The 71763-nt window shown below is 34.7% G+C and overlaps 6 protein-coding genes across 7 annotated transcripts; 5 read left to right on the top strand and 1 right to left on the bottom strand.

Moving 5' to 3' along the window:
* The first annotated feature begins 20322 nt into the window (after positions 1-20322).
* Positions 20323-24856, top strand: LOC110700670 (zinc finger RNA-binding protein-like). Its single transcript, XM_021878248.1, has 3 exons — positions 20323-20933; positions 21948-22451; positions 24156-24856. The coding sequence occupies exons 1-3, from the start codon at positions 20700-20702 to the stop codon at positions 24687-24689; spliced, it is 1272 nt and encodes a 423-aa protein (XP_021733940.1). The 5' UTR covers positions 20323-20699; the 3' UTR covers positions 24690-24856.
* A 1583-nt stretch (positions 24857-26439) lies between these two features.
* LOC110700668 (myosin-1-like) lies at positions 26440-33107 on the top strand. Its single transcript, XM_021878246.1, has 5 exons — positions 26440-26760; positions 29432-29518; positions 30541-30600; positions 31205-31307; positions 31847-33107. Exons 2-5 carry the CDS (start codon positions 29432-29434, stop codon positions 32794-32796), a joined length of 1200 nt encoding a protein of 399 aa, XP_021733938.1. The 5' UTR covers positions 26440-26760; the 3' UTR covers positions 32797-33107.
* A 282-nt stretch (positions 33108-33389) lies between these two features.
* LOC110700667 lies at positions 33390-39472 on the top strand. 2 transcript variants are annotated; one of them, XM_021878245.1, is made up of 9 exons: positions 33390-34044; positions 34526-34729; positions 35382-35439; positions 35608-35670; positions 36569-36644; positions 37993-38108; positions 38288-38377; positions 38461-38592; positions 38696-38855. In XM_021878245.1, exons 1-9 carry the CDS (start codon positions 33662-33664, stop codon positions 38705-38707), a joined length of 1134 nt encoding a protein of 377 aa, XP_021733937.1. In that variant the 5' UTR covers positions 33390-33661; the 3' UTR covers positions 38708-38855. The 2 variants fall into 2 exon arrangements, with proteins under 2 accessions (XP_021733937.1, XP_021733936.1); XM_021878244.1 differs by lacking the exon at positions 38696-38855 and adding an exon at positions 38862-39472 and having other exon boundaries at positions 33398-34044.
* Positions 39473-40276: 804 nt separating this feature from the next.
* LOC110700669 (SNAP25 homologous protein SNAP33-like) lies at positions 40277-44428 on the top strand. Its single transcript, XM_021878247.1, has 6 exons — positions 40277-40571; positions 41466-42055; positions 43124-43217; positions 43294-43424; positions 43780-43877; positions 44035-44428. Exons 2-6 carry the CDS (start codon positions 41540-41542, stop codon positions 44132-44134), a joined length of 939 nt encoding a protein of 312 aa, XP_021733939.1. The 5' UTR covers positions 40277-40571; positions 41466-41539; the 3' UTR covers positions 44135-44428.
* Positions 44429-46694: 2266 nt separating this feature from the next.
* On the top strand, positions 46695-55740 carry LOC110700756 (glycine-rich cell wall structural protein 1.0). Its single transcript, XM_021878356.1, has 3 exons — positions 46695-47358; positions 50343-50406; positions 55051-55740. Exons 1-3 carry the CDS (start codon positions 47063-47065, stop codon positions 55300-55302), a joined length of 612 nt encoding a protein of 203 aa, XP_021734048.1. The 5' UTR covers positions 46695-47062; the 3' UTR covers positions 55303-55740.
* LOC110700666 lies at positions 48071-51490 on the bottom strand. Its single transcript, XM_021878242.1, has 2 exons — positions 50016-51490; positions 48071-48359 (listed from the first exon to the last, which is right to left on the bottom strand). Exons 1-2 carry the CDS (start codon positions 51260-51262, stop codon positions 48332-48334), a joined length of 1275 nt encoding a protein of 424 aa, XP_021733934.1. The 5' UTR covers positions 51263-51490; the 3' UTR covers positions 48071-48331.
* Positions 55741-71763: the final 16023 nt, after the last annotated feature.

The raw sequence follows: 71763 nt of genomic DNA, 5'->3' as shown, positions 1-71763 counted from the left end.
TCTACATTTCCACCCACTTTATCTCATAATTTCTTCTAACCCTTAGAGAGAGAAAACTTCAATACCCAAATTTCCACCTACATATGGCTTCCAAACATTCTAGACAACAAAGGGGCGAAAGTTCGAGGAAACAACAACCAATGGTCGACCCGGAGCTTCAAATACCGGGATGGGATGAGGTTGTTATCACCTCGGCGAAACAACGGGCAAGGATGCTCAATCTCATCGAGAGGCAGGTAATCTCAACCCGTTTTGTTCATCATCCTACGTTATCTAGATTAGGTCTTGATAGAGAAATTATTTAAGGGTATAGGCATGAGTGGTTTCTTCCAAGTACATCATGATACTTATGATTATTTAACATTAGAATTTATCTCTAGTTTTAATGTTATTAAAATGAATGCTATAATCACTCATGTACAATTCCGATTATTAAACAACGATGTGCGGTTAACTCTAAAAGAATTTGGGAAGTTGTTTGAATTAAAATCGGATAAACCTATCGAACCCTCCCAAGACCACATTGTTGTGGTCTACAAGAGACTCACTGGGAAGGGTTTGGCTAACCTCCAACACGCCTAAGGGACGTGGATTCAACATCCCGTCCCAAAGTTTTGGCAAAGGTTTGTCGGCCTCACTATTTTTGGGAGGCATGAACCGGCAAACGTGAGTAGGGATGAATTAGAATTGTTGGAATCCTATATAATCCCTAATGCTGAAAAATTAAACATACTTCATAGGATTGCCAATCACTTTCAAAGGGCGGCCAATGCGGCCGAAACGGGTAGGTCTAGGGCACCTATCTATTTTGGGGGGTTAGTGACCCATATTGCCATCAAACACCTAGGTTGGAACCCGGATGGGCATAGGAAAGTAGTGGGCTCAACCCTCATGGACCTAGCTTATTTAGGGAGCCTAAACTGGGTGCAACCCATGGGAGGTGAGACTTGGTGGATAGTCCACCAGCAATCGGGTAGGAGAGACCAAGCCTTTACCCTACCCAACCCCGCCTTGACCAAATTTGATAAGGGGAAGCCTTCTTACACATTTGAGATAAACAGTCAAGGCGAGGTTCAAGAACCTCACCTTTCACCACAACCCCACCAATCACCCCAGGACCATTCCCCCCAACACCATTCACCACACTACCCACCACCCCCACCCTTTACCTATGGCATACCCACCTCCTTGGTCGATTATAACATCGACCCCAATGCCCCTTATGACTTTTTGGCTTTTAGGAGCCAACTGAGAGTAGAGGGCATTGTGCAAAACCTAGATTCTAGGTTAAGCACTTTGGATAGTCGGGTGGGTCATATAGAGAGGAACCTTGGGAGGGGTCTATACCCCATGTACGATGACTTTGCACGCCGAGGGGCTATTCCCCCCTAGGCATTAGTTCCCGACTGGTTCCAATACCCCCAAGGAGGGTATTCCACCCCCGGAGCATTTGGTACTTATGTGGACTACTCTTCAGTCCATGGATATGGGGGTGATGCTCCTTTTGGGGGTATGGGGGGAAATGTGAACCGTAACTACTTTGCAGGTGGTTCGGGTTATGGTGGTGCTGGAACGAGCCAGGGTGGTGCCGGCTCTAGCTATGAAGGAGGGTACGAGAGGATGGATGATGATGAGGAGTAGCTTCTCCTAGCTACCTTCCCAAGTCAATGAGGGCATTGCTTGATTTGGCTTGGGGGAGATTTCTTGTATATATGGTAACTCTCTTTCTCTTTTCTCTACTTATTGCTTTCCTAGTGAGTTTTTATTGCTTTCCTTTATGAAAAAAAATACAAAAAAATTTGAAAAAACAAAAAAAAAAATCAAAAATACGTTCCAATGAATATAAATCATGCTTCCCTATGTCCTATACTTAGAAAATATTGTTTTGATTCTTGGTATATGATAATGAGCTTTGTGATGAATCTGTTGATCATGATTTGAAGTTTAATTGTTTGGATTCCTAAACATGCGTCAATTTTGCCAACTATTTGTGAATATAGTGCTTGACTATTTGATTTGGTTAGGAATGTGTGTTAGTTCCTGGCATGTAAATGAATTTGAGTATTGGTTTGCAACTATTAGTAATGTTTATATAGCTCAATATTATGCACATTGAGGAGGACAAAGGCATTTGTTCTTTTAGGAAGCCTTCAAACGATATTAGATACATTTGTTCCCTTCTTGTTACCCATGTTGTTGCTTGTGCCATTTTATTGTTTATTTAGCCACATTACAAGCCTATATGAGCCCCATTGGTTACTAGTCCCAAGCTTGGCTTGGGGGAGCTATTAGTTGGTGAGGTGAGGGAGTTGTGGTGTGCATATCATTTGCACAATGTGGAAATAAAAGAAGAGTGATTGTTCTTTGATATTATGATTGGAAAATATTGATGTATTGTGTTACAAAGTTGAAAATTTCCAATATGAGGTAAGAAGAAAAAAAAAGAGCAAAGAAAAAAAAAAGTTGTTTCATATGTTCAAATGTTCTATTTGAAGGTTGCTCAAGAAAGAAAGGAAAAAAAAGAATAAGTGGTTCAAAGTTTGTTTTAATTCACTCTATTTCATATAATCATATTTTGTGAGTGAATATGTAAGTGTTGGGATTGTGTTAGTTGTATATATGATTGTTTGGTGAACTTTTGTGGAGTTGAGTTGTGGTTGGAGATGTTTAGGTCATCACTTGTTGTGACCTTGGGTTTTATTAGGATATGACTCCCTTGAGCATGGCTTTACTCTCACATTTTCCTAAATTTATCCTACCCTTTACCCTAGCCTACATTACAAGCTTTAAAGACCTTCCGACCTTTGTGCATAAGAGTTGTATGAATGTGAAAGTGTTGTTTATCAATGCAAGTTATGATTTGACATATTTCGAGTCGACTAGTAGGTTGAGCGTTCATTGTTTTAAACACACGAGAGTGTGAGTTGGGAGGGCATTGTTCACAAATAAAGGGGTTGGTTGGAGAGCGATTGAGTACATCTTTTACTCGCCACATAAATGAGAGTTGAGTGTGTGAGCACTAGTCTTGAATTCTATATGCTCATGTGGTTTGCTTTACTTGACAATTGTTGGGGATGAAGGATGATTCGATGAATGAGATTGATTGACATTAAATCATGTTCATTAGATTTATTTTGAATCATTTGTGCTTGATTTTGTTTATTGGGGATGAGGCATGTTTTATATGTTCATTGATGAGCTCTTTGCTTAGGGACAAGCAAAGGTTTGGCTTGGGGGAGTTTGATATGTCCAATTTATATAGTATTTTACCCCCGTCCCGTGGTTATAATTAGTAGTGTTTATGGCTCTTTAGGGCCACTTTTATTACTAATTTGTGTTTTCTAGTGTTTTCGTAGTTTTGGTTGAGTTTTACAGAAAATTGCACTTTTGGAGCATTTTCCCGGGTTTTCATGGATCAACTATGGAAGCTAGAAGGACACGACCATTCTTGAAGCCCAGGATCGGTGAAAACCGGTGATTAAGAGCTCGGTATGTGATACCGGGGCTTTTGGATCAAGTAATCAAGACCCGATGAGGAAATCCGAATTGGGCCGAGGAATCGAGCCCAATCGAAATCCAAGCCTCGAAGAAGAAGTCGGGCCCGATCGGGCAAGCATACTCTCGATCAGGCGGGCGCGCGCAAAGCAACATCAAGGAAGAAGCGCGCCCGATCGGGTGAGCGTAGGCTCGATCGGGCGCAGCATACCAGCAAGGGGCATAGTAAAAAGGCGGGCCCGATCGGGCGGCCCTTCTCCCGATCGGGCGCGTGTTTTTCTAAGTAGCTGATTAGTTTTGTTTTAGTTTTTGTTTTAGGAGTGTTTAAGTACAAATTATGTACGTAATTTTTGTTTACCTTCTCTTTTAGATTTTCTCTCTCTACTTAGGATATTTTTTTTCTCTTAAATTCTCTCTCAACTTTGTTCTTAATTACATTCATTAATCCAGATTTCTTTTGGTAACAATTTCTTCTCTTTTATTTCCAGTTATTTTATTTAATTCTTTGATTATGTCTTGCTTTATTTATTTGATTAGTTTAGATATGATGATGCTTGAGTAGTTTTATTTCTAGGGTTTATGGGGATCTAATAAATAATATGAAGGGGTAAACTTGTGATTGTTGATTATCAATGCTTGATTAATTTCCTATTAATTGATTTAATGCTATGCAATTAGGTTTGGCCAGATTTAATTGTATGAGTTTAGCAATATTAATTCGAGATTCGACAGATGAGAATTGATGTTTAGGCTTAGTTTCAATAGGCGGATTAATTTAAAAATGGTTAAGTCGAGATTCGACAGATGAGATTTAATACCGGTAAATTAACTCTGTGATTATAATACGTAGCGAAAGCCCTTTATAATCTGATTGATCAATGCTTGATGATTGTTTATTATCATTTGCCCTGGATTATTGTTTATTAGTGAACCTATGCCCTAGGTCTTTTAATATTTAATTTCTCCCTACTTTATTTCCTCCGGTCTTATTCTTCGTAGTATAGTCTTTAATTACAACAATATTGGTTACCTTGATAATTTAGATTATAATAATTAATTAGGAGTAGAAAAACTTGTTTCCCTGTGTAGGCGTCGCTCGAAGTGCGCCTACGTTAAAGCATGTGTGAATATGCTTGACACTCATAGGAAGTGGGAATTGACATAATAAGATTAGGGATAAATAAAGTAGGGAGTCGCCAACAAGTTTTTAAGGAACTTGTAAACCGTTCACGGATCATAAAAAGGCAACCACGAATAAGGGACAACGATAGGCAACAACGATTGACCCGTGAAAGTTATACCCCATTCATAATCCATGAGATTACTAACTCCATATGGTTCGGAACCACGAAAGGAGGATCGGGGATGATGGTACGAAGTGAGTCATGGAGTCACATTCGCCCGTATTGGCCTCTACTCGATTCTTATAGTGAAAAATGATTCCTGCGATCTCAAAGGCATACAAACAAAGATTCAATTTGTTCCAAACTATTATTAAGCTAAATTGGTTGAATATTAATGCAACATATAATTCTAAAATATTGGTGATCACTTGATTAAATAACAAGATTAAAAAGGAACCTAAACCGGTTGTCCAAATTATCTTATTAGGCGTGATTTTTAATTACATATCCCTTTAACATGCAATATGGTGATAGAATAAACATTAATATTGGAAGCAATTCAACAATAATAGTGTTAGTCAAATCAAATAAAAAATAACCTAATCATGATCCTAGCAATATTAAAATAAAATAAGAGTAATTAAATTAATTAATTACTCACATTCTGCTCGTTCCTTTAAATTGCTACATCATGAATAAATTGTTAGTAACTTCAATTAAAAATATAAATCAAATGGAAATTAACTTAAATAAATATAGATTTGATTTGGTCCAAACCCTCAGTTAATTATACCTTTCACGCATTGGTTTAAGTATAAAACTTTGGGTGTTAAATGAACTCCTTGGAAAGCTTAATTAGGAATGATATAATTAGGGATATAGGTTTAAGGCTTGGAGTATGAGAGAGAGAGAAAAGAATGATTTTTGGTGTAAAAGAGAAAAAGAGAGAAGGATTTGATGATCAAGCTTGTTGATTATTGGAAAAGGGGTGATATGACCTCTATTTATAGAGAAAAAAAGAAGGGTCGAAGAATTAAGATAAGATCCGAATTAAACCGAAATAAAACTCGATAGACTGCAGTTTTTACAGTTTTGTTTTTATCATATCTTTTGATCCATGAATCGAAATAAGATAAATAAGATATGGTTGGAAAGCTATTGAAGTCTACTTTCTAACCCAATTAGAATAAGATTAAAATATTTTGTAGAATAAAAAATATGGCCGAAATAGTGAGACGGTATCAGTTTTGGATAGAGTTTGACATTTAATTCATATCTTTTCTGTTATAGCTCGGAATTGATATTATAATATATCATTGGAAAGATAATTTCAAGGGCTATCTTTAGGCGTCGTTCGAAGTGCGCCTATGTTAAAAGCATGTTGTGAATATGCTTGGAACTCATAGGAAGTTGGAATTGACATTACAATTAGGGACAAATAAAGTAGGGAGCCGCCAACAAGTTTTTAAGGAACATGTAAACCGTTCACAGATCATAAAAAGACAACCATGAATAAGGGACAACAAAGGCAACAACGATTAACCCGTGAAGGTTACACCCCATTCATAATCCATGAGATTACTAACTCCATATGGTTCAGAACCACGAAAGGAAGATCGGGGATGATGGTACGAAGTGAGTCATGGAGTCACATTTGCCCGTATTGGCCTCTACTCGATTCTTGTAGTGAAAAGGGATTCCTGCGATCTCAAAGGCATGCAAACAAAGATTCAATTTGCTCCAAACTATTATTATGCTAAATTGGTTTAATATTAATGCAACACATAATTCTAAAATATTGTGATCACTTGATTAAACAACAAGATTAAAAGGAACCTAAACCGGTTGTCCAATTATCTTATTAGGCATGATTTTCTATTACATATTCCCTTTAACATGCAATATGGTGATCAAAATAAAATAAAATCAACATTAATATTCAAAACAAATTTAATCACAATGCCAACAACATAAAAATCGTTAGAAAAATAATAATAATAAAAAGAGCATGATCCTTACTTTGAATCTGTTTGCTTGCAACTACAAAATAATAAACGAGTTAGTAACTTCAAGGAAATAATAAGACGATAATTAAATTAAATTAAATAAAACTAAAGTTGATTTTGGGGCCAAACCCTCAAACGATTCTACCTTTCACGCCTTGGCTTAAGGACAGAACCTCGAGTAAAATATGGACTCCTTTAAGTGCTTGAAGAAGGAATTTTGAAGTGAAAAGGGTAGGCTAGTGTTTAGGTTAATAGCATAGAAGAGAGAAAATAAGAATCATAAAATTCTGGTTGCCCCATACATCGGAAATGAGGGGGTATTTATAGGGAAAATGTGCTGAGGGAGCACACGGAACCCTAAAATGATAAAAACCCTAAAAAAGTATCCTGTGACACGTTCAGACTATACCGTGACACGGTCAGACTGTACCGTCAGACGGTACACTTTCCCGTGACACGGTACAGTTTTGGAGTGACGCGGGAAATTTTCAGAAAACGGAATGAAAAACGCGTTAAGGGTTTACGCGGAAAGGACACGGAACTTCCCGTGTCACGGCAGACCTCCCGTGTCACGGGAAGTCCCACCGTCAGACGGGAATGGTTCTCGTGACACGGTCAGACTGTACCGTGACACGGTCAGTTCCAGTCCATTTTTCCGTCTAAATTCATTTTTAACCCTAATTTCTTTCGGCTTTTTAAGTGCCGATTGATAATTTTGGGCTTTTTTCTGACTTTTATTATTCGGGCTAAAATAAGAAAATAATAAAATAAAAATAAATAAAATGTTTGGGCCAAAAATAAATAATAAAATAAAAAGGTTCGGGCTTAAAATTAATTAATAAGCTTGGGCTAAAATTAAAACTATGCTTTTACCAAACAGCAAGACTAATCCATGGACCTTTCAAAGGTATGAATTTAATAAAATACGATTTTTTAAGCACTCTCGGGATTAAATACTAAACCCGACCAATAGAGGCGGTGAAAGGTTATTTATCATCGGGTTTGGTTTTGGGGAGACATTTTTAGGTGTCTACAGAAGCCCCCACTTTGACTGAGTTTGTAGGAACGTTAGTTTCGAAAACGATAGTCAAAGTAGTCGATAGGGACGGAGAATGATTTAAGACGTTCTGCGATCCTAAATCATTCTGTATACGCCGATACCTGCAGAAAAATGTTAATTCCACAGATAACAGAGTAACGGGATAGAATACGTATTTGGCACCAGTGTGTCGGTGACAAACGAATTTGGCAGCTTCCTAAGCTTGAAGGAATCTACCGAGTGACATTGGTTGAAACGCTTTCCATGCTTGAGGAAAGCCGCTGAAGAGTTTGGTACCTTTCTAAGCCTGAAGAAAGCTACCGGATAATACTTTCCATGCCTGAGGAAAGTCGACGAACGAATTTGGTGTCATTCTATGCTTGAAGAAATCCACCGCTAATGCCTTCCATACTTGAGGAAAGCCGACAAAGGAATTTTGTGGTTTTCTATACTTGAAGAAAAATCCACTGATGATGCTTTCCATGCCTGAGGAAAGCCGACTTGGCGGTTTTCTATACTTGAAGAAAAATCCACCGATAACGCTTTCCAAGCCTGAGGAAAGCCGACTTGGCGGTTTTCTATACTTGAAGAAAAATCCACTGGATAATACTTTCCATGCTTGAGGAAAGTCGAAAGATGATGAGATTGCAAGTCTCTGTGTATCGAGAACCTTGCGTCATGAAATGATGGTGGTCCGCTTGTCCCCGGACGTGGGTTGTAGATGGTCCGCTTGTCCCCGGACGTGGGCTGTAGATGGTCCACTTGTCCCCGGACGTGGGCTGTAGATAAGACCTACAAAAATAAATTTGCCAATGGACTCGTATATACTGTGATTGGCTTGACCACTAACTTGACCAAGTTTGACTTGATGTGACATGACATGTGTATGACTTGTGAGTGTGTGTGTGTGTGTGTATATATGTGTGTGTGCAGACACAAGCAAACGAAGATGCAAAAGCAAAAATTTTCGTCAATTTTTTTCATGAGTGGAGGGTACCGACTTTCTCTCGAAAAAGATGTGAAAACTGAACTTTTATTTTCGAACTTCCTTCGATGAAAACTTGGAAAAAGTTTTTTGAACTTCCCCAAAATAAAATAATGAAAAGGGAGAGAAGTTTTGAACTTCCTCCTTGAGCAAGACAAAATGATTCGTATGGATTGAATTGTTTGTCCTGAAAATAATGTATGCATGATGCATGTTCTTAGGCCAGGAGGCTAAGGACAATTACATCATGTGACACGATAGATGAATGAACTTAAGTCATGGAGCTAAGCATCATATATGGTGTAAAGAAGCGATTTTGAACGCCACTTAGGTCTGGAAGCTAAGCACGTATAGTGATTATTGCATAATGAACGTTGCTTAGGTCAAGGATCTAAGCACGATATGCTTTGTATGATTAAAAATCATTGATATATAAATGTTTCTTAGCACATTATGCGAAATAAAGAACATTGCTCAGGTCAGGAAGCTAAGCAAGTATGCAATGTTTCTTCTACTGAATGTTGTCTTTAAATATGATGAAGCATGCACAGTGTTGAAACAAGATTTCATGATAAAGGATTCCTAAATAGAAGGATGATATGGATATGGATATGGATGTGTGAGTGAAATGTGTGAATGTGATACTAAGGCTGGCTGCAAGGGTTATAGCGATGATGACTCTTCAGGCTGGGTAAGCTAATGTGATTTGGGTTCAAGCCCCCAAGTCTAGCTCTAAATGGGTAGGGATAGGCATTGGATATTCTTCGACTCGATCATGCATGGATATGAATATGAATGTGGCCGCACCTCGATGTGAGGTTGCCTACGTATCTGTTAGGAATCAGGCCGAACGTAGCTCTAACCGAACTTTGCACAAGTGTATGTACACCTCAAAGAGGTCTTTCAAGGGTTGTAATGTGGTTAAGTTGATGGTTTAAGGAAGAAAGGGATACAAGGCTCAAGACCCGAGAGAATCCCCAAGATGTGTAATTTTGAATTTGAAAATTTTGAATTTTGCAAATTTATTTTCAATATATATGTTTTTCTTCTTTTCTTTTTATTTTCATTCTTGTGAATCAATGTAGGCAATCTCAGATCATGCGGTCCATCACTCACTTGGCATTCATGTTTTTCAGGCACGGTACCAAGCACTCGATGAGAGACGCAATTTGAGACGTGTTCATATCAAAGACATTGGAACACTTGCCTTTAGACATTGTTTTATTGTTGCTTTGCTGCTTTTTTTTTTACTTGTTTTATGAATGTTATACAATTACACATCTTCCAATCCCAGGGTTAAGTGAATGTGGGTTGAAGAAATGAAGGCCAAACGTTAGACGAGGCTCAAAGTGGTTGATAAAAAAAATGGATATGTAATTGAATGGTTAATGGGGAATGAATGGGTTGCAAAGGTGCCTCAAGTCATTGGTGTACCTTGGGTTTAGTTCGGTAATTGATTTTTTTTTTTTTTTATTTTGCAAATGAATTCGATGATCGATTGCAAAGGAAAGGAATGCTCATTGATGGAAAAGGTAAGAAATATGACACATAGACAGTACACATGGATAACGGGAACCTATGCTAGACTTATTGGGGGAGAGGGTTGAAACAAAAGAATAAAAAAAACAAACATGAAATCTTGCACGAAGGATTTGTGTGCCTTGTATTCATTACTTCTTGCCGCTTGGAGGGACAGGAAGTTTATTTGCATCCATCAAGTCTTGAATGACGTCCTTCAAATTCCAACATTGCTCCGTAGTGTGGCCCTTTCCTTGATGGTACTTGCAATGGGCATTGGGATTGCATTTGGCGCTCCTTTCTTCAGGTTTTGGCTCTGGAAATGGCCCAATAGGTGTGATCAGGCCTTAACTGTAAAGGCGATCAAAGGCCTTCATTCTCTTTCTGTTTGAGAATGGAGAGTTCACGTTAAGAAGTTTTAGTTTGAATGTTACACTTGTAACGATTCATGAAACTTTCGGTGACATCTTTCCAAGTCGCAGTACGCTTGGCATCTAGGGAATAGAACCATTGTTGGCAAGCATGTTCCAAGGAGAGAGGGAACACCGTAGGGAAGAGTGTTACGTCCAATCCCTTAAGAGCCATGGTTGCAGAGAACGCCTTCAAATGGAATATTGGATTGTCAGTAGGCTTGATCTTTGGAATATCAGCAGTGGAGAACTTTTCAGGGAGTCTGTCCTTCACATTCAAAGGAGTGGGAGGCCGTTCCACATAAGTGAAATCCGTAGAAATCTTACTCATTTGTTCCTTCAGTTTGTCAAGGGTGGAAACAGTGACCTTGTTTTGTTCCATGGTAGTGACCCTAGTGGTAAAGGTTTACATCATGGAAAACAGTGCCTCAATGGATTTGTTGATGTTCTCAATGTCTTCTTTAGTGGCCACTGAAAGGTGATGAGTAACGGAGACGACAAAGTTCTCTTTGAACGCCTATTAGATATGAGAGATTGTTGCGATAATGGCTCGAACCGTATTGATCTATCTCTGTTCCTTGAACAAGTACTGTGAAATAAAATAATTCACTTAATTGTTTGACGCATTGCTCAAGATAGGAAAGGAAGGAAAAAAAATAGACATTTGAAAACAGGTGAGAAAACTCCACTCATTTTTTATTATGACGAAAAAAGGGTGCATGAACCTAATATACGATCATAAACGACCTGGTGCACGACTCGAGTCGGAACATAAAGAAAGTGTATGGACTATACTTGACTCGTGAGTGACTAAGTGATGTTATAAGACTCGTGGTATGATCGTATGGCTAGACATGTGAACAATAACCGAAATGACTAACGCGAGGACCAAATTAACACGGAAGACTTGGCTGACGCTTTTTTTTTTTTGTTGAAAATTCCACCGTGTCACGGTGGAAATTTGCCGTGACACGGTAGGGTTTCCCGTGGAGCGGCAGCCATTCCCGTGCCACGGTAGATGCTGACGTGGCACGGGTTTTTTTTTTTTTTTTTACTTTCTTTTTTTTTTTGCCGTGACACGGGAACTTCTCCCGTCAGACGGGATAAAATCCCGTGTCACGGAATTTTATTTTTTTTTTTTTTTTTTGCCGTGACACGGGAATTTCTCCCGTCAGACGGGATAAAAAAAATCTATAATTTAGAAATTCTACTTGTTTATTTTTAAAGGGAGGATACCATCCGACTTACTCCGAAAAAAAAAGACACAAAAACAAGACTTCCCTAAAATACGGTCAAAAAAGTGGTGCACGACTTAAAGCAAAAAGTGTGTGAACACGACATGTGAGTGATTAAGTGAAGTTAGACGCGTGTTTTGACTGTATAGCTAGACACGACTCAAAACTGGACACCGCACGAAAATCGAGAAAAAGACTGACAGGACACTTCCCTGGGCACCGTGTCACGGTGTAGACTGTCGTGACACGGTGCAGACTGCCGTGACACGGTGCACAGTTTTGGGTCAGTTTTGTGATTTTTTCAGATTTTAATCGATTTTAAGTCCGTACTAATTACTATGTGAGAATAAAAACCCTCGGTCATGGGTTAAACAAAAAGAGCAAACGCATGAGGGTTAGCACCAAATAACCACATAGCATTTAGGCACGATGATGTAAAAAAGTTCGCAACCTAAAGTCAAGATCTATGTTCAACTATTGGTCAAGCTTTTGGGTGTCAAAAGGGTACCATGGTTAAGAGTTTGGACGCGTTAGCAAGGCAGCCTCCCTTGAGGGTGTATGCCAACGGGCGGCTCCGCGAGTTCGTGATGAAATCGAACTCGACTCCACGGTTTGGGTGGATTTAATGACTCGGATGAACCCTTATTGCCATGAGCGTTTTTGGGTCGATAGAGCTTAAATCCCCCGGGGCTAAGACGCATGTAGAACACATACGTTTGTTCAGAAAAATTGAAGGAAGTCGACTGTGAGAAAAGAAAATAGGTCACCGGACTGATTTTAGGACTGCCGTGACACGACAGTAATTCCCGTGTCACGGTACAGTGTACCGTCAGTCGGTACACTGTACCGTAACACGGCAGACTCTGCCGTGACACGGCAGTCAGAAAATCTGACTGGTGCCCTGTTTGCTTTTGCGCGCAACCAAGTTATCCAATTTTTCCTACGGGACAGACCTGAATGCGACGTTAAAACGTTTATGCAGATGCAAAAATGCCAAATTATCACAGGAATATTTTTTCAAGAATCTTTCAAGTCTCATCCACTCATCTTAATTAAATACCGATCACTCAAATCGATAAATAATTAAGAATCCTCCCCAGTGGAGTCGCCAAATTGTAGGCGTCGTTTAAAGTGCGCCTACGTTAAAAGCATGTTGTGAATATGCTTGGCACTCATAGGAAGTGGGAATTGACATTACAATTAGGGACAAATAAAGTAGGGAGCCGCCAACAAGTTTTTAAGGAACTTGTAAAGCGTTCACGGATCATAAAAAGACAACCACAAATAAGGGACAACAAAGGCAACAACGATTGACCCGTGAAGGTTACACCCCATTCATAATCCATGATATTACTAACTCCATATGGTTCGGAACCACGAAAGGAGGATCGGGGAAGATGGTACGAAGTGAGTCATGGAGTCACATTCGCCCGTATTGGCCTCTACTCGATTCTTATAGTGAAAAGGGATTCCTGCGATCTCAAAGGCATGCAAACAAAGATTCAATTTGCTCCAAACTATTATTATGCTAAATTGGTTTAATATTAATGCAACACATAATTCTAAAATATTGTGATCACTTGATTAAACAACAAGATTAAAAGGAACCTAAACCGGTTGTCCAAATTATCTTATTAGGCGTGATTTTCTATTACATATTCCCTTTAACATGCAATATGGTGATCAAAATAAAATAAAATCAACATTAATATTCAAAACCAATTTAATCACAATGCCAACAACATAAAAATCGTTAGAAAAATAATAATAATAAAAAGAGCATGATCCTTACTTTGAATCTGTTTGCTTGCAACTACAAAATAATAAACGAGTTAGTAACTTCAAGGAAATAATAAGACGATAATTAAATTAAATTAAATAAAAATAAAGTTGATTTTGGGGCCAAACCCTCAAACGATTCTACCTTTCACGCCTTGGCTTAAGGACAGAACCTCGAGTAAAATATGGACTCCTTTAAGTGCTTGAAGAAGGAATTTTGAAGTGAAAAGGGTAGGCTAGTGTTTAGGTTAATAGCATAGAAGAGAGAAAATAAGAATCATAAAATTCTGGTTGCCCCGTACATCAGAAATGAGGGGGTATTTATAGGGAAAATGTGCTGAGGGAGCATACGGAACCCTAAAATGATAAAAACCCTAAAAAAGTATCCCGTGACACGTTCAGACTGTACCGTGACACGGTCAGACTGTACCGTCAGACGGTACACTTTCCCGTGACACGGTACAGTTTTGGAGTGACGCGGGAAATTTTCAGAAAACGGAATGAAAAACGCATTAAGGGTTGACGCGGAAAGGACACGGAACTTCCCGTGTCACGGCAGACTTCCCGTGTCACGAGAAGTCCCACCGTCAGACAGGAATGGTTCCCGTGACACGGTCATACTGTACTGTGACACGGTCAGTTCCAGTCCATTTTTCCGTCTAAATTCATTTTTAACCCAAATTTCTTTCGGCTTTTTAAGTGCCGATTGATAATTTCGGGCTTTTTTCTGACTTTTATTATTCGAGCTAAAATAAAAAAATGATAAAATAAAAATAAATAAAATGTTTGGGCCAAAAATAAATAATAAAATAATAAAATAAAAAGGTTCAGGCTTAAAATTAATTAATAAGCTTGGGCTAAAATTAAAACTATGCTTTTACCAAACATCAAGACTAATCCATGGACCTTTCAAAGGTATGAATTTAGTAAAATACGATTTTTTAAGCACTCTCGGGATTAAATACTAAACCCGACCAATAGAGGTGGTGAAAGGTTATTTATCATCGGGTTTGGTTTTGGGGAGACATTTTTAGGTGTCCACACTATCCAACCATATAAAATTTGGATAAAAACAATGAGGTTTTGGGGAGACATTTTTAGGTGTCTAGATGCCTCTAATTAATCCTAATTGGTTTAGGAATTGGATTAAATCATTTGTACCCTCCACATGATCATTGGGTCGTAGGTAAGGTGGGCTTAGGTTCGGTTTGGAATCAGTTTAATATTTTGGTCATAAGTTATTCGTTATATAATATATCGCCGGAAAGATCTTTTCAAGCCCCATCCAACTATTTAATAATTGGACCCAGATTATGGACCAAAATAAACTAGATGAAATATTTTTATAAAAAGGACACGAAATGAATGATTTTAAAGGACACGAAATGAATTATTTTGGGTTTAAAAGCACGAAAAGAGGAAAATAAGTTATGGTTTGGGTAAATGGGCTAGAATTTGGGTTGGTTTATGAAATGGAAATATGGATTTAAGCACTCCAAGATTAAATACTCAACCCGACCAATAATAGCTGTGAAAGGTTGTTCATCATCGGGTTTGGTATTGGGAAGACATTTTTAGGTGTCTACACCCTGTGGATTCGACCCTACTTCCCTATCTGCATTAGTTAGAGGACTTAGGTAATACTTTTGATTAGGGGATACGAATTTACCCTGTCACTGCCAGCCACCGGCAGCAGGTGGCTGACGTGCCTCCTCTTCCCCTTTTTCGAGTGTTAAAAAAAAAACACTTAACTTTGTTGTTCTAATTTAATCTATGTTCAAATATAATTGTAAATTATGAGTTTTGGGATTTGATTTTGATGTTTGATTATAATAATTATGTTGATTAATTTTCAGATTTGATTTTTTAATTAAAAGGCCCCAATTTTTGAAACCCTAGGTTCTTGATTTATGAGTTATTGAAGGATTATGATGTATATTGGTTTAGATATTTGTTTCAAGTGTGTTAAGGCTTAATTACAGCAAGTTTTAATTAAAATAAAGTGCTTGAATTTTTATTTTTTTTACAACAACAGAAGACACAAAAAAATAAAAAAGAAAAAGGAACTTAAAAAATATAAAAAGGAATAGAGTTAGCACACGTTGAAACAGTCTGCCGGCACTGATTTGCAAGCTGATGGGAACGATTAACTTCTTCTCTACTAACTTTGTGGAAGACGCATTGTTGAAAAAGTTGTCCTATCCTTATGATTTCTTTAACTATCCAAAAGAGATCCATGGATAAGGCCCCTGCTTTTCCCAGTGAGAGGATAATCATGGTAGAGTTAGTATAAATTTTAATGGATGTATATCCATTATCTCTTGCCCAACCCATAGCTGACAAACAAGAATTTTATGTAGAACACTTAATATTATGTTTCTTGAAGGAATTTTAATTACCCATTAATTGAGACTTAATTATGGTGTTTTAAAAATAATTTTAGCTTACTTTAATTAAATTATGAGAGGTTTTAAAATAGTATATATTGCTGGAAATTTGTTTAGAGTGGATTTTAATACTCTATTATGATTTTAATGTGTAGGAGACTTCGAAGTAAGCAATGTCTATTAGTTGTGGCGATTTTAAGATCGTACTCAAGGTACGACGTTCGCGTACTTAGCATATTTTGATGATGTAGAATCATGCTAGGATTTATTTCAATCAATTACAAGTAGCATCATGCTAAGGTTTATGTATGAAATTGTGAAGTATTGGTGTTGGTGATTGAATTGTGAAACATGAATTATTTGTGATGGTTTATGGATTGGCAAATTAGATTTTGGCATGATTATATGGACTATACTTTTAATTATGGCATGTTAGAGTGCATGTTTAATTAAACTACATGTTTAATTTGGCTTAGAATATTGTAAAGGAATTTTATTATGATTCATATAATTTTTATTGATGCTTTAAGCATGAGGAAGAAGCTATATAAGTGTCTATGTACACGAGGAATAAATTGTATGTTGGTGTCTTGGTGCACTTAAGGTGTTTTTAACACCGAGGGATAGGATTTTTGACGCTTTATGCGTTTAAGGTGTCTTTGACACTGAGGTAGAATTAAAAGGGGTTTAACATTAAATAATATGTGGTCACTAATTATTCAAGAATTAAATTGGTATGTTTGGTTGATTGAATAGTTATTGTTGATTGATTTATTATGCTTTGAGAGTCATCACCAAGTCCAATAACATGTAAATAACGTAAAGTGAAAGAGATTACGCACCAAAACTCTTGGAACATATATACCTTGAGTATGAACAATGGGGGGAGTTATGGGGTTTTATATTTAACCATAACTTCTAATGGAGTACAAGACGCTGTACATTCCTTTTTATTTATGGCAGGAATTCCGCCACCTTTGAGTGGTTTTGTCATTGACACGGTTAGCTCCCGTGTCAGTTAACCTCAATTTATTTGGGGGAGGTATAGTTGGAAACCCGTTCGATGGGTAATCAACGCTAAATGAATTATTTAGTGTCTAGTTAATGTGTCTTGTTGATTATTGTGTGTGCTTGTAAACAGGTGCAATGAGGTAAGTGTGTGTTGATAGGTGAAAGCATGTTAGTGTGTTAATTACGCTTATGTACTCAACTTTGCTAATTGTGTGTGTGTTTGTGTGTTTGGACATGTCTTTATCTTGGCCCTATGATAACTCATTTTTAATGGAGAGTAGTGGGGACAAATAGAGATAAACTTTTCAGGTATTAAAGCATATTCATGACGGGGCATGAGAGAAGAGTGAATCATGCTAGCTTCCATTAGTTTACGATGTGTTTTATGCTTTATTTATTTATGACATATTTTATGTGGACTAACGCAAAGGTTTGGTTTTGGAACGGTTTTGAATAAGGGCCTTTAATGGTTCCAAGTTGTAGTTTGATTTTATTTGACTTCGTTTGTTTTGGTTTTAAACTTTACTTTCGTTTGGTTGACTATTGAGTTGACTTGTTTTAACGATTTTTAATTTTAAGTCTTCCGCTGTGTATCTTTGATAATTGCCTTAGCCCTTTTCACGGTGGCGGTAATGTCTTAGATATTTTTAAATCGTATTTTAAAGAGTAGAATGGGTATTTAAAGGAAAGGAATTTCTAGGGTGTTACAAGAGTCATCATCAGAGACAGTGACGGTAAACCCATTGCAGCACAAGCTTTCAACCTTGGAACCACCAACGTGTTTGTAGCTGAAGCTTTTGGTCTTCACAAGGGAATTATCCTCGCCCTCCAACAAGGAATACAAGATCTTCAAATTAAAGGGGACAATCTCCTCGTTTTCAACCCTGTGAATGGTATTTGGTCGACCCCATGGCAGATTGATCACATTATAGCAGATATCAAGATCTTACTTTGTAAATTCCCCCATTGGAAAATTCGACATGTCTACAGAGAAGCAAATAGAGCAGCATATTAGATTGCAAATATTGGCCATCTTGTCACTGACAAATTAGATATTTCTTTTTGTAACTCTTCAGTTTTGTACCCCATTCTCATCTCAAATGCTTTAGGATCGCCCCTCGTGAGGAAGGGGTCCTAATTCTTTCCTTTTTTTTTCTTACCTTCCAAAAAAAAAAAAAATTGAACAAATCAAATCAAAATACTCCATCCGTTCTTTATTGATAGTTCATTATGGATAATTTTCACGGGAATCTATTAACTATTACTAAAACAAAACGTTAATGATGTCATCAATTTCTTAAAGTGCTTGTGTGTGATCAAACTCTCATAAAAAATTTTCCCTCCAAATTTTACCTATGATGTCATCATTTTTTTGTGCCTTTTCTAGCTAGAAACTAGGACCAATTAGGTGTGAAATTTGAATTTGACATCAATTTGTTGTATATACTCCACACTACTTTTGGATATTCATAATACAACAATATTAAATAGACATAGATATTGGTAGCTAATTATACACATTTTTTTCAACAAATTAATACACATTTTTTTTTTTTTTAATAATAAATACACATTTATTTAGCTTCCACTCTAAACGTATAAGCTTAATAAATTATACATTTATACAACATTAGTATATTTAATCTAACCATCATTTTGTTTCAAAAAAAAAAAAAAAATCTAACCATCATTTTAGTATATTTTTAATAGCATAGTAAATATTATATTATGATGCAGCATTTTATAACTAAGTTTTTTTTAAGTACATGTTTTTCTATATATATTTATATAATAATTTTTTTTTTAAAAAAATAACGAGCCAAATCTTATTGGAAAGTTATCAACAACAAAAGATAAAAAATTATAGAAAAATTAATAATCAATCACCGTGCGTTGGTGTACTAATCTAGTTAATAATCATAAATAAGAAATACGGAGTAGTAAAGTACTCCCTCCATCCCCAAAAGTTCGACCCTATTGGCCTACTTTTAGTCCCAAAATGATCGACCCATTTGCATTAAAATACTTACCATTTTACAACAATATTTGTGCAAAATTAGCTTTTCCATATAAAATTTTATTTTTTCATATATATTCATTACTTTTTTTCTCTACTTTTTTTACAAACCCCATGTAAATTTATCTTTCCAATATACTTTTACTTCTTTTTATTTTACTTTCTTAATACCCGCGAAATCAACCCAAAATCGTCATTTTTCGGGGACGGAGGGAGTACTAATAGTCCCTCAATATCCAAATGATAGTCCCTTAATTATGGGCAAATTTTAGTCCCAAAGTGTTCACCCCATTTGCTTTTTTCAATAACCATTAATATTAACTAGTTTTGTGCCCCGTGCAATGCCTGAGTTGTTTATTGAATTTTAAGATAAATTTTTATTCTATATATCAAATATTAAAATATATCATTGATATAAAATTAGTTAGGAATTGATGTGCTTTTGTGACGATTAGTAGACATGTAATGACTAATAATAATGTTAGTGGAAATGTTCGATTTAATACATCAATAAAATTAAAAATTAGCAAAAAATAAATTAAAATTAAATTAATGTTCAAATCCCGTTGCCCGAACCCAAAACTTTGGGCAAGGGTTGAACATTTCTTGACTCGTAACCTGAAGTTACCCAATCCGAGATGACTCATGACCCGACCCTAATTGACAGGTCTACATAGTTATAAAATTCCATTAGATTGTGAAGTATACTATTTTAACCGATTAGTATATATTATAAATGTATGTTTTACGCTTTGAACTACTTCTTTCACTCCAAAAAATATTATGATGTAAAAAAATAAATTTACGGAGTATATGATAATTTTTTAGAATTATAATCTAATAGTTTTTTTGAATAAAATTGTAATTCAAATTGTACATTTGAAAAATTGGTATTTTATCGAAAATAAAACTCTAAACTAACAATTTCATCCATCATGGCACGACACTTAGCGAAAAGTTGGAATGCTAAGTGTCGCTGTCTCGTGGCCTGACTATAAGTTTAGCTTTATATACTGTATTATTTATATGATTTTTTACCAAAATTCCCTCCAATTTGCAACAATATTTGTGCAAATATAACTTTCCTATGTAAATTTTGTTTTCCCATGTACTTTTATTGCTTTCTCTCTCTACTTTTTTGCATATCCAATGTCAATTTGCTTTTTCAATATACTTTTACTATTCTTATTTGTGTTTATTAATTCCCGTGAAAAATGTCCATAAGAGACTACCAAAAGGAGATGGAGGGAGTAGAAATACTAAGTACTCGTATATGGAAAAACCAAATTTACATGGAAAAATTAAATTTACACAAATATTATTGCAAATTGAAGAAAATTTTGGTAAAAAATTAATATTAATAGTACTTGGAAAAAAGCAAATAAAAATATTATATTGGGACTTGAAATTGGTCATAAGGGACTATTAATAAAAGATGGAGGGAGTCTTTGATGGGTTCACTCTAATGTAAAAAAACGAGTCAAAATGAAAAATGACATTGGTAATCCTAATGTTTAACTGAACAAAAACACCTCTATTTATAATTCCATAATTACCCTTGATTATTCGACTCATCAGTACACAAATCCTCTCCTTCCCTTTTGTTGTTGTCAAGATCTACAGTTCCTCCATTATTCCTTTCTTCTAAAACCCAAATTTCATTTCATTTCTACTCTAAATTTGGAAAATTAAAATGTATGAACCAATTAATCAAGCATCATGTACCAACAATCCTTATTTACCTGGGCAATCTTTGCCCCCTTCAATCCAAAACCCTTCATTTTCATACCCTCAATTTCAATCTCTTCCTTCTAATTCTTCTGGGTTCACCCCATTTCCGGGTTTTGGGCAATACCCATCAAATCTTCCGGGTTTTGGAGCTCAACCCGTTACTTATTCGGACCCTTCTGCTTCTTCTGCTAATTGGGTAGTCAAACAATCTGCCCCTGTTAATATTCTCCAGTATGTTATTCTATTCTCTGAAAAATGGGTAGTTGTTGAAGTTTTATTTGCTGTTTTGTGTGTGATTTTATGCTAAATGTATGGTTGTTGATTGAATGTGTGTTTTCTTGAAAATGGGTAGTTGTTGAAGTTTTATTTGCTGTTTTGAGTGTGATTTTTTGCTAAATGTATATTGAATCTGTGTTTTCTTGAAAATGGGTCGTTGTTGAATTTTTATATGCTATTTTTGAGTGTGATTTTATGTTGAATGTATGGTTTTTGATTGAATTTATGTTTACATGATGACAAGTTTTAATTTTAGGAACAAATGATGTGTAGTAGTAGGGATTTGTATATTAGAAGCATTAGTAACAATGATCAATGTGTGATTTTGTCATAAATTTAGTGATTATGCATTATAAAGTCATTTCTTGTTAAATTTGTGATTTTGTTTGAATTTTTGTTTGCTTGTTGACAAGATTTTGGAAAAACTGATATGTGTAGTAGGGATTTGTTTACTCCGGATAAGAAGCCTTAATAGCAATAGCATTGATTGACAAATGATTTTGTGGTAAATTTGGGAATTATTATTGTTTTAAGAAATACATTTATAATTTTAACTTAACTGTAGGGTTAGGTATAGCAAAACCCTTAATTTTGACCTCAAAGCAAGATATTGTGTGCCGTACGATGTGAATTTGATGTCCAAATAGATGTACATGAGTACACGATGATCACTGTGCATTAAAAGAACCATAAAATTAGTTTTTAGGTTGTGTTTAAATGTAAGAACAATAGAAGGAATCTTTAAATTTGTCTAGTTATTATGGGTTACTAATGATTTCGTTGTTTACATTGCTAAGGGATAGTGTCATTGGGTGTGCGTTCTTGTTATTCATCTTTACTTGTGAAAAAGTTGTAATTTAAGTGATTAATATTATATGTGATTGAATTGAGTGTGATTACTAGAAATTTACTCGTGGATGTTATTAATCTGTAGGCTATACAACCAATAAGGAACGAAGCCAATGTTTCATTAAGTTATGAGCCCGCACTGAACTACACCATGATACATCAAATCTCTTCTATTAAGGCCCCTAAGAAAAAACTAAAGGGACCTAAGGCGATTCCTAAAATAATCCCAACAAGCCAAAGGGTTCGGTGCCAACTTTGTGATATCGAGTGCAACAATGTTCAAATGTATGAGAAGCACTTATCTGGAAAAAAGCATGAAAAAGGTCTCATGAAACTTTATGCTCCCGCTTTACAGTCTGCAACTATGCAGGCAAGCCAGACATCTCAGTCTAGTCAAGTCACTGCCCCTGGTGCACAAAGCATGCAAGTAGCCAAAACTAAGCCTGCTAACTTGGAGGTCAAGAAGCAAAAGCTTGTGGAAGGTGGAGCTACAGTTCAGTCTGTAAGGGTATGCGCAATATGCAATGTAGTATGTAATGGGGACGTAGCATTCAATGATCATCTTGCAGGGAAGAAGCATGCTACTCAGGTAATTTCCTTTAAACTTTATTCCCTCAGTCACTTTTCCATGGCTACGTTCAGTTTTTGTCGGTTATTAAGAAAAACACTCTGGGAGTATGTAATCAATCTATCAATTACATGGAAATAAATTTGCAAGACACAATAAGTGTATCTTTTCTCATTATGATATTTGCTTTTTTGATAAATTTTAAATGTGTATCTTTTCTCATTATAATATCTGCGTTCTGGATAATTTTTTTTTTAATATCTTAACATTTAATGTGTCTTGCTTCTTGTGCTTCGTGTTTGAACTCATGTAGTTTTGATTTGGGTTTCTTAATATGGTTGTAGTCTTGTAGATACTAGTATGATTTTAAAAGGAAGTCTGAATTTTGGAGCCTTCTTTTATTATTGACTTTTGTTTGGCTATATTTATGTCTTGTAACTACCTTTTTTGTGAATAGCATTTAATTTAAGTCTCTTAGGTGAATCTGCATGCAAAATTAGAAATTTCAGCCCGTTTCCTATCTTAAAATTGTCACCCGCTGGTCATTTATACATAATACTTTTAATGTATACAGTAATAATAGGTTACTTGGAAGCTATGCTTGGACTTGGGTGTAAGGATAAAAAAAGAGTCTAAGAGTCGGACACAACAAAATTTTACCCTTGAAAATTTAGCCAATCTAGCTCACATAATTTTTCTGTATACAATATTAATATGGAGTGGGTTATTTGGAAGCTATTCTTGTACTTGGATAAAGGGATCAAAATTGAGTGTATGGGTCTAGTCTAAGAGTTGGACACAGGAAAATTATAATTTTGAATATGTAGGTTACAGTTTTTAAGTTACAAGTCTTACGGTTACAAAGTGACTTTATCTTGCTATGTAGGCATTAATAGTTTTGATGTTACAATGTTTTGTCAAAAGTGAAGTATAAATATCCATTTACAAGCATTTTAGCAAGGAAGTACTTCCTATTGTCATCCTCTTAGATAGCTATTCCATAGTATTAGTTCAGTTGCAACATCATTACATGAGCCAACACATGCCTAGTAAATCCTTTCAGTAACATGGTGTTGAATTGGTGATTTTATTATTAAATTTTTCAATAAATCGGCTGCAGCTGGCCTTTGATTTCTTAAAATTCTCTTTTCCATTCGCTCCTTGCTATGTACCGTTTAATACTAAGGATCATGCTCTCATTAAGTTTAAACTTACTAGTTCATAGAGCTGAATTATGTGGTTACCACACAGTGCCGTGATTGAAAATAGGGGTTCCAGTTTTTATCCTTGTGTCACCGCATGCTAACATGTGATTTACAACTTGCTAACTTATGATGGTAGGTATTGTTACTTCAGTCCCTTTTCTTTATTTTTTCCTTCGAAAATATGGATTTTCATTCTGTTTATTAGCGAATGTTATATAACTATTGATTTGCCTATTTTATTTTAAGGTGATTTCATTCTGCACAAATTTCACTTTAATCTTCAAAGGGTTTTGGTGGTTGTTGTTGTTTTGCTTTTGAGAAGTTTAAGAATGTACTGATTCTTCTTCTGAGTTTTTTAGTTGGTTTTGAGGCTCAATGTAAACTTGTTTTAATCTACTACCTTCTACCGGCTATAGCTTTGTTACTGTGTGTGTACAGTCTAAGCTTGATATGAAAATTCTATTTGGACAATCTGTTTTCATTCATGTATCAGCTCTAACTTCTGGTGATGTTGCTTCAGGAACGTGCCAGTGCAAATGTGTTAATTTCAAACCCTGCTTCAGTGAGTACCACTGATACCACCCAACATGACCTGTCCAAGAAAAGAAAAATTGATGAACCTGCTCCAGCGTGGTGTGATGTTTGTAAAATCAGCTGCACAAGCAATGATGGTCTTAATATGCACTTAGTAGGAAAGAAACACCAGAAGAACCTACGAAAGCTCCAGAACCCAAATATCAATCCCATTACTCCTGTTTCAACTGCTGCACCACAGCCTTCAAAAAATCCAACCACAGCTGCTGCCAAAATGCCTGTGTCCAAACCACAGCAAGTGAAAAAGAAAGGTCTGTCTATGGAGACTAAGAAGCAAAATGTTCTAGAATGTGGGGCAGCTGCTAATGCTGTGAGAACGTGTACTATATGCGGTGTGGTTTGTAACAGTGAGACGGTGTTCAATTCTCATCTTGCTGGCCAAAAGCACGTGGCTATGGTGAAACAGGCTGAAGCTGCAAAGGCGATCAGTGGTCTACAAGCTGTCTACCCTGTAACATGAAGAATTTGTAACATCACTTCACTTTGGAACTCTCTGATTCTCTCCTTGTAAAATTGTACATATTCATCACCTTTTCTTTGAAAGGTACTTTTGGAGAATGAAACAAGGGGGTTTTATGAGAAGTAACTTTGTTTCCTAACTTCATCTACTGATTTACTTTTGTTTTATATATGGAAGAAAGTACGGAGTACATTATTATGTGAGCTATTGTTAGGTTTGTTTTGATTTGGTTTCTTTAAAAATATTAAATTTTACAAAATCTATAAAGACCGTGAAGTTACTCCTGCTAGCATCCTTGTGGATATTGGGCATATATAGGCACATAGCTGAGCAGAAGAATTTTGCTCGTGGGAGGATGAAAGAATTTTGCTCCTGCTAGACTCCTGTAAGGCATGATGCAGCGCTCAACAACCAAATTTATCAGGTAGGGGAGGACTTAGAAGATTGGCACGAGCTCATTTGTGGGGGTCATGAATGCAGGAAAGATACAGTCAAAGTCATGAGGAGTTGAAAGAGTGGGAACATAGGACACATCGCAGGGACCATCAAGGCAGAGCGCAACACTATTTGGCAAGGAAAGGAACGATCAAGTGCACAAGCAGAGATCAGAACACGATTACAGCTCTGCACAGAGCAATTCAAGAAGCCCTGAAGAGGAAGTTGCTCAACATAGATATCTCCACACACGACAAGAGGTTGCATGGGTGGCTTACAGGAACAGGAAGGGCCTGTGAATTTGCAAGAGCATGATACAAAGGGTCGAACGTCAACTGCAAATGCTGCACTGTGTTAATCTTGTGTTTATGTCTAGTTTTGTTTGCAGGATTGAACAAGGAAAGTTACAGCTATTAATCGGAGTGCTTAGTCTCCTTTTGCCTTCTGTCAATTAAAGATGAGCACCAAAAAAAGAATGTACATAATTAAAGATATAAATTGCTCAAAGTATTGCATAAAAGTTTTGGTTATCTAATCAAATTTCATCTTGATTATACATTTTTAATTTTTAAAATTTGAGTATGCTATTATATAAAACTCTACTAAAAAAAGAATAACTTAGGAACTTGATCACCTTTGTAACCATCTTTTTCCTAGCTTTATTTGTTTTTTTTGATCAATTTTTTCCTAGCTATCCCATTCTACTTGACCAATTTGACATAGAATCCTTGACTTTTTTTTTTAATTTTTATTATTTTTGGCATTCCACCCGGTTCACCTTTTGGGCTAATCCGGATTTGGGGATCAAACACGAGTCATGCCTACCAAGTGTAGTCTCTATCACTACTACACCAACAGCCAATTGGTATCCTTGACCTTTTTTTAGCATGTTTGATATTAACATACTGTACATGGAATCAATTAAAAACATTGTTCAAGTTTTAAGATACCTATCATTCCATATGAAGCATCAATATCGATCATCAATTCATATTATTCAGATTCATTCACAACAATGAAAATGTAAATTAAAGCATTACCTTAAATTACATGTCTAGAACTTTTTATTTAAAAACACGTAATTAAATCACGGGTGACAAAACTTTTGTAAATTAGTTACACGACACAACTATACCCCCGAATTTGGAATATCCTACTTTCACCCAATTCACAGTGTTCAACAAGAATCGATATTTCACGATCAAGGGTGTAGTAATCTTTGTGGTAGTGGTTTGAAATCCACATTCATTTGTTTGTTTTATTTTGGTGAGATTTTTGGTACACATATTTTATGTATCAAATCAAATATGATAAGTGATTATTTCTCCCTTTAAAAAATACTTTATTAAGCATGATTATTTCCCCTTCAACCTTTGACTACTGTTTCTTCTCGATTGCGCATTTCAAATTCTTTGGAATCTCGTTTTACAACTTTCTCTCTCCTCACATTCGAATCATTCATTCGTCATTCTTCAAGCTTGTTTATTGAAACCACCCTGAATTAGTTGTATAAGCTGTACAATTATACAAATTATACACTTCAATTTTCTCAAAAATTCAATCTTGAACCTTTTTCATTTCTGGGTATTCGCAGTTATTCCCTCTTCTAAGCTGGGGAAATCATCTTCTTTTTAAGGTAATTTCGAATTATTTGTTATACCCATTTAATTTCTTGAATATGTAATGCAAAAAAGTTAGGAATAGTTTCAATTTATTTCTGAATTTTGGGTTTTGTCTTTTGGATTTTTTTTGCATCAGTTGTATGATTGCTGGGTTTATGTTCATTTTTATGTATTGGATGGCATAATCATGTTTTTCAAGTATACTCAGATAATAAGACCATAATTAATTTTTTATGCAATTTTTTTCTTGATATTAATTTAGAGTATACTTTAAGTGGATGCTGCTAGGATTAGCTTGTTTTTGGGATAAATCGATTGTAGAACAATGGTTTTTGTATGTAGTGAAATAAATAAGGTTCTTCATCACTACCCCTCCATTTGGGTGTTGCCGGCGGCGGCCGGTGGGTCCTATGTTGGTGAATTCAATGTACATTCTCTGCAGGAGGTGTATGTATCTGATTATTTATGTGCCAATTGAAGGTATTCAAGGCGTACCATGTGAACGAGCAATGTGCAGCACTTTGCTCTTCTACTCTATTTGTAATTAGCTTTGTCTCTGATAATGATGCTAGTATACTACGTATTCTTTTTTGTAGTATTCTATTATTTGATGCTCTGAGAAAGTTTCCATGTATCTTAAAATAGTAGTGGTAGTTTTATATTTGGATGACCCGAGATGCCCCTTAGTTAAATTGAGTGATAGGGAATTAGGGACTATGGAAAGTAATGGGAATGAATCGGTTTATAGAGGGTTTTTAGTGAAATCGTGTATTATCCTTAATCATGAGGGTTAGGACAATGCATCAATTATCAAGAAAGTAGCAAGAAGGGGCTTGCTTTTGTTTATCAATCATGATTATCCTTAGTTTTGTGGTTTATGACAATGCAACAATAATACAGAAAGAACGGGCATGTTTTTGTTTATTAATCAAAATTTGGAGAGAATAATGTGAGTGTTAGGTGAAGAAGTAGGTAATGTTGTTCCATGTTTGGACATTTTAGGCCCAAGTATTTGGGGAACTTGAGCTAATTCTTTATGAGCTTAATAACCATTAACTTTTCCTAGGTAGGAAATGAATTGACTGTTAGCTGTTACCCATGGAACCTTATCTAGAGTGATCAAGAGTTCAGCGATAGGAGCTGATTCTTCAATGATTTAGCTGTGGTGATTTGTGAGTGTCCCTTACAAGTTAATTTAAATTCATTCCTTGGGCATCTTCTCTACTTCCCTTGATCAAGTTTTGACTCTTGAGGATGAAATGGCATATAAGTAGGTTTTGTAGGGAGTAAATAGTGATTTTCCTTATTCTCCACCTCATAACTCTCTACATAATGCACGGATTCAAATCTGTTAAGATAGAGGTCTTTGGAGGGTCATTCTGTCTTTATGATTCAACACTCTTGCTAGAGAGTCAAATGTTTACATCACAAATTTGATAATTTTTTTTGAATTGTGCCTCTATGAATCGTCTTGCACTCTTGCTGATTGAGTTTAATCTAAGAACTTTTCTTGTGGCTTATTCTACAGCTAAAATTCTTACAGAATTTATTGGTCCATATCCAAATTCCTTATCCTGTCTTCTACTAATCATTTAGTTATTGAGTTTTCTAAATTGATGAAATTTTTGACTTCATGTAATCAAGTTTGTTGAAAGTACTTTGAAGGTTTTATTTTATTTCATTTTACAAAAAGCATTAGTTTATTTATAAAATGTTACTTTGAGTCTTCTGGAAACATCATTTCTGAAAATTTGTCAAGCATTAGCCTTTGTGTTCGGCATCCCAAGCCTTCCGATGCCATGATGCATATTGAGTTGCAGTGTGGTGGCTGAGCTGTCTTACGTATGGTCATAAACCTTAAGGAATGTGTCACCTATGTAAACAAATGTAGCATGATCGTTGACTCATTGAACTACTTTTTTTATTCAACTAAAATCTTGAAGTCAAGATACCCATATGTATAAGAATCTCTGCGTACTTTTCAGGATATCATAAAATCTTGTTAAAAAAAGAAATCTTTAGTTGTTATTATTAATTAAGAGATTGGAGACCACTGGAGAGTAACTAGTTAGTCTCTTATACTAACATGTCCGTGCTGATATATAAGATGATTAGACTAAGTTCTTAGAGGTTGGTATAATTGACTTATTTCCATACATCAAATGGCATAACTCATGTAGATCTTGGTTTTAAAAAGCGCGCCTCGCTCCCAGGCTCAGGGACATAGGCTTTAGCTAGGCAAGGCTCAGTCACCTATGGAAGGAGCGCGTGCCTCGTGTGCCTCAAAGCGCCTTTGCGCCTCACGGAAAATAACTAAGATTTAAGTTATAAATTGAAGAATGATGGACATTTTTTCAAATTTAGACTACCTTAGCTTTACATATATCATTATTTAATTTATTACGAATCTTTTTAATTGGTATTAAGTACAATCAAAGTAAAAAATAATTGTAATAAATATGTAAATACATGCGCTTTGGATACAAAAAGCGCGCACCTTTGCCTTGCGCCTAGGCTGCTAGCACCATTTGTGCCTTGGTGCGCCTTGCACCTTTTAAAACTAAGATGTAGATGTATCTTTATGAATTTGTGGGCAACTGATGGGAACTTTATAAAATATATTTTGTGATTTTTAAAGTTGCTGAACCAGACAAATATTTACTGTTTGTGGTGTTTATTTTCTAGATGTCCACTAGCTCCAGGAGTGATACTACCGATGACTCCATTTTTGACATAGAGGAGCTATTACAGATTGAAGCAAGATGTAGAGAGGTATGTTTCAGAATTTTGTTCGTCTGGGTTGTTTTTGCATGACATAATTTACAAAATTGTTGCATAAGTCATGAGGCACAGCAGATATTTTCCTTTGTCTTTGGTGAATTGAATAGCTAGATAGCGTTGATTTCGCCATTCTTCAAGCTGGTTTATTGAAACAACCCTAATTTATTTATTTAAGCTGTACAATGAATAAAACAAATTATACTCTTCAATTTGGACAGGGAAAAAGAATTTAAATGGACCAATACCTCAATAGAAATTTTATTGTGATTGATGGAGAGGATTTAATAACACCCCCACCCGCTGATAAAAAAATTAACTGAAAAAAGGGAAAATGTTCATTATCATCTGTTAATTTCTATTGAAAGTTCACAAGGGGGTATGTTTAATTAACAATAGAGTAGCAAAAATATTTTATCTTGTTTCATAATTGATAATTCAAATTCAACCTTTGTTTTCATATATTTCACATCCCAGACTTATTAACTGTTACACACAAATACCTTCAGCTTTTTACCTATCCCCTTATAGGCCATCCTTTTTGCACTATTACTTTATATTGAAAGTGTGAAGTAGTCAGAGCTATTCCTTCTGACTGGAAGGAATTAGAGGTGAGCCAGTACAACCCCTTCCTTTTAAGTGTAATTATATGAGATGCATTTGTACTTGTGAATGTCATTTTTGAAGCACCACAGTAGACAGTCTGGTTACTCATTTCCGACAATAAAGCTTTCTTCTGTTGAGCTTGATGCAACTCCAATAATGATAAGTGCACTCTGGTCATGAAATACTCAATATATTTTCCATGAGAACATTTGGGGGTATCGGCATTGCTGGCACCTGTTAATTCGCTTAATTAGTATGTCAGTATTTGTCTGATCCTTGAAGACATGATATTGCTCTGCATTTGTAATGTCACTGATTCATTTACGAAGTACTTTGCTTTAATGAATTTACTTTTGCACGAAAGGAATTATTTGCAGATTTTTTACTTAGTTTCTCATTTTTTATTGCAGTTAAGAAGAGAGAAGGACTTGCTTAAAGAAACACAATCCCAAAGCTTCGACTTGATCAAAGTAATATTGTAATTATCATTTGGTCTATTTATTTACTGTTATACAGCTGTTATTGTTTATTTTCACCATTTGCTTAGCTAGACATCAGTAATCTTCATTCTCCAACCTCCCCCCTACACCTACAACCTAAAAAGAATATACGAGTGATGTGGAGGTTATATAATAATTCGTTGACATACTCAATTGTAATCTATCTGGGAATCCAAGATGATAGTTATAAATGTTGTATTTGATTCTTTTCATTACTGAACTGATCTATTATCATTTTGGCATCAATATTCAGTTTCTAATATGCCTTCTAAGCTGTACTAAATAGAGATACAAACCTGTTGATGGTTCAACCTGGACAACAATAACAAATGATGCATAGTTCTGGAATTTCCAAACTAAAAGTACACTTTAGATTCAATGATGTATGACTTTATTTTGGCCACACTTAATTTCAGGAAGGGTAAATAGTCAGTTGCTATGTTCTTTTCTGCAATTTCTACATTAAGAACTCTGTTTTCGGCTGTCCAAAGGACATTAGAAGTCAGATCTAGTGCAGACTCTGCATGTTACTATTATGCTCGGTGATCTTCTTACTAGGTTTCATGCATTGCAGAGACTGGAGCTGCATGTATGGAAATTGAATGAGGCCCGCTTGGATGATAAGAGGAAAATTCAAGAGTTAGAAAAAGAGCTGAATAACTGCCATCAGGAAATAGGTAATATAATTATATTTTGTATCTTTCATTTAATTTGCATGCTAAAATTCACTGTTTCCGTCTTTGCTTTGGGGGATTGAGGTTTCTTCTTTATATTTTGGCTTGTGTGGTTGGGGTTTTCTTTAGAGTGGAAACTTTAGAGTAGACTTGGCTGGTTTTTAGTCTTTTACCCCCTCCTGCTGCTGTTTATCTTGGCTCAGCTTTAGATTTGATAAATATTATAAGATGCCGCTGAACTTCGAATCCTAATTTTTCAAATCTGTTCTCATTTACTTTACTAGCATATGCTACTAGTGGCTCTATTAAGGACCTCGTTAAATGCACTGGTGAAAAACTGCCCCCAGCAATGCCAAGAACCTGTCTGCCAAAAAAAAAAAAAAAAAAAAAAGAAAAGCAATGCATAAATGCTGTGAGAACGGTGCCTAGTTTTCTTTCTTCAGTTTCATAATTGCTTAGTGGGTGCTTATAAATGGATACTTTGCTATGCTGATTGTTCATAGTATCATTAGTCATTTAGTGCATTATTGTGTCAACTCCAGACTATTTGCAGGATCAATTAAATGCAAAAAATGCTGATGTGAAGTATCTCGAAGAGTGTGTTGGGAGCGTTGAGATGAAAATGGTGGACTTTGAACTTCTGCAGGAGGAAGTTGTCACTCTAAGAGAAGAATTAGAAAAATCGGACTCGGAGTGTAATTTTTATATTCAGGAACTAGGGACTAAAGAGACACAACTACAGCAGTCAAGATTGCATATAGAAAAACTAGAAGAGTCTATTGCCTCTGCTGCATTGGAGTACCAATGTGAAATAGAGAGCTTGAGGCTAGAAATGATGTCCTTGGAGCAGAGCTGCTTTGAGCCTGAGAAATCCGAGGAGTACTGTCAAGAAATTGCTGGATTGACCATGTCACTTCATGAATTTCAGATCCAGTTTGAAGAAGCACAAAAAAATATTAAAAATTTGGAAAATGAAAACAAACGAATGAAGGACGTGCTTAATGCACGCGAAAAGGAAGCAAGATTATTTTGCCAGAGAGTTGAAGAGCACTTCAAAGGATGGATGGATTGTAGTAAAGGTTCAAATTCTTGTGGATTGTCCAATGTTGCTGCAGGAGAAGTTAGCTCATGTGGCACTATCCTAAGACCACTGCTCTCAAAACTCCTCAAGATAGGTACATCAGTTAAAGATCTTAAAGGTAGTGATAGTGGAGAGAAAATGTCCCATGAACTTCATAAGTATAAAGAACAAGTTAAGCAGGTTAAGGAAGAACTGAAGAAAGAGAAATTAAAAGCGAAAGAAGAGGCAGAGGACCTCGCTCAAGAAATGGCGGAATTGAGATACCAAATGACAGAGTTACTGGAAGAAGAGCGCAAACGACGTTCTTGCATTGAACAAGCCTCTTTACAAAGAATATCTGAGTTAGAAGTACAGCTTCAGATGGAGCAAAGAAAATCTGTTGGTTCTGTTCAAAGATTATGTGAGGCATAATAGTTTTAATGAGTTCAGTACTGTTGTGTTTTGTAACATTACCAGTCATTGTGTAAAGACTGAACTAATATATTTGTACAGATATAGAATGTGAAAGTATCATTTGATTGAGATGAAGCATTGTGTTTGGTCCGCACACAAAATGATACTTCACTGAGATAGTTTAAGCTGCTCTCGATTTTTTTTTTTTTTATTTGAACCTTCTCATCTACTGTATTTTGATCTGTTGGAGCTGGGCGAAGCTTTGAAATTTAACAGATGAATATGGGTTTATGTTTGTAGAATAGAGTGGGCAAAATTTGGAACATAAAGTTGTTATGATAAAATATTAGTACAATTTATTGGCAAAATTTCTCTTGCAAATAGTCTCATCTAAACACTCAAAAATTTGCCTTGCACCTTAACTTAATACAAGTATTAAATTATTAATTATTTAATTTTATTGAAATCGTATATACTTCTTTAATCTATTTTAACATATGGTTTGCATCACTTTTCTTTATACTCGATCTCTCCACCTCTCTTCTATCATGACCTTTTTTTTTTTTCTTATCTCTCTCATTTCCAAAAATTGTTTAGGAATTTGTAATTTGCAAATCGATGCAACTAAATCACCAAACGAGAATTTTATATAAAGTACTCTTGTCAAATTCACCCAATTATACTTCCATTGTCACCAACTCACCATACCATACGATTGGTTTTGAGGAGCTCATCGTGTCTTATTTACAACAATTTACTGTTATCACTTGTACCCAGATAACTAACTAATACACTACTAGTCTACTACCAGTAGTATAACTTGATTAACATCACAGATTTTCAAAAAACTCTTTCTAATTGGAGTTGAACACAAATCCCATCAATGGCAACACAATTAGTCTCTCCCTTAAAATCAACCTTATCCCCAATTTTTACAACCCCAGAAAAATTATCAACCCCCTTTTCTTGGAAATTAAACCCAATTTATAATCCACCCCACAAATTTTCTGCACCTAAGTTGGTTTCTGGTGGTGGGTTTTTGAAGAGTGAAAGAAGGAAAATCAGCTTCAGAACATACTCTTACTCTTCTTCTTATTCTTCATCATCATCTTCATCTTCGTCATTTGGTAATTTTGATAAGAAAAATGGGAATATTATGGTTGATACTTGCTTGGTAATTCCTCCCCCAAATTACAAAAAGCCTCGTGCAATTATCAAGTTTCTTGGTGGAGCTTTTATTGGGAAGGTTTCTCATGTCACTTACAGGTTTGATTGTATTGCTGTGTATTTTATTTTTGGAATTTTCATCATCAAATCCTAGTTAATTGGAAACAAACTAGCATTTGGGCATGTGATTTAGGTTGTTTAAGGAGTTTTAGTAGATCAGTAATTTACTACTTAAAAATAAAGTTTTTAGCTTTCAAGTAGGGAGCCCCCTAAGGCAGTGATGTAGATGGGATTTGATTTGAAATTCGTGTTTTGTCCTCGGGACTTTAACGAACTAAACTAGTTGACATTCGCTCCTTAGTGTATAATTGTATATGATTGCTCACCTTGTTGTGTGTGTGTTTTATTTCAGCTGTTTAGTTGCTATATAAGAAGTTATTTGTTTTATACATGTGTGTAACAGGCATTTGGGACTTTGATCTTCGGATTTAATTTGGTGAATTTATTGTTTTTTGTTGCTAAGAGAGAAAGCTTGGATACTGAGTGTTACTGTTCTTTGTGATTTTTGTTTTTGTTTCAGCTATCTAATTGAGTTATTGGCGAAGGAAGGGTATCTTGTTGTGCTTGTTCCTTATAGTGTGACATTCAATCATGAAGTTGCAGCTAAGCAGGTTTATGAAAGGTTTAATGCCTGCTTGGATATCCTTCTCACTTCTGGATTGTCTGAAGCCAGACTCGAAGCTTCCCAGCTTGTTGGCCTTCCTGTTTTCTCTGTCGGCCACAGGTTGGTTTTAGTGTTTACAGTTCTTAAGCCTTATGCTCATGCTTTGCTCATTGATTGTCATTTATAAAGTTACTACTTCTGGAATAGGATGATAGGGACATGCCACTAGTCCTTGGTTAAGTAACAATCCTTTCTTTCTTTTGTGATTTTGGAAGTTGTGATCTCATCAAGATTTTTAGCAACTTAATCTAGTTTCAGCTTGTTACCAAACATGGATATATGGTTTCCCGGACAGCGGTGAATGTGGTGTATTTTTGTATCATTATGTCCACACTCATCCATTGGTTTATTGTTCTGTAACTGTCCGTAGATAAAGGATTATGTCATGTTTCTCTGACTGATCGAGTGTTTTGGCCTTCAATCTGAGGAACATATGACTTTATACCGTTAGAGTTGAATGCTATGCGTTGATATCTTTAATCAGTATACTTGTGTCAACTTATTGGAGACTGACTTTGCCAGTTAACCAAGTGATGCCTGTGCCAGAAAATTAGGTTGAATGAGACACTTGTTGGATACTAATGCTATATCATTCTCACTACATTTCCAGAGATTATTGACCATAGTTAAATTGGTGGCTGCTTGACTTGCTGCGGGTAAAAAAATCATATTCTTCTCCACTGATCACTCATTTTCTTTAAATTCCCTGCAGTAATGGAGCACTTCTCCAAGTTCTGACAGGAAGCTACTTTTTTGACAAACTACCAAAGGTTACTTCCTTTCTTACCTTCTTATTTTCTGCAGTAAATTGGCATATTTAAGCAGGAATTTTGATTTCATGAACTTGTAGCATGTAGGGAAAAGAAAATTGTAAATTATAATCTGTATTAACTTCAGCATTTTGCACAATGTGACGAAGAATGTATCTCTTGTGGAAGGCTAATGCCATTGTTTCGTTCAACAACCGGTCAGCAACAGAGGCAGTGCCATACTTTGAACAGGTAATAGTTTTGCTTATTCGTATTCTGTACTTTGTATCTCATCAGTATCATTTAAAATTTATAATACAGCTGAATATTCTTAGTTTCCATTTGCTTTTGTTTAGCCAGAGTATCAGCTGCTCTTAGGAGCATCATATACTTGCGTAAAGCTCTCTGGTTTCCCCACAATAAAATCTATGCTAATAATAACCAAGTCATAAATTTGCTATGCAAACTCTTGTGCGTGAATGCTTTCAATATGTGTAACTGGACTCTAGGTCTTTAGATTAGGGATTAAGCTTCTTTACACGTGATAAAAGTTGCTGCCAGGGTCATTTGGTTGATGCTCAGTGAGCTGATGCTACTGGTCACATCACTAAATTGCAGATCTAAAAGCCAAATGGGATTCTGTGATAGTGCAAAACCATGGATGTTAAGCCTTTTGGACACTCAATTACTATTGTTTAATGTGTTGAAGGCCTACAAGCATTTCCCCTTTCATTTTGTTTTTCTTGTCATTATCATATTATTCCAATGATGGTTATTATGACTTGGAATCTTTGTGAGTTATTGTTTGTGACTTCTGAAAATGCAGTAGCATTTGAAATGATGAATTAGCTTTTGGCCTTCCATGTCAAGGAAATATTACAAATGTTTTGGAATTTAGTGATTGTTGATGACCAATATCAAGCTCATGTCTAAAAGTTCGCTCAATTTGATCTCAGATGTTATATTTTGTGGACATGCAGATTTCTGCATTATTTGTAGACTTTCATGGAACTGTACCTGATTGTCCTTGTATGTATGACTCACAATCTGGTGTAGTGTTGCATGCATGGCATAGTGGGTAATAACATGAGCTTTCCACCTCGGTAATTAATATGCTCTCTTGATGGTAATTGTGGTAATTATTTCGCAGTTGGGCCCTTTGATGAGTCAGGTCATGCCAATGGTGGAAACAAGTCCAATGTATTCAATGGCTACTAGTGTATCAGGTAGTATTAATAATTGCATCTGAACTTCATTTGCAATATTTTTGTAGATTTGGAAACATGCTAGTTCAACTTTTGTATTCTGTAAGTGTTAGCTATCCTCCTACTCTCTAGGCTTTGAATTTGTGATAATCTATGACACAAACTAGGATTTGATCTTGCATTTGCACCTTATGAACTGTACTTCTTAATAAATTAACAATATTTAAATATCACGGTATATAGGGATTCCCACTTAGCTAAATAATCTGTAAATTTTGTTTACTACTACTGTCTGTATGTTACTGGTGTCCTGTATCCACATTTAGACTGCATATGTTGCTTATAGACCCAATGAAGATGAAGATTAGCTAATTCTATTTATAGTATTTGATGTATAGACTATTTGAGTGAAGGAACCTTTTTCAAGGCATGGTGGGTTTCCATATCTGAATCCGTTTAAATTATGAGACAGGACTGGAACTAGGTCAATATATCAGCTGTAATGTAATAGCTTACATGAACACCATTATGATTTAGCGTGTTATAAAGTTTGCCTGCTTTTGGCAAAACAAAAGAGTATTTATATCTTTGTCCAATTTGTCTTGGAATCTCATGCCTAATCAATTCTGAACAGAACATTTCAGATTACTAACCCTCAATTTGACTAGTTGGATACTAACTATAGGCATAAACACAATACGATTTGGCCTGTATAAAGAATTGTAGAAATCCTTTAAAGCTATGATAAACATCTGAAAAACTTATTGCACGGGTTGCTTCTGTAGCACTTTCTAAGAAATGTTTGTCAGAGAAGTTTCTTTTTTATATGATTGTTCTCGGACCTATTAAACTTCATGTGTTTTGCTGCCACCTAACGCCATGAAATTTTCATGGTATTTATGGTCTATGGATCAGAGCCTTAATGATTAAGATAACCACTCGGACAGTAATAATCACCATGTCTATGACTTGAAGGACTATACCGGTCATGGCATCAGCCTTTACATGAAACTTTTGAGCTATCTATCGGTCTTTTAAATCAGCCTCGTTGAGTACGAGTACATTGAGCACCACTTGAAAAAAATTATCAGTATGTTCATGACTGCAAGGATTATCTTTGTCTCGAGGCTGATTTTGTCCACCTAATTAAGGTGCTTACTGCTTAGTTGTGTTTTAGATATTTGATGCCCCATCCTCATAACATTTCTCACAAGTATTTCAGGCCATAACGGCTATCTTCTCTTGATACAGTAATCCTTATTGTTCTTTGCTGTAATTCTGTCTCTTTGTAGTAGTTAGCACTAGTCAATCAAGATTCTGAGGTTTCTTATTAAGGATTGTAATTTAAGTTCCCTTTATATTGATATAGGAGATGCATGGAAGGCGTTACTAGATGGAGCTGGAGCAGTAGTAGCTCAAACTGATGCCGAGTTATTTTCTTCAGTTACTCAATTTGTTGATCAATTGCCCTCGGTGCTAAATGAGGTATACATCATGATTGAAGTATGCATTTTGTTTAAATCATTAATCATTAGCAGGTTCCATTCCGTATCACACGTATATAAATTGGTTTCAGAAAATCAGAATACTACTTCGTATTTCATTACAAATTTTGGTATTCCAGATCTAAGATTTTGCTTCGTAATTTTGCATGATCTGATCAGGTTAGACAGGGAGTGTCAGAGTTCAAGCCAACACCTGCAGAAAATCGTGAACGTTGCAAAAGTTCATACAACGTCCCACACACATTATTGGTAGGTTAAGGTTCCCTTGTCATCTGTATAATACATAAATTTGTCATTTACAATTTTACATTCCAGAAGATTTTCAATCTCAGGTGAAGTTTAGTTTTGATACTATTGACGAGACTGATCTCCTCGAAGAGACACTGAAGCCCCGTGTCAACTCCATTGGTGGGACACTTCAGAAGCTCCAACTAAGTGGTAACCACCTTACACCATGCATACAGGTAATATTCTATATTCATTTTGAAAAATGACCAATGCCCTGTAGTGTTACCATGGATAATACCCTTTTAAAAATATATTTTTTGAAATTTTTATGTCAAGAAGGGCAAAGATTGATGAAGCTAAACTTGAAATGAAATCAAGGCTAAACATGCTGAAGTTACTGACTACTGAGTGATACTGACAATAAGCTCCTCGAGTCTTTAAATGTCATCACTTTTGTGCTGGCATAGACTCTAAAAACTTGTTATCTGGATATTGACATTCTCAGGATCCAAAATGGCAAGTGGGTGACCTCTACACACCTGTAGATGCTATCGCTCAAGGCCTGAAAACTGCTTCATTGAATGATACCAAAGTTCTCGCTCAAACCATAACCAATTGGTTTAAGCGTTTTGAAGAATAATATGATCAAGGCTTGCAGTGAATTATGTCCTGCATATTACAACAAGATCTCATTGCAGAGAAGGAAAGTGTGATGAGTGCAGTTTTATTCGTTAGATGCAGGATGATTCGAGCCTTCGACCTCAACAACTAATGGATTACTGTCAGAAGAATATTAATATGGCTTGCTCTATTCACTGAAAAGGAACGAGATTGATAATCTGGAAGGATAAATAAGATGCCTAAGAAGTTTGTGACTTGTAACTTGTAAGCATATATGATATTTGTTAATACAAAATATCATTGTATTCTAGTAGATGGAAGCTTAGCCATCGTTGACCTTTATCAGGTCAATATAACTCTGCTTGACTAGGTAATGATCAAAATCAAAGGGGAAAAAAAAGCAAAAAAAAAAGCATGCAACTTGGGTTTGGAAGTATTCATTCATTCATACCTAAGGATGTTAGGTATTTATTTATTATTTTTTTTAAAAAAAAATTACTTAGTATATACAAGTATATGTTAATAGTTGGGAGATAATTGAGGTCACTTTATAATTAATTTTTCTTGTTAATGATGTTATTAAATAGTAAGTCAAAACTCATAACATCATATTACATGCACATCCAAACCTTGACGAGGATGTTCACATTATACAATTCGCACTCATTGTCAATAACATCTTGACATAAGATGATTGGGAGAGAATCGAGCGAGAAATATATACACTAGATAGAATATAGGAGAGAAAATTTTTCACTAACTTTTCACCTTTGAGTTTTTCCTAAAATAGTATTAAATTCATTTTTTTTTTCAATTTGATGTTCACACCACAAATGTGTTTCACAATGAAGTACAATTGAGCTTGGAAAATTGGATTAATGCATTGATATTAACTATTAAGGCCACTTATTAAACTATCAACTATTTTTTGTCTTAAGTAATCTTTTACTAATTTCAATTTCAATTCGAGTGACTGGGTTGAGTTTAATTTCAATTTGAGTCATACTAATCTATTATGTCTATGAAAGTCAAAATTTGGATCAGATCACTTTTGAATAAGGTTGAATTAGTTTTTGACACTTCTATTGTATATATTACTAGTAAAAAAAAATTCGAAAACATAACAATTTTTTTTTTAATTTTTTATAGCGCACACACCATCCATTTTTCATTTCTTTTAGCTTATTTTCCAAATTATTAAATCCAACATGTAACAAAAGAAAAAAAATAAATAAATAAAATTGACACCTTCAATTTGACAATGTCCAACAAAAATAAATGGATTAAGTTTAGTCTGCCCAAAAAAGAAAGCCCCCAATCTTCAAATATTTGATTTGTTCAACCAAACTATTTAATCAAAAAATCAAACTACCCCAAATTTCCACAGTAAGTTTGGAAGAAAGAAGCCGTGTTCTTAAAATAACGGGCAATTTCTTCCTTACTTCCTGCATTTTTCACACACTAAATTTCTCTTTCCTCCCAATTTTTCTTCATTATTAAGCTTTCCCTTAATCCCTTCTTTCTATTTTCATAATCCCCAATCAATTTTCCTCCAATTTTCCACTTACCCATTTTATTTCTTGCAAGTTTTCAGGTACTTTTATACTTTATTTTTTTGATCGAGTTCATATTTTCTTGATTATGTTGGTTGAATGAGTAATTAAAGTGATGTAATTTACTTTTTATGTCTTAATTTTTTCTGGGTATTTGCAATTTTTCATTTTTATTTCTGGGTTTTTTCTGCTGTTGTTGATCTCTTAACTTGTAAATAAGCACCATGATGTTATGCTGGAAGTAATTGAAGTTTGCTGCTTTGGTTTTCTACTATTGATTGAATATTTTGGATTCAAATTCAAAGTTTTAATTGAAAGTTTGATCGTATTGTTAGTGAGTGCTGGTGATTGGATTGATGTGTTTTTTAAAATTCAAATTTGAACTGAACTCATCTCAATTTTGTGGGTAATTTACTTTTCTTGGATTTATGTTAATTATGTTTTGAAAGTATATGACATGTTATGCAATAATCCTTTTTCTATACGGCGTTATATGTATAGTACACCCGGGTATATAATGAAAATTGTCGAAATTGTTGATGTTATGAATTGATTTTTGCCCTTAATTGAATTGTAAGTTTCATTTTTTTTTGTGTTTTTTCTTGAGTTTTAAGTTGTTAGCTTGGGTCTATATTAGTCAATGGAATCTAGAGAATTTTCAAATTAAAGTTAAAAGGGATCACTTTTATGTCTACCTTTCTTGGATGTTTTTATATTCTGTCCCAATTAAGATCTTGCCTTGACCATGTTGAAGGGGTTTACTGATTCTTCTTTTCGAAGTTGCAATACAGAATATTAATATACTAGATTCCGTTATAAGATGTTTGTGTTTTGTATTTCGGGTTGAGGATTGATTTGCCATGTTTATTTTATGGTTATTCCATCATATGAAGTTTTCTGGTGCTGATTCATTGTGGTATTGGGATGATTTGCAGAAATTTTGTACAGGCGTTGTGTTACCAGATTTGTGCCATTTAGCAGTTTTTCGAGGCATTATTCATTTTTGACAATGAATGGTATTAAGAACTCGCCATTACATAGGTTTGCTAAGCCTAGCTCTGCTGGCAGGAAAGTTCCCAGTGATGCAAGCTATAACCCTTTTGATTCTGATGATGAGTCTGATAAGAAGCCACCTACTCAAGTATCCTCTACAAAACAAAATTCTGGAGCATCGAAGAATTTACCAAATTCTTCAATGACCAACCCTTTTGATGACGACATTGATGATCGAGAGAAAGAAGTGAGTTCGTCCACCTCTAAATTCTCCTTCACCTATGCACAAAGGAACAAATACAAGAATGATTTCTATGACTCAGGAGGTGTGGACAATCAAAATGTAGAAGAACTAGAAAATTATTCCGTGTACAAATCTGAGGAGACAACCAAGACTGTTGACAATTGTTTGAAGATTGCTGAGGGTATAAGAGATGATGCTACTAAGACACTAGTAACTCTCCATCAGCAAGGTGAACAAATTAGAAGAACTCATGACGAGGCTGTACATATTGACTATGATTTAAGTCGGGTATGATGTTCTTACTTTTGTTCATTATCAATGATATTGTGTGTGTTGTGTGTGTGTGTGTGTGTGTGTGTGTGGAAGACACCCTCAATCTAAAGTAGCATGACCACCGAAAATTGTATCTCTTGGGATCTCATTACCGTGCTTCACACGTCATAATATCTTTGTTACCTTTTCATCAGGCCATTGAACATATAATGTATATATGTTCTTAATTAGAAGTTGAACGAATTGTCATGGATGAATCAGAAAAATATGCCTTTTGATCTGTGTCGTTTTCCTTTTATTTTTTGATTTTTCCTATCTGAATATTAACCTTTTTATAAAAGATATGTGATAGCCTTTTTATCACCCTCTACAGTCTACACACACTGACACACACACACACACAATGCACAAACACTTGCTCACAACCGCCTTCCCTCCACATACTGAAGCACACACATAGAAAACATGTGCAAAAACACTTAATCACAACTGCCTTCCCTCCACAGCTGAAGCACACACATAGAAAACATGTGCAAAAACACTTGATCACAACTGCCTTCCCAAGCACACACATAGAAAACATGTGTGCAAGAGTTGTGTGACATGAACTGCTCTGTTTATTGGAGATACTGGACTAAAGTTCACCATCCGTCAAATGGATTTGAGTTTTGTGTAATAGTTAATGGATGAGTGAGAGTGACACAGGACTAGCTCAATTCATGCCACTTTTTGTGCTTGGGTTGTTATAAAGAATTGAAATATGAATACAATTCTTCTTTTTCTATGGCCTATGAACTTAACACTTCACATGCTAGTGACTATTAGTCATTATGTTAGACCACTTCCCTTCTCTTTGAAAGATATATCATATAACAATGTACGGGTAAAATTAATGTGTTGTCTTTCTCCCAAGGTATATCTTTCACTATGGATTGGTGGTTATCTTTTATAATCCTACATAATTTCTTCTGTTATTATATTCATGTATTAGGATTCTAGTTATTTCTTCTTTTTGAAATCTTGGATTATATCATTTCCTTTAGTTTAAGGACCCGTGATTAAATATTTGTTCAATGATTGCAGGGGGAAAAGCTTTTAGGAAGTCTTGGGGGGCTATTTTCTAGGACTTGGAAGCCAAAAAAGACTGCTCCTGTTAAAGGCCCTGTTGTTTTGAGAGGTTTGTGTCCCACTTCTCTTGCTCTATATTTGATGTTGCAGACATAGCTTTGCCTCTTATATCTCTTTCTCAACAGATGATCCTGTTTGGAGCAAGGGTAGCCACTTGGAACAGAGGGAAAGACTGGGATTGACATCTGCGTCTAATGGGCGTTCAAAGTCACGGACTCCACCTCCTGAGCCCACAAATGCATTACAAAAAGTTGAGGTATGTAAGAATATGTTACTCTTTGAATTTGGTGGGAGCTTTATCAACTGCTTTTTAGTGTCACCAAGGCACTTTGTTGTAATATTATAGTAACATGTATCTGTTTCTATTGTGTATATGCTCTATTCAACCAGATTCAATATTCACATCTCATACAAGTCGTCGCCCCTGTCACTTAATTAAGTGATGGAGAGATGATAAAATTGGTCTTACTATTATCTTTCATTTCCTAAAAAACTTGTTGTATTCTTAATTATAGGTATTGGCCAATTGGGATAACGTAATAACTAGAAAAAAATGTATGCCTGTCATTACTTATTGTGCTAATCCTTTTCTGCTATCTTTGCTATAACAGGTGGAAAAGATGAAACAAGATGACGGTCTGTCAGACTTAAGCGATCTTCTAGGGGAGCTGAAGGTTATGGCACAGGACATGGGGTCTGAGATTGAGCGGTTAGTGTTATTTTTATTAACCCTTGCCTGTTTCCGAACTTGAGACACTTGCTAATGCTACCTTCACCAAATACATAGGTTTAGCACCATTTGTTGCTTTTGCTGCCTATTGTTTTGTCAATACCTTTCTAACTCAGATTTGTTGTAACCCTTTCAGGCACAACTCCTCATTGAATGGCCTTGATTATGATGTGGAAATCTTGAACGATAGAGTTAGAGGTGCGACCCAACGTGGCCGCCGATTACTAGGAAAATGATGATCTGGAGCATGGTAATCCCATCCCAAGAATGGCACTGTTACTTAAACTTCATTGTTAGAAACATGTTACAACTACTATAATTGTTGGTTGGGACTTAAGGGTACTCGGGCAAGTGATAGTCAAGAGTTTGGGAAACTAGGGAAGATAAACAGGAGATTTTAACTACCTTGATATATGTTTATATTCACTGTATCAGTATTTGATGTTGCATCAGCTTGCGAATTATGTAAACAATAAATTTTCAATTTTTCGGTCACATAATGCATTTTTAATACTTTTTTCGGATATTCATGTTAAGAGTATTTTGTCAAATTTAGCTCTTCATCAAGAATTCACCTGGGATCGTAACTTGTTTACAGTAACTACAAGTAGCATTTGGTTAGCTTGATGCTCATTTTGGGATGAATGAAAATTTTGGTTAACTTTGGATTGATACTAGTAAATAGAAATTACTAGTTGATTCTCTATAACATTTCATATTATCATAGATCAAATGATCTTTTACAATGACATTTATTCCGAAAGTACAATCTGAATATAGTTTTTACATACTAATCTGACAAAGCTGATAAACTTGGACAGTTAGACTGTATATTCATATCTAAACATTAGGAAGTTGTGATAAACCTGGAAAGCAAGACTATACTGAATATTCTAAGCATAATTATTCATCTTAGCTTGAAGATAATCTGTTTTCAGCTGTTGCTTCATTTCAAGGATAGACTTAACTTTGGGGTGGAAAAAGGAGTAGATAACGGATTGGCGTTGAGCAATCTCCAGCTGAGAGACACCATCTGCATAAGCGTTGGTGATATGAGCCGGGTCAGAAAGAGAGCTGTTCTGTCGAAAACCATCTAGGGTGCGACGCTTAGTGTATTCTCTAATGTTGTAGTCAGGGAATTTCCGGGCTGTGCGTAGGAGTGCGCGAAGGAGAGAAGCTACCTCTGCCCTTGTTGGGGTTGTGATATGGGTTGCCATGAGATGAACTTGAGAGGGAGAGAATTAGAGAAGAGAAATGAAATAAGGTTTGCGTTTGTGTTTGGAAATGAGAATAAAAGTGTTAGTTGGAGATGCTTGTTTGTTTGATGATGCTTAGTGCCAAGTGAACAATTCAATGCCGCAAATATCAAGTATAAGAACTTTTTAGGAAGAATTGACGTGTTGAAAGCGAAAAAAGGGCAACAAATGGAGTTCTTAGAAATTTTGATTTTTGAGGTTAAAATGTAATACAACGTATAAAGTTTTAGGCATAAAAAAATCCTTGACATTTCTAAAAAAATAAGATAAAAATCCTTGACATTTCTAAAAAAATAAGATTTTTTTTTTTTATTTATATTATTTTTTAAAGTCAAGTGGTAAATTATTGACAAATTTTGTTATTTAGCTAATGATATTTTCTCTCCTTTTTTTTTTTTTTTTTTGAACGGCAATATTTTCTCTCCTTAATCCTTATCCATCAATTAAGTAAATTTTTTACTGTAATAAAAAAGTCTGTGCCATGGCAATGGGAAATGCCTTTTAAGTGGTAAAAGTAAAAAAATCTTTTTATATTTTTTTAATTTTAAAAGTGTTAAAAATAAATATTTAAAATAATTAAAATCAAAATCATGCTTTTTAAAGAGGTAAAAGTAAAATATAAAGAAAAATCCCTTAATTTTTTTCACAAAATACTTTTAGTAACTCTATGGGAATGAACATGGCTTTGTTTTCCATACAATTAATTAAGATATCATAATTTTGAGTCAATAGTTTATTGAACATTTTAAAAACATATGTACTCGTATATAGGAGTGTACAAAAATTGGCCCGGACCTGAACCGACCTGAACCGGACCGGACCTGACCCGGACCTGTTGATTCAAGTACGGTCCCGGTTCTTAAAAATCCAGGTTCCCGGTCCCGGTCCGGACCCGATCCAAACCCGGGGTTTTCAGGTCCGGACCTGAAACCCGGGAAAATCGTAATTAAAAAAAAAAAAAAAAAAAAAAAAGAAAACCAAACTCTGAAAAATTGAAACTGAGTTTTCGTGGACTTATTTGTATTTTCGGTGGACTCATTTGTATTTTTGGTGTTTGAGAATCGGGACTTTATAGACTTTATGTAGTTTTGTAATTGATAATTTTGGTTTGTATGTAATTATTAAATTATGCAACGGGTCTAAAAATCACAAAACAGGTCCATATGCAGGTCCAACAGGTTTTGTATTAAAAAAAAAAAACGAAAAAGACACAAAACAGGTTCATTCAGGTCCAAACCCGGACCGGACCTGATTTTTCAGGTCTGGCCCGGAACCGGACCTGTTAATTCAGGTCCGGTCCCCGGTCCTCATAATTACCCAATTCAGGTCCCCGGTCCAAACAGGTCCGGTCCAAGTCCGGTCCGGTTTTGGACCGGTGTACACCCCTACTCGTATATATTATGGAGTAAATGTTTATGCTCGTATAGTCGTATGCAAATCTAAGGGTTCGTATGTATCATTATTGTGAATAAATTAGTACAATTAGGACCTTTGCATTTGTTATTCTTTGTGTTTAAGGAAATAGCAACAAGTGCTGAGACTGCTGACCATTTGATCATGCACATCCTTGGAAATAAAACCTTGATAAGTTGATATTCCCTTTTTTCATAACTTCAGTCAAAATTTAGTCCGTATTATTAAACACTAATTCTCGTACGAGATGGTGATTTCAATAAATTATCTAACTTGACTTTGCATGAAATTAAATCTTTATGGACTGGATTCATGCATTTTAATCAGAGTTAATCTTTCACTAATTAATCTTCATGAACAACAAAGTATGACCAATTGACCACTCCCATCTATAAATACCCCAACTTGTCTCACAAAAAAAAAACAATATTACTTTAATTTCAACTTACTACATAATTTTGCACTACTTAAAAAAAAATCTAAGTGCTTTATAATATGGGTGGCAAAGGCGGTGGTGGCGGAGGAAAAGGTGGAGGTGGTGGTGGAGGAAAAGGTGGAGGCGGTGGTGGTGGCGGCGGAGGAAAAGGTGGTGGTGGTGGCGGGGGTGGGAGAAGTGGTGGGGGAGGAGGAAAAGGTGGCAGCGGTGGTGGCTCGAAAGGAGGAGGTGGTTCAGGAGGTGGCTATATGGTTGCACCCGGGAGTGGTGGATCGTCTTACATATCTAGGGGTGCATTTGAGAGTAACCCAGGAGGTTACTTTTCTGGATTTCAGGCTGGTGAGAAAGGGAGCAAGTAACTAGCAAGAAGCTTGTTAAATCTGGCAGTTATATATATCTATGTATTGTATATATTTTTAGTACTTCTGCATGGAATAGCTCCATGTGTTTATGATGATGCTCTTGTTATCTTATATTAGTACTAAATAAAAAGCATCTCGAATTTATGGTGATCTTATTAGAACTTATTGTAGCGGTAAATTATATAAAAAAAATAAACCATACCCTTACTAATAATGATTTTCAAAGCTTTTCTAGTTTTCTGAATCAAATGAAAAGAAGGTGGACAAATGTGATTATAAAACTCGGATAGTTGCTAATTAACTAGCTGTCAAATCATCACACCATTGTTCAAAACTTAGCATTTCCTTTATCATAGAATCTAATACAATTATTCTCTTATATAGTTACTTTGAACACATGTTACATTTAATTAACTACTCCGTGTATCCATATTATATTATTCCCTCCATCTCATAATATAATGACCGTTCATAGCTATCCATCCATGAAATGAAAAGATAGGTCCACACTATCAGAAATTAAAATGTAATTGCAATTTGTTCAGCAATTGTGTGTGAAACAGGCCATTATATTCAGTTTTGATAAATTTATATCCATGATTTAAGGATCATACATATATAAAGTCAAAATCAATCTTCTTCAATAATTCTTCCTGTATTATAAGCATGAAGTTCGTAGGGTGCAATTGCTACCATTACAGTAACTAATGGGAATTCTAGTAACGTATTATTCGAATTTTGCATTCTTTACAATGTTAGCATCATTCATTGACTCCAGAGTAAGATCATGATACCTTCGATTCGAACACTTGGTGATGAGGACTGTTAAAGATTAGATTTCAGCTAGAACTCTACAGAGTTAATATATACTGGAAGGTTGGGTGATTATTTCATTATTATTGGATTAATAACATACACAAAAACTATGGACTAATATCCAGCTATTAGCTCACTGCGCCATACAGGCTAATAGCTTTTCGTCTCATCTGAATCCCTGAAATGAAAATAAACACAGCATAAGAAGATAAGACATAAAGTCTGCCAAGCGGAAAAAAAAAAAAAATGTTACTCGTATAGGTAATGTAACTGCAATTTTGTTTAGCTATTGGAAGCAAATCAAGCCACTCAAATTTGATAAATCTATCCTTGATTTCGATATCTTACATTTATCAATCAAAATTACAATTAGAATTCTTGCCTTCCCTCAATCTTCATTTCCTGCCTTTAAATTCTACCTAGTCAAACCATTTCATCACAAAGAGCAAAAGGGACACTAAATTGTCAGCAGAAAATTTGTAGGGTGCATTGCAATTATGACAAAAGTCACTGTTGGTTTCAAGCATTACTTTGATGAGCAACAGAACAGGAATAACAGAGTTGATACAGGGAGCATTAGTTTAAAAGTAATAAAACATCAGGTTAGGCTAATTTTGGATCATTGATGGGCAAGCGAACTAATTTTGGATTATCCTGGCTATTGTCCAAAAAATAAATTGCAGGAATATTTGCACTACAAGATGAGCTCATTTTACCAATTAAAAAGTAACTTTGTAAATAATGGTGTTCATTGAGCCAAACAAAATCAACAACAGCCAGTATAGATCTACCCGACCAGCCAATGAATTCTCCAGAGAAAGATTATGATATCATCAATCCGAACACTAAGGAACAGATCAGTCTTTATGCCCTTTTAGACTTCTAGTTAGAACTCTACAGAGTAATTACTCCATATGAGACTCCACCTCAAAAAAACAAGAAAAATATGAGCGGAAGAAAGAAAAGGAGAGAAATTACAGACCCCAATTTCATCGTGCGTTGGTGTCACTAAAAAAAGGGATGGAGAAGCCAAGATGTTAGCAAAAGAGGGCATCAAACACCAACCCATACAAACACTTCCTGGAAATCCTAACTTCTCCCAAACGAACAACTAGATCCAGGTAAATTTTTTCATAAATTCAGGCAAGTTCAATGAGATTTAAAAACCAAAGACCAAATCTCTTTATATAATTACCATGAGTTTCAAACATTGTTGATTATATGCTACAATTTTTATTTTATTCAATCGTGCTATTCAAATAAAGTCGCAATTCCCTTGAATGGGTTTTTTAGTTGAATTGGTCTGGGTATTGTTGGAGAACTAAGCTACAATTGCTATCTCTATGTATATAGAGAGAGACAGAGAGAGAACAAAGCCACAATTGCTATCATTTCTTGATACTAAAAGTTTAGGGTATTTCATGTAAACTATCAGTAAAGAGTAGAGACCAGAAACTAGTAATATCCTGCCTAACATGTTCTACCTGCTATAGATTCCATTACTTCCTCCTCTAATGTGTTGTTTATCATTAAAAAAAATACACAAAATAAAGGCACATTGCATTATCTTAATTCAGTCATCATTTCAATTTGAGGTAAACAAAATATAGGACACAACAAAGAATGAAGTAATTAAAGGTGAGAGGTGCCGCACATCAATATATCATAATCATTTGTGAACTTTTCATACACATATCAAAGGAACATTGTAGTGGTAATCTCTTAGAACACAAAATGCAAACACTGAATGCAACCAAGTCTCATCATCATTGCAATCCGAGGTAAACAATATATAGATAAAGTCTTTTTACAAAAAGCAAAAAAAGAAACTCACAATGGGTGTGCATCGAGTATTTGAGCTACATGGTGATAAACCGGAACAGAGAGAAAATCCACCACAGAAGCAGTCATTGTAGTAGTTTTTTCATCGAAATAGTCTTTAAGTTCTTCATCTTCTAAGTAGTATGATGATAACGTGGCAGCATCCAAAGGAGAAAGACGGAAAAAAACCAGGTCCAAGTTAGTATCTGAATGAGTGAATGGAGGGAACCGACTCAGTGAATTGAATTTACACCATAAGATGCCCAGTAAGTCTTCAGAAAAGGGATACAAAACCATGACTCGTTTGTTGAAAAACCGGCCATTGCTATATCCAAACCAGGGATTGCAGATACCAGTCACGTACACTTTCTGATACCTCTGGTGAGACAAATTGTACATTGAGAGTATCCCAAGGGAGTCGACCCAATAGATGGTCTCATTATACACAGCCACAACGCGCGTTTGACCTTCATATGTGAGGGCATTTATTAGGAGCCGAGTGAGATCGGGGCAGGTATCAAAGCGGTGCCAATGCCATGTGAATGGATCAAAAGTGTACTGAAAATCCGAGTAAGTAGCCACCAGTAAAATCCTTTTGACTCTAAAAAGGAGTAATACAACGAGTTCAAAATCGGAAACCCATTCAAATGGTGGATTTGGAAGTGGGTGCCAATATCCCACAGCCGGGTCAAACACCTCAGCAAAAGGAGTATCTGAATCACGACGATTCCCACCAAAAGCAAACAGCTTCCCAAACATCGATACCAGCCTAGGTCGGTATCGAGCACATAAAAGGGGCTGCGAACCCATCTTCCATTGCGGGGCTGGGTCGCTGAAATCACAGAAATCAAAAGAATTCGATAACTCGTTATCACCATTCCTTTTTCTTGAACTTAGATCCGCCCCTAACCCTACGTAAGGTTTGCCACCAGTGATGGTGCTTAAGGGTAGAGGAAGAGTATTGTCGGCTGCAAGCATTCCCTCAGCTTCACTCAAATAATCATGAAAATCTTGAATGTGAGATTGATTACCACCAAATGCAAACATGACAGATCCAATAGGAGCACAACGAGTCGAGGAAGGGTATGCATCATCGGCCGTAACATGACATTTAAAATCAAACGGACCTTCCACTTCATAAGATCTACCATTCACAAACAAATCAGCACGAGTATTAGTAGGAGACATGGAGATGCCATCGTAAACACGGGAAGACGAAGAATTTTGGAATTTATCAAGGAGTAAGCCAGGAATCTTCATCTTCAACCATTTAACAGAATCGGGTCCTGGCTGTCCGAAATCGGCAACGTAAATCAGACGAACGCCGATGCAGACATCTTTATGGACTACACCAACCGGCCTCCAATTTTTTCTTTTTCATTTCTGATAACTTTCAGAGAGAACAGACAAGATTGTATTTTTAGGGTTTCTTTTTACCCCAAATCTAATTCCACCTTAAACCTTACCAAGTATATACTATTATAGAAAACATTTTTACATTGGCCTTTAGGAATCAACTTTGTATCTATTTACTCTTTCTTTTTAATCTGCACCTTTAATATGAATCCGGTGAAACAGAAAATCTTGCGTGGAATACACTCATAATTGGCTTTATATTCAACATAGGATTTATTATATTATGAACTTAAAATACAACATTATGTTCAATAGTGACCTATTTAACATAGTGATCTTTATTATTCATATTGATCATTATATTAAAGATTTCATTAAAAAAATTAGCCCTTATATCTTTTATAATGTCACACTAACTTTTATTTCAACATGATATTTTTATTTTAATATAGTGACTTTTTTTATTAATAAAACAATTATATTGTCTATGTTAGTAGTCCACAATAAATAAGTGTAAACCAGGTTCATTTGAGAATTTGTACCGGTGAAAACGGTTTAGTTATCGTTATCTCTATTCTTTTGAAAGTAATTCCACACTGTAATTTGTGGGTAGTGGGCCTTGTTTGGAACAAATCATATGGTTGTGATTTGTGAAGGATAGCTAAAGTGATTATTTTTTTTTTCCGATTCTAGAGAATTCTAAGATCGCATCATCCGTCTTTGTGAACTTAGGGGTGTTCAAAATCATACCAAAACGAATTAACCGGCCTGGTCTTTGGGTCTAAAAATATATTTTTTTCCGGTCCGGACCAATCTAAAACCCTATAAAAGCTGACCTTGGACCAAACCGATGTTTACGTAAAACTTATGCATAAAATCTTAGATAACGCTTAAGATTATCCTTAGTAACCTTTGAAAACTTTAATTGTATAAGCTTTTTTTCTACTTAACATACAAAAAGGAAGCTATAATAGAGTTTTTCCTCTACTTTTTTCAAGTTTTCCATAATTATTATTATAATTTTTGGCATTTATTTTAAGTAAATACTAATATCAGTCTAGTTTTGGACCGATTTTTCACTACTAAAATTCGGCTAAATTGCGACCGTTTTTTACGACCGTCTGAAAAACGGTCGCAAAATATGAATATTGCGACAAGTTTTTATGCGGTCGCAATATTACGATTGCTTTGACAACGGTCGCAAAACGGTCGCAAATTTGCGACAGTTTTGCGACCGTTTTTAGCCTTTTAGACGGTCGCCAGGACATTTAAAAAATTAAAAATAATTTTAAATTAAAATAAATCGTTTGCGACCGTCAAAAACGGTCGTAAATGTCATAATCTGCGACCGTCAAAGAGACGGTCGTAAATGTCATAATCTGCGACCGTAAAAAATGGTCGTAAAATTCATAATCTGCGACCGTCACAGTGACGGTCGTAAATGTCATAATTTGTGACTGTCAAAGACGACCGTAAAATTCATAATCTGCGACCGTCATAGAGACGGTCGTAAATATCATAATCTGCGACCGTCAAAGACGGTCGCAAAAAGCTTATTTTTTTATTAAAAAAATCGGGTATAAAATGACACCATCTCACCCAACCCTAATTTACTACTCCGTATCCGGCCTCACGCCGTTCCTCTTTCTCTTTCCTTACCTCTCTTCCATTTTCTTTCCTCTCTCCTCTAAGTCTCTGATTTCTTTCCTCTCTTCTTTCTCTTTCCTCTACTTCCTTTCTCTTTCCTCATCCTCCATCTCTTTCCTAAGAATTGAAGAATTAGAAGTTGATAAATTTGCTTGGTGTTGATGCCGACGCTTGCTATCACCGTACCTCCGCGCTGCTCACCACGACTGCACATTCGAGCCACCGTCACGACCTCCACCGTCATAAGAACGAACCTAAAACAAGTCAAGGTTTTCTAGATCTGATATTTAAATTAGTTAGATTGTAGATCTAGTTTTATTGTTTCTAATTATTTCTGATTATGTATAATTGTTATATTGTAGTTTTTGTTTATAAATTTTGAAAAAATTTCATTATTATTTCATTTCGAATTTATGGGTAATCTTTTGTATAATTGTTTAATTTCGAATTTATGGGTAATCTTTTGTATAATTGTTTAATTTCGAATTTATGGGTAATCTTTTGTATAATTGTTTAATTTCGAATTTATGGGTAATTTTTTGTATTTTGATTGTTTTATTTCTGATTTTGTGGTTTTTTTTTTCAATTTTTGATAATTTTGTTGCCGGTGGTGGTGAGTACTGGGTAAGGGTGGTTTTGGGTCAGATCAAGTGTTTGTTGGGTAAAGGTGGTTTCAGGTGAGAGGCAGTTGGTGGTTGTGGGTTGAGGGTATTTCGGGAGAGAGGCAATTGGTTGTGTGTTGAGGGTGTTTCGAGTTGAGGTAAAGTGGCGGTGGTAGCTGTTTGGGTGGGCGGCAATGGTGGGTCTGTGTTTTTTAGGGTGGTGGTGGTGGTTTGGGTGGGAAGTGATGGACTGGTGGTGGTGGGTAGTAGCGTTGTGTACAGTTGGTTTGGGTGGTGGGTTAACTGGTTGCGGGGTACAGGATGTGGGTGGGTTTTTTTTTCTTTTTTTTTTTTTGTTTTTTTAAAACTTTTTAGCGACCGCCTTTAGCTGTCATTAATTCTTAAAATTGTGACTGCTTATAAAAACGGTCGTAAATTTTAATTTTTGCGACCGTTTTCCTTGCGGTCGTTGAAAATATTAAAAACGGTCGCAATAAATCTACGACCGTCAAACGGTCGTAATAATTTTTTTTTGCGACCAAGGAAATAACGACCATCCCTTTACGACTGTTGACGGTCGCAAAAATGAATTGCGACCGTTTTTGCTATTTTTTGCGACCGTTAGAGGCGATCGCAAAAACCTTAATTTTTAGTAGTGTTTTCTGTCCAATCCGAGTTCAGTCCTAGCTTAATTGGTCCGATCTTTGTTTTAAAATTTCGCTGCATAATATAATCACGAAATCAATCTAGCGGTTATTAATCGCATCTCTCGAATCTTGACTTAACCATTTAAAATTAATCTGCCTATTGAAACTAAGCCTTAATACCAATTTTCATCAATTGAATCTCGAATCAATATTGCATAATTGATGAGTCTATTATATATATATATATATATATATATATATATATATATATATATATATATATATATATATATATATATATATATTTTTATTCCCCGTCCTACGATCATATTTGTGCTTATTCGAGCTATGCGGAGCTATTATTATTACTAATATACGTGTAAATCAGTGTTATTAGTGTTTATATTTTGATGATTTCTTAACTTTTTACGATTTTCAAGTGTAAATTTAATGTTTATATGTAGCCCTTGTAGCCCTAAGGGCTATGTATAACATTAGCCTATTATTAAACACTAATTCTCGTAGGAGATGGTGATTCCAATAAATTATCTAACTTGACTTTGCATGAAATTAAATCAAGTTTATGGACTGGATTCATGCATTTTAATCAGAGTTAATCTTTCACTAATTAATCTTCATGAACAACAAAGTATGACCAATTGACCATTCCCATCTATAAATACCCCAACTCTAATTATCGTCTTTGTCTCACAAAAAAAAAAAAAAAAAAAAAACAATAATACTTTAATTTCAACTTACTACATAATTTTGCACTACTTAAAAAAAATTCTACTAGCTTTATAATACGGGTGGCAAAGGTGGTGGCTGCGGAGGAAAAGGTGGAGGCAGTGGTGGTGGTGGCGGAGGTGGGAGAAGTGGTGGGGGAGGAGGAAAAGGTGGCGGCGATGGTGGCTCGAAAGGAGGAGGTGGTTATATGGTTGCACCCGGAAGTGGTGGATTGTCTTACATATTTAGGGGTGCATTTGAGAGTAACCCAGGGGGTTACTTTTCTGGATTTCATGCTAGTGGAAAGGGAGCAAGTAACTAGCAAGAAGCTTGTTAAATCTGGTAGTTATATATATCTAAGTATGTATTGTAATATATTTTTAGTACTTTTGCATGGAATAGTTTATAGTTCCATGTGTTTATGATGATGCTCTTGTTATCTTATCAATCATCACTAACTATATACTAAAGGCGAAACCAAAGATGACATGTGTCATCTTTTGGTTAAAATTTTTTCCACAAAAAGCCTTTTTTTTTCATTTTTTTTTTTGCTTTTTTGTCAAAAAATCTTATTAGAGAATATTTACTATATACGTAATACAAAGTATAATATTTTCATTCCTTTCTTACAAAAATAAAATATTTTTTCCTTCCAAAATAATCATTATGTTTCTTCCTTATATATAATACTCAAATATCAATTATTTCATTATTTGATATGTTAAGTATCTTTAATTATTTTATGTATGTATAATTTTGGTTTCCTATCTTTATTATCTAATAATTACGTAGTACATAGATTAAGGGTCTATTCACATTTACTGAAATGAGCTGAACTAATTGGAGTTAAATTGAACTAAACTGATTGGAGCTTAACTGAACTGAATAGAGCTGAAATGAATATTTTATGAGAGAAGGAAATTAGGAGCTGAAATGAACTGAACTGATTGGAGCTGAACTTAACTAAAATTAAACTAAAGTGAACATGCCCAAACTATTATTAATGTAAATCATATTTTAAACATATTATCATAACTTTTTAAGTATTTAAAATAGGAATTATATGGGTTAAAAGTTATATTTTTTTTATATAATATTTGTGTATCAACACACCACGGGTATTATGTTACACCAGATGCCCAAATTATCACTATTGTAAATCCTATTGTGATATTATCTATGCGATAATACGACCTTTTTCAAATTATATTTTCAAATTTTAAAAGTGGTCAATTTTATATGAAAAATATATATATATATAAAGATAATGTGCGTAGATGAAAGGCTAGCTATATACATATTTATAAAATTATTATTATTTGTTTGTCAAAAAGAAAAATAGTACGGAGCATCACTTTATTGTGAATTTTAAAACACTCATAGTCAAAAGGAGTATTTTTACGAAACTCATTTTGTTAATAAGCTCTTGATACTGCGTTTGATATTTTATGTTTTATTTTAGTAAATATTAGAAATAATAAGAAGATAAATATATCGTAGTTAAATTTTTCATGTGATTATATTACCTTTTGACAATTTTATTTTTGATATTAAAGATGAATTATTATGTAACAAGCACTAACGATAAATATAATTATAGTGTTACACCAACAAGAATTTGAAAATTACCGTGCATGGCACGGGAACTAACCTAGTATTAGTACTAAATAAAAAGCATCTCGAATTTATGGTGAACTTATTAAAACTTATCTAGCTGTAAATCTATACTTTTTTGTTTGAAAACTCTAACCGAAAAATACACAATGTCTTCATTCTATTACACTTTTCTTGCTTCTTTTACACCAGATGTGCCACATGTCTTCTTATATATATATTTTTTAATTTTTTATTACACTATCTTAATTATTTCATTAAACTTATATTTTCATCTCTCTCATACACACTTCATATTCAATTCCCCTATTCATTTCAACCTTTTCCTTTTCTCTCTTTAATTTTAGTCCCTTCACCTTCTTATTTTCTAGCCTCATTTTGAATTAGAGCCCTAAAAATCAATTTCTTTAATTATATTTTAAATTACGCATTACACCCCATAATGATTTATTGGTATTTCCTCGATCACGACCTTTCAATACAACTTTATATAAACAACCCGTGCATTGCACGGGCTAGAAGGCTAGTTATATTAAAAAAAAAAAAAAAAAAAGTAATCCATACCCTTACTAATAATGATTCTCAAAGATTTTCTAGTTTTCTGAATCAAATGAAAAGAAGGTGGACAAATGTGATTATAAAACTCGAATAGTAGCTAATTAACTAGCTGTCAAATCATCACACCATTGTTCAAAACTTAGCATTTCTTTTAGGAAAAATTGAAAAGAATAATCCCACCTTTGCCCAATCTGCTCAAAACGAGCCAACCTTTGAGTATTCTGGGAACAAGCCCACCTTTCACCTCTATTTTCTTAAAATGGGTCTTTTGACTTGCAACCTCTTAAGCAGGTTATTTTTTTTTTTTTCTTAATATTTTCTCCTTAATCTCTCTCCTCTAACTTTCACCACCATTACCCCTCCAATCTTCCATAACAACCACCTCATCACCACCACTACCCCTCCATAACAGTCACTCCCACCACCTATCACAGCTTACCTCTGCTCGCCACCACCCTAGTTTACATCTGATCACCACCACGGCACCACCCCAGCCCACCACTAACCCCTACCACAAAGCCTCCCTTAATCGAACCACCACTTTTCACCTCACCACCACTCAACTGCGCGAAACACCAGCCAACCCCCAAACACGCTGCATCAGACCAAATCTCCACCGCCCATGGCCCTACTACTGACCCTCACAGACCACGTCCCCTTTAATCGAACCCTATCCCCACCTAACTGAAATCCAACCTTCTCTCACCTAACCACCACCCCATCGAAATTCCATCCCCGAAACCCGCTGTGTCGGACCAAAACCCCACCTATTCTGACCCAATTGGATCGAAAACCACTCCACATTACCCCGCGAAAGTCCCAATTAAACCCACCTTGGAGTACGAGAAGAACTCATGGAAGGGGGTGGTAGCGGCTGATTTTCGACGAGGAAGGGAGTGGTAGCTGCCATTGGGTGGGGAAGAGGGTGATAGGAGAAGGGTGTGGTTACAGTGGTCGGGGAAGAGGGAAGGAGTTCTGATTTTTTTTTTAAATTAAAAAAAAATAGGACCAATTAGAAGGTGACACGTGGCAAGTCACCTTCTAAAATCAGTTACTAAATTATAAAACCGGTCATGGGCTTGTTTTGAGAAAATAGGGTGCAAAGGTTGGATTGTTCCCGGAATACTCAAAGGTTGGCTCGTTTTGAGCAGATCGGGCAAAGGTGGGATTATTCTTTTCAATTTTTCCTTTCCTTTATCATAGAATCTAATACAATTATTCTCTTATATGGTTACTTTGAACACACGTTACATTTAATTAACTACTCCGTGTATCCATATTATATTATTCCCTCCATCTAATAATATAATGACCATTCATAGCTATCCATCCATGAAATGAAAAGATAGGTCCACACAATCAGAAATTAAAATGTAATTGCAATTTGTTTAGCAATTGTGTGAGAAACAGGCCACTATATTGAGTTTTGATAAATTTATATCCATGATTTAAGGATCATACATATATTAAGTCAAAATCAATCTTCTTCCATAATTTTTCCTGTAAATTCTACCAGCTGGCTACATACACCAGTTCATTACAAAGAGCAAAAGGAGCATTGAATTATAAGCATGAAGTTCGTAGGGTGCAATTGCAACTATTACAGTAACTAATGGGAATTCTAGTAACGTATTATTCGAATTTTGCATTCTTTATATTGTTAGCATCATTCATCAATTAGAGCGTAAATCAGTAAGTTATGGTGTCCATGAGTAAGATCATGATACCTTCGATTCGAACACTTGGTGATGAGGACTACTAAAGATTAGAGTGTAAATCACTGGAAGGTTGGGTGATTATTTCATTATTATTTGATTAATAACATACCCAAAAACTATGGACTAAGTACAATTGCTATTAATCACGGCACTAATAAGTTAAGTCCTGTTTTATTACCAAAGTTTATATGTCTAGCTTAAACATATTCATTGTACCCGTCTTCTCGTACACAAAACAAAATGAAAATTGCAGTGCTATTATTCTCTTAAAACACGAAATGCAAAAACAGAATGCCATCAACTCATAATCACTTTATCAGCAAGTCGTAATTAACATCATCATTTGAGGTAAACAAAAGAACATTGTGTCATTATTGTAGTGTTTAATCTCTTAGAACACGAAATGTAAAGACTGAATGCAATCAACTCATCATCATTTCGATTCGAGGTAAACAATACATAGAGATATTTTTAAAACTCACATTATAGGGTGTGCATCGACTATTTGAGCTACATGGTCATAAACCGGAACAGAGAGAAAATCCACCACAGAAGCAGTCATTGTAGTAGTACTTTCGTCGAAACAGAATCTACTTCCAATGCCTTCGTGTGATGATAAAGGAGAGGGATCTGCATCGGTAACAGGAGAAAGACGGAAAATTACTAGGTCCAAGTTAGTACCAAATTTATTGACTGGATTGGGTTTACACCAGAAGATGGCCAATAGGTTCTCAGATAAGGGACGCAGCACCATATTGTTTTTGCGACTAAGGCAGCCATGTCTTCCAAAGTTGGGATTACAAATACCAGTGACATATACTGCCTGAAACCTCTGGTCGGACAAATTGAACATTGAGAGTACCCCAACACTGTTGATCCAATAGATGGTCTCATGATAGATAGACACAAGGGGAGCATCTTCCCCAGGTAAACGAGAGGAATAGAGGAGTTGAGTGAGGTCTGGGAAAGAATCCATGCGGTGCCAAAACCAAGTAGATGGATCAAAGGTGTACACAAAACCCGAATGAGTAGTCACTAGTAAAATCCTGTTGATTTTAACAAGGGGAAATACACAGAGTTCAAAATCGAAAACCCATTCAAATGGTGGGTTTGGAAGTGGGTGCCAGTATCCTACATCCGGGTCAAAAACCTCAGCAAAAGGAGTACCTGAACTACGACTACGACGATTCCCACCAAAAACAAACAACTTCCCATCCATCGAAAGTAGATGAGGGCGGTATCGAGGACATAAAAGGGGTTGTGAACCCAGCTTCCATTGTGGACTGGGATCGCTAAAATCACAAAAATCAAAGGAATTAGACATTTCAACATCAACATTTGTTCTTAGATTCGCACCTGTATAAGTAAAGGTAGGTTTGCCACCAGTAATTGGCCGTAAATCAGTGATTTTGCTTATGGGCGCGCGACAATTTTATCTTTTGAACTCAAACGGACCTTCGATTACATAAGATTTATCTTTTACAAACAAACTACCAACGGGAGTATCAGCGGTGCCATCATATTCACAAGAAGACGAACAATTTTGGAGTTTATCAAGGAGTATGCCCGGAATCTTGATCTTCAACCACCGAGCGAAACCAGGATTTTCATCGTCAACTTCAATGTAAACCAAACGAGCACAGATGCAGACATCTTTCTGCACTTTACCACCGCTATCCTCTGCTACCGGAGGTGATTCCGATCTTTCTGCACTTTACCACCGCTATCCTCTGCTACCGGAGGTGATTCCGATCTTTCTGCACTTTACCACCGCTATCCTCTGCTACCGGAGGTGATTCCGATCTTTTCCTCTTCATACCCCTTTCAGCCTCCAATACTTTCATCTTCATTCTTGGATTGATAACTTACAGAGAGAAGATTGTATTTTAGGGTTTCTTTTTCGATTTGCACCTTAGAATTAGTCAATAACCCCCCTTTTTTCTTTTATTTTTTTATTAATCATTGGGCCGATTAATTGGGCTTTATTAATGGGCTTCGAATCCTTTTATTTTTAGTTTCCTTTTCTCTTTTAACCTCCTAGCCCCATTCTTAGCTACAAATTCCTAGCCCCAGGTTCCTTCAAAAAAAATTCCTAGCCCCATGTTTATGAACATATAGTACATAACAAATAAACATACGTATTTTTCTCTTCCTTATTTTTTTTTTTTGTAAACTTTCTCTTCCTTATATTTTAACTCTATCTCGCAACGCTGATGCCCTCTCAATTTTGCAATATTTAATGTGTAGTAAAAATGTGTTGATTCTTATGGGCAATCTTGTTAGATAAAATTACATAATGCTTACACTATTGTACAAATGAAAGTTACAAAGTGAAGAGGCACTTTATTATTCAGTCATTCACTCCTTTATTAAAGGGACATTGAGTGTAATTAGTATTCGTCAAATTTTTAAACGAGGATAATTTAGTAGCACGGTTACTAAAACCTCCTTTGGAAATATTGGAAGAGCTTGTGCTGTTAATTTTGTGTAATTAAATGCTAATATAGAATAAAACAATTTATACTTGCTACAGATAAGTAGACAGTTAATGGTATAATCTAATTTAGTTTTTTTATTTAGTGATTGGTGATTTACATATTTGACTTTTTTTTATTCTCGATTTTGTGGTATTAAGGGTAAAATTATAAAGATTTGATGATTTTTTGCATAATGTAGACTAAATTTATCAATTAGTTAATGTTGCATAATGTGTGGGCATTTTCTGGTGTAGTCCTTGAAACGCTCCCAAGCTTCACTTAACGTTTCATCAATTTCTTGGTTGAAATTGGTGATTTTTCTTCTTAGTTTGGCGGTCTTTTCAGATGGACAATACTTTCCAAGGAAAGCTCTAGTGGCTTCATCCCATGTGGTCAATGATCCCTCTTCTACCGTTCTCAACCAATGCTTTGCTTTGTCACGGAGGGAGAATTGAAACATGTGCATACGGATGAACTTTTCCGTAATGTTGTTTTGCTTGATGGTTGTGCACAATTCGAGGAAGTTGTCCATATGAGCAAAAGGACACTCATGAGAACTTCCACAAAATTGATCACTTTGTATTATACGGATGAGTTGAGGTGAAAGCTCAAAATTATTTACATTCGTAGTAGGGAGACGTATGCCACTCCGAAGTGTGAAGGCATTGGGGTGGTCATAATCTAGTTGCAATGGTGGAGGAGGATCATTATCACCCATGTTATCTTCTTCGTTGGTTGCAAAGATTTCTTCCGGATCAGAATCTGAATATACAATAGAGAACTCGGGTGTGCCTTGCAAAAGCCTCCTCACGTTTCTCAAAGTCCTATTTAGCTCTGGATCAACGGGAATAAGCGGTGATTGCTTACTCTTCCGTGTCATGCAAAGTCAAACAAAGCTAAGAAAAACGTTAGCAATGACTATCACAAGTTAAAAACACAAATATACAAAAATAAATAAGAAAATTATGACACAAATACACTCACTTAGACTCATTCAACATTAATACATTCAATGTGACTTTGCCTCCCCGGCAACGGCGCCAAAATTTGATAGGCAGTCGTCGAGCCAACCAAAGATAAAGTCCTATCTTGGTCTCACTAGCTAATAGCAAGGGTAAGAAAGGGTCGAACCTAAGAGAGGCGTTGAATCAACCACCGAGATACTACCGTTTAAACAAGCTACATGAAGTCAAAATTGGTTTGGTTTTATATAGCATGTACTAATTCAAATCAATTAAAACTAAGGGGTGATTAACAATAATTAGAGAGTTCTAGGGCTCGGGATATACCTCTCAATTTCATCACAAATCACAAATAGCATGTAGCAAACAATGATAAATTAAGGGGATAATATAGGGGAAGTAATCTAAAGCACCCAACTACTCTCTCAAGCTAGAGGGATTACTTGAATCATGAATACAACCTACTCTCGTGATTACAAAGCATAAAACAAGTATTAAAGCATAATCACGATGACAAAAACATTCCCTTGACTTGAAATTCCTATTCTCATGGCATTTCAAGTCAATTAAGCATAAGGGAGCTAACTCAAGTTCATCTCTCGATCCTTCGTTGAGAAAGCTTAGATAATAGTTCTAGCAATGGCCATATACAAGAACTAATCAATTAAACCACCTAAGCTCAACTAATTAACAGCCAATAATTACCAAATTAACACATGAAACAAGTAATTAGTGACTACATTGAGAGTTTTACCCAACCCCTAGAAAATTAGACTACTCACAATCCATGGAGATTAAAGCAATTAAGGATTTCAAGTAACTCATGAACAAGAATTAACTAAAGATTAAGCTAAATAACATTCTAAGCATACAAGAATTAAGCAAGATAATTAACAATCAAAACAATTAAAATGGAAGAGAAGAGTGAGAAAAATATTACTAGAAGCTTGAACTTGAATAACAATGGTGGAACTTGTCTTCTACAATGATTGAGAATGAAATTTTCCAAGCTATTAATTATAATCTAACTAATGATTTGAGAATATTTGTGTTTCTACAATTACAAACGAAGAGGAAGCACTAAAAACTTGGATGTCGTACAAATGAGCTCAAGGGGTTATTTATAAAGACCCCCAAATAAAAAAGACGGAGAAAACAAGAGTCGGGCACGGCTACAGGTCAGCACGGACGTGCTGAGGTTGGCACGAACGTGCAGCCAAAACTGCACGGACGTGCTGAGGTTGGCACGGACGTGCATAGTCTAAAGATGGGAAGTAGTTTACTACTGTTTTGGCCAGGGGATCCTGCACGGACGTGCCAAATGTGGCACGGACGTGTAAGCCTTGTTCTGCACAATATCTTGAAACTGATTTGAGCTGGGAAAGCTGCACGGACGTGCAGGATCAGGCACGAACGTGCTGAATTTCACCTTTTAGGTACTCAATTCTTTTTACTTTGCTTTTGGGTACTGAGTTAAGAATTCAAGCCAAAAAAATTAAATCAGCCAAAGAATTGAGTACCTTGGGTTAAAGAATTTAGTACCCTTGGTTAAGTATGTGGTCCCCACCTGATTAAAAAATTAATATTTATTAAAAAAAATATTTATAATAGTGTCATTTATGCTAGTATATGCACGCAATTACATAGTTTGTATTGTGGACCGCACCCTTAAAAAGTTGTGCTGCTACACGCACCTTCATCATAGTTGGTGTTGTTGCAGCCAATTTTTCCTTTCTTTTTTTTAATGAACTATTATTCTTTTTCTAAGTTAACATATGTACTCCGTACCAAGATAGTTCTCAATAAAGATAGTTACTACTATACACTCATTATTTTTTTATTATTTTAGTTTCTACTGTATTACAAGAATTAAGTTATTTTTAACAAAAATGAAATGGAAAAAATGTCTTTTTTATTTGAAGAAAGATGGTCAAAATTATATTAAGCTAAAGGTTTTTTTTTTTTTTTTTTTTAATTTTAAATATTGACCCTTAGTTTCACTACAAGGAAAAGTAGATTGGGCGACAAAAAAACTCGTTGCCCAAAGACCCAAATTCGTCGCCCAAACATTTGTGCAACGAAGTTGAACTCGTCGTGGGGTCGTCGCACAAGGGTCATCGACGCCCTTTCTGTTTTGTGCGACAAATTGTGTTATCGTTGCCCATAGTTATGTTTGGGTGTCGAAAATTTTTGTCGCCATTGAGCCATTTTGTGCAACAAGCTAATATTTCGTTTGTTGCCCAAAATTTGTTTTAGGCATCAAGTATTTTCAATGTCCAATTAGTTTTGTACAACAAATATTAAGTTTTTATTGCCCAAGGCATCTAATGCTCAACTTGTTATGGTTATAAGCATTGTTTGATGCGTCACCCATTGTCCAATTTCGTCGTCATCTATATAGAAACTACTTTCAATGGTTATTTGCTTGTATTACGTTTTTCGGACCAACATATAGGATTAGTATATATATATATATGTATATCATTTAAGGTGCAACAAATTACTTACAAAATATCATTGAAGAATTAAAATTTACAAATATAAATTGTATTGTAATAACAAATTATCTAAAATATAACAATAGTAAGTTCATATTCCTCATTGGTGATCTTAAATTTGCACTGCTAAAAATATCCTTAATTTTGACAACTTAAACACAACCAAAAAAAAATCTTCGACCATCTCTCAATTCCTTGTCCTTGATCGTTAATCATTTGAAGTAATATGGGTCCATATGCAATCAACATCAACATATAAAAACATAATGAGCAAAATTAAATTAAAATTACAGAGTAAAAACAAATTATCTAGAACGTTGTATATGTAAAAGGTAGGAGATGTTTATGTTTAGATATAATCAAATAAATATGCGGTAATAGTTATAGAGAGATAAACCTTTCAATAGTATATCAATATATCCTAGTACATCTGCAAATGAATGAATAAAGTCAAAATTAATGAATTAAAAGACACAATTTTACAACTAAGGGCCTGTTCCGATTGACTGAACTCAGCTGAACTGAACTGAACTGAACCGAGCTGAACTGAACTGAACTGAACTTATTAATTAGTGATTTTTAACTACGGATTAGTGATCTTTGATTATTTATTGATATTTATTACTATACATATGTGTATATACAAATGTACATATTAAAATATTTACGAAAAATATACTATATAATTATAATTATAAAATGTATGGAAAATATATTAAAAACTTAAAACCTCTAAACATTTTAAACACATATACTATTTAATTTAAAAATAAAATAGTATTAGGACAAAATAACACAAAACTAGTTTAATTTAAAAATAAAATAGTATTAGGACAAAAGCAGCTATGGATATTGTACGACAAGAAATAACTGATCAGATATGGGAGTCAGTTCAGAGGAATACCGAGGTAATGGAGGAGTTGGGTGGACAAGAAGAAGACGAAGAACTAACTGACTATGAAAATTAGTTTAAGTTGTGTAGTACTCTAATTTTCTCAATGAGATTAACATTAGAAATATGTTTCAAAAAAATAGAACCATTTGAACAATGAATTGTATCAATATTATTATTGTTATTATTATTGTTATTATTATTATTAATTATTGATAATTATTATTATTATTTATTGATTATTATTATTATTATTAGTATTATTATTATTATTATTATTATAATTTATTGATGATTATTATTATTATTTATTGATTATTATTATTAGTATTATTATTTCAATTATTATTGTTATTATTATTATTATTATTTTTAATATTATTAATATTAATATTATTATTATTATTATTATTATTATTATTATTTTTGTTGTTGTTGTCGTTGTTGTCGTTGTAATAAGAGCTTAAAAGAATGAAATTTGGCTTTATATCATTAGCAATATCATTAGATATAAATTAAGAGCTGAGCTGATCTGAACTGAACTGAACTGAACTGAGCTGAACTGAACTGAACTGAACTGAATTTCAACGGAACAGAACAGGCCCTAAATATACTTATAATTACAAGATGAAGAAATACAAGTGAGAATTTAAGAGCGAAAACTACTTTACCTGCTAATTGCTACAGAAAAGGTGAATTAAATTTATTCAATACATGAATCAACCTGTAATTAAAATTCCAACATTGAAAGTTAACAAAGATTGGGAAAACATGGATTAAAGTAAAACATAAAGGTTTTAATTAGCACTAAGAATTATTTAATTAAAATAAAATAAAGAAGATGAAACGAACAAGATTTAAGCACTTAAATTGGCGGACGGTGTGGTCGTCACAATTTAGAGGAGAACGAAAATTGAGAATTGGGGTGGGGAGATGATCGAGGCTGCGAGACTTAGTTGTTTTGTGGGTGTCCAATCCTTCCACGTTGCCGTCAATCAGATCTAAGATGAACATGGAGAGGAAGAAGAGAGATGAAGATGAGGAAACAGGGTTAGGGTTATTGTGCGAAAGAAGATGTGGGATGCCTGGCTCTTTAAATATTCACAAAATTAAACTAGTTTGAAATTCAAATTTTCACAAGCGAGCCAAACCAAAAAAAAACCCGCCTTTTTTTTCATCGTTTTTGGCAACGAATTTAACTATTGGTTGTCCTTGGTCTCTATTAAGGGCAACGAATGATAAATCATTGTTGCACAATATAACATTTCAGGCAACAAAATTAATCTTTGTCGCCCAATGGTTGTAATGGACAACGATAAAAAATAGCTCGTCGCCCTATATATTAACTTGGGCAACAAATTTATCTATTTGTCGCCCAATGGTTGTAATGGGCAACGATAAAATATTTGTCGCCCAAACTATGAAATAAGGGCAACAAAATTAAATCTCGTTGCACATACAAATCTTTGTCGTTGCCCAAAATCAATTTTCTTGTAGTGTTTAATAGGTACAGCGGGGGAATGACGAAATGAGGATAAATGAAAATGAAAATAAAATTAAAGTTGGGACCTAAACTATAGGGCAAAAAATTTTCATCAATATATTGTGTGTTAAGATCATATGAAAAGTTTCAGTAACATGCAGTATGATGTGATGATCACCTAAATTGTAGTCTACAACTTTTAAATTTATTATTGTTGTTGTTGTTGTTGTTATGTAGAACCTACTTCTTTCAAAAAACGAAGGGGGTATTTATAATTTCAAGCAAATTCCTAGTGTTTTTTTTTTCTTTTTTGAAAGCAAGCAATCTCTAGCTACAACCATTGAAATTGCTCTTAGCCGTAGGTCAAAAGAAATATAGAGTTTTTTTTCATTATTCATTTGAATTATGAAATCAATGAGAGAAATGAGTGATGCGTGGACCCGGTGGTGGATGTATGCTTGCCTGCTTGGTCATGGTGGGATTTCCTTAATTAAATAGTTTAGATTTATTATTATCCTTCTTTAAAGAATTGATTATTATCAATAACTAACCATAGTTAGATAGTTTAATCTAATTCAAATTATTACTATGGAGTATTTATTAATTAATTTAATAAATTTTTATTGTTTAATCTATTAGGTTATAACTAGTCTATAAGCTTTTATTGGAAAAACGAATAGTTTAGGGTTCGTTTGGCATTGCTGTGGTTTTCTGTTTTTTGGTTTTTTTATTTTCTAAAAGTATATGATATGAGTCCACTAATGAATCAAAAATTATGTAAACTTATTAAAATTATGATAATTTTGAAAACAAACAACAGAAAAGTGGAAACACCTTTTTTTTGTTTCCTGTTTTTGGTTTTCAAAAAAACAGGAAACTAAAAACCAAAACTGATGTCAAACAAGCCCTTAGAAAAGAGAGGAAGAGGTGGGAAATGAATATAAATGTAAAGAAATTAATTGGGGGAAATAAACTAACAAACATTAATGCATGTTGAAAGGCTATTTTTTTTTTTAAAAAAAAGGGAATAAAGAAAAAAAATAAAGAAGGTGACATGTGGCATGAGTGGTTTGTGTTTACATGAAAGAAGGTGATATGTGGCATGAGTGGTTTGTTATTTAAATATTGAAGTATATCTATAGATATAATCTTTTATTTCTATTTAATTAATTTTTGCTGTATTTTATTTTGAGCATTTTTTTAAGGAAAATTTGGTAATTACTAACGCGTATTAATGTCATTTTGAAAATTACAAGCGTGAATTAAAAATCTTGTGAATTACTACCATAAAAAAAATTAAAAATTTATATTACTTCTAGACTCCACTTTAGACCATTTATGACGTCATTTATCCCCCTTAACTCACGTTTAACTCTTAATTAAGCAATTAAATGACCCAAAAAAAATCACCCCAACCCATGATTACCGTAGTAAACTAACCTGGCCTAACTAAAACCCCCTTTTCCTTTCTTTCTCTCTCATTGATCTTCCTCCTTCACCATTGCTAAAGTCCTTTCAACATTCTTGCCCCAAATTGACACTAATTCCTCCCATGTATTCTTCAATTACTCCAGAAAAATGTGTAATTCACCTCAAACAAATTTGTTTTTGAATTCTAGGATTTTTGGATTTTAATATTTTTGCAATATAGGGTTTATGGATTGTGATTTTGTTGATTAACATAAGATTTTTGTATTTTTATTTGAATTAAGTTATCAATTAAGCATAATATGTGATTTGACAAGTTCGATAGGATAGAAATGCAAGTGTAAAGGCTTTAATTATGAAGTGTCGGACTAAAGACAATTTAGGAAGAAGGTTCAATTAGAAGGGTAAAATTAAAGTGCATAGTGTTGTGTAATGAAGGTTGTAGGTCAAAGGGATTTTTTTTGTTGTTGATTGCATAACTAGGGTTTATCGTGGGTTAAGGGAGGAAGGTGACGTCATAATTGGCCTAAAGTGGAGTGTGGTAGTAATTGCATTTTTTTTTTTATTTACAGTAGTAATTTGCAATTTTTTTTAATTCGCAGTAGTAATTGAAAAAAAGGCATTAATATGCGGTAGTAAGTGGCAAAATTTCCTTTTTTAAAATTCTATGTTTCCTTTTACGAAGCACAGAAAACAGTAAATAATACTCCAATGGTATAAAATTTTAAAATAAAGATGGGCTAAAATTACAAGGATGTTGTTTTATAGTGTTTTTGTGAAAAGTTAAGAAAAAAAATGTTAAATTATAATACTACCTCCGGTCCTTAGTTAATTATTACTTTAACTGTAGGGAAATTTGCCTATTACTTCCGCGTATGAATGTCATTTTGAAAAACACTAGCTACCACAAATTAAAAAAAGTTGTGAATTACCACCGTAAAAATGTTTAAAATTTTGATTTTACTACCAGACTCCATTTCTGACCATTTCTGACTTCATTTTTCTATTAATCCACGTTTAACCATTGGTTAAGCATTTAAACGACCAAAAAAAATTAAAGAAAAATAAAATTTCCCTAACTCATGATTACCCCAGCTAAACTAAAACCCCCCCTCTCTCTCTCTCTCTCTCATAATTTCACTTTAATCTTTCTAACCTTCAACCTCCTTGAAGAACACCACTCTACAAATTGGTGTCACGACTCACGAACCTTGTACGACTCTGTAACGAATCATTTACATTGCAAAATTGATTAAAAAATAAATTCGAGCAATGAAGGTAAGGGGATCACTGAAGTAGGAGGATAAAAAAAAGAAACAATGTACAATTCTACGTTAGAATTCGTTGATAGCTTAATTCAAAGAAAAATCACATAGTATGTTTAATTAATAGCTTAATTTGAAGAAATATACAAATTCCCTATGTTAGTTAACCAAAATCATAATCATTTAACCCTAAAATTCAAAAACCCTAAAGACGAATTTATTATAGGAGAATTACATGTTCACTTGGAGCACTTGGAGGATAGATAGGAAGAATTAGTGTGAATTTGGAGCAAGAAGCTTGGAGGGTGTTTAACAATGATGAAGGAGGAAGATTAGTTAACTAGAGTATCTAACCATGGTTTAGGGGAATTTTTTTTAGGTCGTTTAAATGGTTAACCAAGGATTAAACGTGGATTATGGAAAAAATGACGTCATAAATGGCTTTAAGTGGAATCTAGTAGTAAAATCAAAATTTTTAAATTTTTTTTAATCCACGGTAGTAATTTTCAAAATGACATTAGTACACGATAGTAATTGACAAATTAGACTTAATTATAATACTCGTAATACTCTAAAGTTGCAGATAACAATAAGTGGAGGTAGTAGATAGATTAATACACTTTGGGTCTGTTCACTTCAGCTTAATTTCAGTTAAGTTCAGCTCCAATCAGTTCAGTTTAGTTCAGCTCCAATCAGTTCAGTTTAGTTCAGTTCCAATTAGTTTAATTCAGTTCCTAATTTCCTTCTCTCATAAAATATTCATTTCATTTCAGTTCAGTTCAGTTTAGTAAATGTGAACAAGCCTTTCAACTATTGTACTCCCTCCGTTTCATTATGTTAGTCCCATTTACTATTTTAGGCGTTTGAAAAAGATCTACCCATATTGAATATATTCTATTTTAAACTTAGTTTTTATTTCCTATTTTATACATATTAAATTCTAATTGGTTAAATTAATTAATTGTTGATTTATATCATGGCTCTAATTAAGGAAATCCCACCCTTGAATTATGCAATTATGGCTAATACTTTTCAGAAAAAATAAAAAAAAATTAAATAAGACAAATTAATTATGAATAACTTAAATTCTATGTTACCCCTAGAGTACCGTGTGCATGGTACTCCAGGTTTACAAAATTTGTGTTATTTTAATATGAAATTCTTGTTATTTCAATTTATATATATGTTATTTTAAAATAAGTACTCCGATCCCTCCGTTTCATAATGTTAGTCTTATATTGAAACAACACAAAGTCTTATACGTAATATGTGTTTAGCCACATGGTTTTCCATTTCACATAATCACATATAAGACAATTAATTAAGTAATAGAGGGTTATGTTGATGAGTAAATGGAGTTACCCTAACATATGTAGGTTACTTAAATGAGAAAAGGGGGTTACTTTCTTAAATAAGTGGAATTATTATTTAATTTTTTAAAACAAAAGAACATGAGTTACTCAAATAATAAATGGGATTACTTATTTTTAAAAATTACTTGATTTCACTTGTATTATGAATTTGGTTTACTTTTATGGACTACATGAGTTACTCTTTTTAAAAAATGAAATTACTCATATATATAAATCAAGATTATTCTTATAAATCAATATGACCACCGTGTGACTAGCCACATACAAGACTAGTTTTGTGCCCGTGCGATGCCCGGGCTGTTTATTGAATTTTAAGAAATTTTTTTAATCTTTATGTCAAATTTTAAAACATATCATTGATACAAAATTAGTTAGGAATTGATGTGTTTTTGTGATGATTTAAACTATATAGTAGGCATGTAATGACTAATGATAATAACATTGGTGAAAAACATTTCTTGATCCGTAACTTGAAATAATGACCCTGTCCAAAATAACTCGTGACCCGACCCGAT

This window comes from Chenopodium quinoa, unplaced genomic scaffold (assembly GCF_001683475.1).
Source record: "Chenopodium quinoa cultivar QQ74 unplaced genomic scaffold, ASM168347v1, whole genome shotgun sequence".
NCBI classification, from domain to species: domain Eukaryota; kingdom Viridiplantae; phylum Streptophyta; class Magnoliopsida; order Caryophyllales; family Amaranthaceae; genus Chenopodium; species Chenopodium quinoa.
The sequence above is the reverse complement of the archived record's forward strand: the minus strand, read 5'-3'. Positions and strand labels throughout refer to the sequence as shown.

Excerpts from the sequence above, each read along its gene's own strand:
- LOC110700670 (XM_021878248.1), top strand. The coding sequence starts at position 20,700 with ATGTATGAACCAATTAATCAAGCATCATGTACCAACAATCCTTATTTA. Across the intron at positions 20,934-21,947 it reads CTGCTTCTTCTGCTAATTGG|GCTATACAACCAATAAGGAA; the intron begins GTAGTCAAACAA and ends ATTAATCTGTAG. Across the intron at positions 22,452-24,155 it reads GGAAGAAGCATGCTACTCAG|GAACGTGCCAGTGCAAATGT; the intron begins GTAATTTCCTTT and ends ATGTTGCTTCAG.
- LOC110700668 (XM_021878246.1), top strand. The coding sequence starts at position 29,432 with ATGTCCACTAGCTCCAGGAGTGATACTACCGATGACTCCATTTTTGAC. Across the intron at positions 29,519-30,540 it reads TTGAAGCAAGATGTAGAGAG|TTAAGAAGAGAGAAGGACTT; the intron begins GTATGTTTCAGA and ends TTTTTATTGCAG. Across the intron at positions 30,601-31,204 it reads AAAGCTTCGACTTGATCAAA|AGACTGGAGCTGCATGTATG; the intron begins GTAATATTGTAA and ends CATGCATTGCAG.
- LOC110700667 (XM_021878244.1), top strand. The coding sequence starts at position 33,662 with ATGGCAACACAATTAGTCTCTCCCTTAAAATCAACCTTATCCCCAATT. Across the intron at positions 38,109-38,287 it reads TGCCCTCGGTGCTAAATGAG|GTTAGACAGGGAGTGTCAGA; the intron begins GTATACATCATG and ends TGATCTGATCAG. Across the intron at positions 38,593-38,861 it reads ACCTTACACCATGCATACAG|GATCCAAAATGGCAAGTGGG; the intron begins GTAATATTCTAT and ends TGACATTCTCAG.
- LOC110700669 (XM_021878247.1), top strand. The coding sequence starts at position 41,540 with ATGAATGGTATTAAGAACTCGCCATTACATAGGTTTGCTAAGCCTAGC. Across the intron at positions 43,218-43,293 it reads AGGCCCTGTTGTTTTGAGAG|ATGATCCTGTTTGGAGCAAG; the intron begins GTTTGTGTCCCA and ends CTTTCTCAACAG. Across the intron at positions 43,878-44,034 it reads ATGGGGTCTGAGATTGAGCG|GCACAACTCCTCATTGAATG; the intron begins GTTAGTGTTATT and ends TAACCCTTTCAG.
- LOC110700756 (XM_021878356.1), top strand. The coding sequence starts at position 47,063 with ATGGGTGGCAAAGGCGGTGGTGGCGGAGGAAAAGGTGGAGGTGGTGGT. Across the intron at positions 47,359-50,342 it reads GCTGGTGAGAAAGGGAGCAA|GGATTGCAGATACCAGTCAC; the intron begins GTAACTAGCAAG and ends TATCCAAACCAG. Across the intron at positions 50,407-55,050 it reads AGACAAATTGTACATTGAGA|CTTTATAATACGGGTGGCAA; the intron begins GTATCCCAAGGG and ends AAATTCTACTAG.
- LOC110700666 (XM_021878242.1), bottom strand. The coding sequence starts at position 51,262 with ATGAAGATTCCTGGCTTACTCCTTGATAAATTCCAAAATTCTTCGTCT. Across the intron at positions 48,360-50,015 it reads ATACTCGATGCACACCCATT|GGATTCAGATGAGACGAAAA; the intron begins GTGAGTTTCTTT and ends TTTTCATTTCAG.